The 66,012-nt window shown below is 42.5% G+C and overlaps 1 protein-coding gene across 2 annotated transcripts; it reads right to left on the reverse strand.

The window, feature by feature from the left end:
• Positions 1-15,203: 15,203 nt before the first annotated feature.
• Positions 15,204-59,754, reverse strand: RCAN3 (RCAN family member 3). Of its 2 annotated transcripts, none has more exons than XM_043994195.1 (5): positions 59,546-59,754; positions 52,654-52,905; positions 24,710-24,883; positions 23,353-23,524; positions 15,204-20,306 (listed from the first exon to the last, which is right to left on the reverse strand). In XM_043994195.1, the coding sequence occupies exons 2-5, from the start codon at positions 52,846-52,848 to the stop codon at positions 20,122-20,124; spliced, it is 726 nt and encodes a 241-aa protein (XP_043850130.1). In that variant the 5' UTR covers positions 52,849-52,905; positions 59,546-59,754; the 3' UTR covers positions 15,204-20,121. The 2 variants fall into 2 exon arrangements, with proteins under 2 accessions (XP_043850130.1, XP_043850131.1); XM_043994196.1 differs by lacking the exon at positions 59,546-59,754 and adding an exon at positions 59,399-59,517.
• Between the last annotated feature and the right edge of the window lie 6,258 nt (positions 59,755-66,012).

A 66,012-nucleotide genomic window follows, 5' to 3' on the forward strand; every position in this document is an offset into this window, starting at 1 on the left:
ATCCTGGCTCTAAGGTCACCACAGCTCAGACTATCAGGTGCTATGAGGATCAACTCTGGCACTGAGACAGGACAAACAACACAGAACAGAAATAAACATCCTCCCCTCCCCCCCAATTTCTCAGAGACCTGGTAAAAGACCAAGGAAGGGGAGAAGGTAAGTCCTTTCCCTCTCATCGGTTCAGTTCATAACTTCCACTCTGGGGCTGGGAGCAGCGGAGAAAAGTTTCTGAAAAGAGTATAACGGAAAGAGAAAGCGAAGGGCTCAATCTCAACAGTTGTAAAGATGCAGGTTGTCAATCAAAGGAGATTACCCCCAGGGGGCACAGTCAGGCTCCATATTAAGCAAACTGGGCATGCTCAAAAGGGCCCTCAAGAGCACCAATCACTCAAACCATCAATAAACATTTATTAAGTGCCTACTACGTGCCAGCCAGGCACTATGCTAAGCATTGGGGACACAAAGAAAGGTAAAAGAACAGTCCCTGCCCTCAAGATGCTCACAGTCTAATGGGGGAAACAACAGGTAAATGAATATATATTAAGCTTTACATGGGATAATTAAGAAATAATTGGGGGCAGCTAGGTAGTGCAGTGGATAAAGCACCGGCCCTGGATTCAGGAGTACCTGAATTCAAATCCGGGCTAAGACACTTGACACTTACTAGCTGTGTGACCCTGGGCAAGTCACTTAACCCCCATTGCCCCACAAAAAAGAAAAGAAAAGAAATAATTAACAGAAGGAAGGCAATGGAATTAAGAGGGTTTGGGGAAGGCTTCCAACTGAAGAGAACCTTCATGCTAAGAAGAAGTAGATGTGCCCTGAGAAGCCCATGTCACACATTTCCCCTTGTTTGAAGTTTGCTGTCCCTAGCAAATAGGCATGGGTGCATATTTTTTTTCATAGTCCTCATCCCAAATTCAGGACGGTTCTTTCTGGTCTCTGATGTCCTTTTACTTGCTTCCTTGGTGCCATATGGCAAAACCTCAGGTATCCTATGCAACCCCATATGTACAGATGAAATTCAATTATCTCCAAACACAAAGTTATTACAGATTTTCAGAAGAAGAAGCATTTCACAAATAAGGCTACAAAATAAGAAGCATTTGACAAAGTTTCCAGAATATCTTGACTTTAGCTTTATGGGTCCTTTCACAACCCACAAGCAAAAAAGAAAGCCACGAAGTAAAAGATAACTGGGTTCCATCTCAGACAGAAACATGGTCCCCATGCAGCTCTTCCTTTGGTGCCTGGGATCAACTTGGGGTTTCCCCTTTCTCTCTTTTTTCTTCTTTTTTTGCGGGGCAATGAGGGGCAAGTGACTTGCCTGGGGTCACACAGCTAGTTAAGTGTCAAGTGTTTGAGGCTGGATTTGAACTCAGGTCCTCCTGAATCCAGGGCTGGTGTTTTATCCCCTGAGCCACCTAGCTGCCCCCATGTTTCCCCTTTCTCAACCAAGAAGCCATCCTGAGTGGAACTCTTCCAATAATTCTCTGGTACATCAGGCTATCCAACTGAGGTCTACACAAAAACTGTCCCCTTCTGCACAGGCCCATTACTGAGACAAGCATCAAGTTTGCTGTGAGAAATGTAGAACCAGTAGGTTTTGCTGCTATCTTGTAGAAATGTTCCTATTGGGGTTGGCTTTTGTTTTATCTAGACATCTAAACAGACCTGGATCACCTGCCCTATTTGAAGGCAAAACTGCCTTATGACTTTTAGGGTGAAAATACCTGTACCTTAAACTCCATAAATAGCTGATATTCTTTGCTACTCCTCCAAATGAGCCAACTTTGCTTCTTGTTCTAATGGGTGAGTTTGCAATTCCACTTGCTTTATTGTGGCAGTAGCAATGAGTCATGGGTGGGGGTGGGGGGTGGGGGGGGTGAGTGTCCTTTGAGATAAGCGACCCACAGGAAACTTCCTGGACCTCTGTGGGGATTGCCTAGGCTAGAGGGACCACTGGAAGTGGCTCTTGGGAAGCATCTGGTCTATCATATAACATCGTGTTAGAGGGCATGCAAATAGCTACATCACTCAGGACAGTCCTTTTCCTTAAAGATCTCAACTGACTATGGCTAGAGGGAGAATTATTATCAAATTTATAATTTATTTACTTTTAACATTCTTTTTGTTTTATTTTTGTTTTTGTTTTTTGTGGGGCAATGAGAGTTAAAGTGACTTGCCCAGGGTCACACAGCTAGTAAGTGTCATGTGTCTGAGGCTGGTTTGGAACTCAGGCCTTCCTGAATCCAGGGCTGGTGCTTTATCCACTGAGCCACCTAGCTGCTCCAACTACTTTTAACATTCTTAAAAAAAAATTTAAGTTCCAAATTCTCTCCCTCCTTCCCACCCTGTCCCCAGACACTGAGAAGGCAAGCAATATGATACTAATTAAATATGTGAAATCATGCAAAACATGTTTTCCCCTAAAAGCAAGAAAAACAAAGAAATTGAGAAAATTATACTCTGATTTGCACCCAGAGTTCATCAGTTTTCTCTTTGGAGGTGGAGAGCATTTTTTCATCGTGAGTCTTTTGGAGTTGTCTTGGATCATTGTATTGATTGGGGTAGCCAAGTCTTTCACAGTTGATCATTCTTTCAATATTGCTGTTACTGTGTACAATGTTCTGGTTCTTCTCACATCACTTTGCATCAGTTCATATAGGTCTTACCATGTTTTTTTTCTGAAACAACCTTCTTCATCGCTTCCCATATCACAATAATACTCTATCACAATTATATGCTACAACTTGTTCAGCCATTCCCCAATTGATGACCATCCCCATAATTTCTAATTTTATGCCACCACAAAAAAGAGTTTCTATAAATATTTTTGTACATATAAGTCCTCTTCCTTTTTCTTTGATCTCTTCGGGATACACATTGCCTGGCACCTATATGGTTGGTGGTTGTCCTTCATTCTCAAAGAAGACCAAAATGGCATCACTATGTTAGAGTCGAGTTACAGTGTGGCTGATCAGACCAATATGGACTTGGAGGGGGCGGCTAGGTGGCACAGTGGATAAAACACTGGCCCTGGATTCAAGAGGACCTGAGTTCAAATCCAGCCTCAGACACTTGACACTTACTAGCTGTGGGACCCTGGGCAAGTCACTTAACCTCCATTGCCCCACAAAACAAAACAAAACAAAACAAAACAAAACAAAACAAAACAAATATGGACTTGGAATGCTTTGCATAAATAATCCATGTCAACATTTGGGGTGGATTCTCTAAACTTACATATCCCTTTTGAGCTACTTCAATTCTACTTTGCTCATAGGAAACAGCACCTTCTTTGATGAGGTCATGCCATGCTGGGTGGTACTGTGCCAGTGTTTCCCATGTCATGAATTCAATTCCCAAGTTCTTCAAAGACACCTTGAGAGTGTCCTTGTATTGCTTCTTCTGACCTCCATGTCAGTGTGAGATCTCCATAAAATAGTTTTACAATATAATAGTATATAATATTATATCATATATTATATAATACTCATAGAAAAGGGAAAAGGACCCACATGTACAAAAATGTTTATAGCAGCTCTCTTTGTGGTGGCAAAGAAGTGAAAATCGAGGGAATGCCCATCAATTGGGGAATGACTGAACAAGTTGTGGTATATGAATGTAATGGAATACTATTGTGCTGTAAGAAACAATGAGCAGGAGGAGTTCAGAAAAACCTAGAAGGGCCTTATATATAATACTATTATATTATAAAATAGTGGTCAGATCTTCTTGTGTGAGATCTCCATAAAATAGTCTTTCAGGCAAGCATACATTTGGCATTTGAACAATGTGGCCAGCCCATTGGAGTTGTGCTCTCTGCAGTAGAATTTGAATGCTTGGAAGTTCAGCCTGAGAAAAAACTTCAGTGGCTGGTACCTTATTCTGCCAGGTGATCTTCAGAATCTTCCTAAGACAATTCAAATGGAAGCAATTCAATTTCCTGGCATGGCTCTGGTAGACTGTCCAGGTTTCACCAATGAGGTCAGCACAGTGGCTCTGTAGACCTTCAGTTTAGTAGGCAGCCTAATACCTCTTCTCTTCCACACTGTCCTTCAGAGTCTCCCAAACACTGAGCTAGCTCTGGCTATGCAGGCATCAACCTCATTATCAATGTGTACATCCCTGGAAAGTATATTGCCAGTAGTCTTCAAAATGTGTCCATTTGTTGTAACCTATGGTACTATGTACAGATGATGTGGTGCTGGCTTATGGAGAACCTCTGTTTTCTTGGTGTTAATCGTTACGCTAAAATTAGCACAAACAGCAGAAAATGGATCCATCCTTTGTTGCATTTCAGATTCAGGGACTGCATTGAGTGCACAATCATCTGTCAACTAAAAAATCATGCACCAACTCTCCCTCCACTTTAGCCTCCATTGTCCATCTTTATAAAGGTAAAGGAAATAGAGTATCCTGTGACAATCATGGCGGGGCGTGTGTGTGTGTGTGTGTGTGTGTGTGTGTGTGTGTGTGTGTGTGTGTGTGTGTGTATCTCTTAGTCATTGCTGGCAAGATTCTTGCCAGAGTCCTCATTAATAGGCTGATCCTTCACCTGGAAGATGGTCATCTACCTGAGAGCCAGTGTTGCTTCAGAAAGGGCCGAGGAACAGTCACTATGGTGTTTGCTGCCTGATGACTCCAGGAGAAATGCCAGGAGCATAACGGAGGTCTGTACACAATGTTGGTTGATTTGACCAAGGCCTTTGATACTGTCATTCATGAGGGCTTATGGAAAATTATGGCAAAATTTGGTTGCCTGGAGAAGTTCATCAGCATTGTACATCAGTTTCATGATGGCATGCTTGCCTGGGGTTCTGGATAATGGATGATGCTCTCATATTTTTCTAGTCACCAATGGAATGAAACAAGGCTGTCTGCTTGTTTCCATGCTTTTAAACATTATGTTTCCAGTCATACTGTTATACGCCTTCAATGAGGACAAATGTGGCATTTATTTATTCATTCATTTGTTTATTCATTTATATATCCATTCATTCATTATTTATTTATTCATTCATTTATAAATATATGCTTATTTATTTATTGCTTGATTGATTATTTAATTTGAAAAGACTACAAGCCTAGTACTCACATTGCTGGGTCAAAGGCACAGTTTTTATAGCCTCATTCCAAATTTTTCTGCAGAATGGTTGGATTCAGTTCACTATTCCACCTACAATTCATTAGTGGATAGTGATAGGTGGGAGGTGGTACCTCAGAGTGCTTTTGATTTGCCTTTCTCTAATCAATAGAGATTTAGAGGTTTTTTTTATATGACTATTAGATAGCTTTGATTAGGGAGAGAATTTTTAACCAAACAAGAAATAGAAGAGGTCATAGAAGATAGGCCCGTTACTTTTTTGTGTGTGTGTTTATTTATTTATTTTTTGGTGAGCCAGTTGGGATTAAGTGTCTTGCCCAGGGTCACACAGCTAGTAAGTGTCAAGTGTCTGAGACCAGATTTGAACTCAGGTCCTCCTGACTCCAGGGCCTGTGCTTTATCACTGTGCCACCTAGCTGCCCAGAGGTCATAGAAGATAAAAGACAATTTGTGCTACATAAGATTAAAAAGCTTTTCCATTAATAAAATTGATGAAAACAAAATTAGAAGAGAAATAAGAGAGAAGGAAAAAATGTTTGCACCAAATGTCACCAATGAAAGTCTAATATTAAATATATACAGGGACCTGGCACAAATATGTACCACCAATAGGCATTCCCAATAGACAATTGATCCAAGGTTATGAACCATTTTTATAAGAAATCCAAACTAAACATGACCCCACACGAACATGCTACAAATGACAATAGCAAGGAAATGCAAATTAAAGCAACTCTAAGGTTTCACTTTTACCCAGTGCAAATTGGCAAAGACAACAAAAGATTGGACGTCAGGATTGGAGGGGTAGTAGAAAGAGTGGGTAAGGGGGCAGCTAGGTGGTGCAGTAGATGAAGCACCAGCCCTGGATTCAGGAGGACCTGAGTTCAAATCTGGCCTCAGACACTTGACACTTATTAGCTGTGTGACCTTGGGCAAGTCACTTAACCCTCATTGCCCCTGCCCTCCCCCCAAAAAAGCTAATGGGCATCTTCCTTTCATCTATATATAGGACCAAGTGAGGAATCTAGGCTCCCTTCCTGAGAATATTTACCTAGCACCAGAACATGTTGCACCTGATGTATTTCTGTTGAACAACTTGCTATCAAATCATATGCAAAAGCATTGACAATGACAGCTGATGCACTGGAGCTTTTTTGTGGGTCTCTGTGGTCTAAGAGCTAACTTTTTACCCTTGAGCTTCTTCAAAGTCTATCAGGATGACTGCAGATGGTCCAGGATGTTTTAAGGCAATTGGGGTTAAGTGACTTGCCCAGAGTCACACAGCTAGTAAGTATCTGAGGTGAGGCTTGAACTCAGGTCCTCTCAACTTCAGGGCCAGTGCTCTATCCACTGCATCACCTAGCTGCCCTCACACTACTGGCCTTTCTGGGAGCCCAAGGTCACTTCTTTTTATGAGGAAAGCTTTTGCAAAAGAAAAAGCTGATGCCACTTTTTAAAAAAAGAGCATATCATATCTTTTCCTAATTGTAGCAATAAATAGCTGGGGGGGCAGGAAATATGCAATTTTAAAACTACCTTTAATGTAGAATTGAGGGAGATTCAGAAGACTAAGAGCTTTACATTGCATTATTGGATTTATTAAATCACCAGTGCTCCCTCTGGTGGTCTAAATTTGTACTTTTCCTTTTGCCTTTCAAAGAAGTTAAGGGAATTTAAATCCACAACCTTGTACTTCTTGAGAACATCTAGGTTCCATCATAAAAATTTAATATTTTCATTCAGATCTGGCCTCAGACACTTAACACTTATTAGCTGTGTGACCCTGGGCAAGTCACTTAACCTTCATTGCCCCACCAAAAAAAAAAAGAATTTAGTATTTTCTTTAACTGTTATTTTCAGACAGGGTATATGGGTAAGTCGCTTACAATTAAACAGGAGACTGAGATGAAGGGCACTTTTAAATATTACTTCTTTATAAAGACATATTTAATGCAAAAAAAATTTCTATTCTCCATGCCATATGAACTCCTGGACATCCCTGATGGTGTAATTTTGTTCTCTCCTCATATTCTCAGCATTTAGCACACCATATCTTCCACATGGTAAGTAATTAATAAATGTCTGCTGAGTTGATTTGTCTTTCTCCTTTATCAGGCACCTTGGGAAAAGACACCTTTGTTTCCATCATGTTCCCATTGATTAAAACGTTGTCCAAACTTTGAACGCACTGCCAAGCAGAAAATCCCTGTCCTGGGAAGGTGTAATTGATTTGAGGATTAATCAAAATGATTTGAAGCCCTGTCTAGTGATAAAGGAGAGCAATCCCAAGTGGGTAATATCATTTCTGGGAAAATGAACAACCAGATTGTGACTATCAGGTAATAAGACACTGTGTAACTTAAAAGAGTCTATTTTAAAAGTAGAGACCTAAGAACAATTTGGGAGATGAACACATTAATATACGGACTCCTAAGGTGATGAGTTTGTTGCAGACAAATCACTTGAATATATTCGTTTCGACATGTTTATCAATAATAAATTAAGGGCAGCTAGGCAGTACAGTGGATAGTGCTCCAGACTTAGAGCCAGGAAAACCTAGTTCAAATTCAGCCTCTGATATTTCTTAGTTCTGTGATGCTGGGCAAATCACTTAACTTCTGCCTGCCTTAGTTTCCCCAACTGTAAAGTGGGGATAATCATAGCACCTATATCCCAGAGTTGAAGTGAATATCAAAGGGGATAATGTGTTTGTAAAGTACTTAGCTCAATATTTGGCACAAGGTAGGTGTTCAAAAAATGCTTGTTCCTTTCCTTTCCTCTTATTTATGTAGCCCACTCACTGGTTCACAGCAGAGCAGTTATCAATCCTTCTATAATAATACATAATAATGCCACACATGCCTACAGTGTTTTGAAATTTCTATGACACCTCCTGCAGAACAATAGCTCTGTGTGGAAAGGAGTGTATGTGGGAGAGTACTTTAAATGATCATTTATTTATTTATTTTTAATTTTTTTTCTACAGATGAGGAAGCTATAACTCAGAGCTGAAATGTTATATGCAGGGGGTGTAACTATTGGCAGTCAAGATGAAGCCTAAGTTTTGTGATGTTTAAAATCTTAATTATGGTCGCCAAAAATTAAAAGGCTTCAGTACCAGTCTTTGGGCATTAAACATTTATTAGAGCATACAGATATTTACAAAGTGTTCAGAAGGTTATGAAAAAGAAGTCCTACCTAGCCTAGAGTTCCAGCTTGGTTGGGTTCTTCCTGAAGTCCTCCTCCACAAGCCTGCTTTAATCAGGAACTCTCCCATGAGCCTGTTTTAATCAGGAACTCCTTCGCAAGCTGTTTGTGGAAGCTTTTTTATAGATCTGGAACAGAGGCGGTCCTTACACACTGCTTCAAGGTGATTGGTTGTTGTCATCCAAATCCATTGGCTTTGAAGGTGTTCTCAAGTTGAGTTCACAGTCTAGTTTCTGAGAACAATACCTTCTTAAGGGCTAGCCAGGTGTGATTACAATCCAATTAACTTGAAGTGGGCTTAATCAGCAGTCAATTACTCTCACAATCAGTCTTGATTAATCTCCAGGTGGGTCTTTGAATATCTGCTAAATCCCATTATTTCATCACATTCCCCTACTCTTCCTTGAGCTTCTGTAAGTAAAATTGGTAATAAATGAACAGTATCCTCCGGCAATTGTAGGGAGACAGTCCCATCTGGATGATAAGTTTCCATAATTCATAAATCTCAGAGACTAACTACTCTTACAATGAGTTTGATATAGGCCCTGTAGAGAATATATGTACAACAGGAGAAGAGACAGGTACATGTAAGTCTATGGTTTGCTTATGATGGCAACTATGTAGACCACAGTTTCCTGTGTGCACGACTCAATGCTGCCCTACATAAGGAAGAAGGGCACAAGCCCAGATGCTGAAGCAAAAAAAGGGATCTTAGGGGAAGCTAGGTGGCGCAGTGGATAGAGCACCTACCCTGGAGTCAGGAGTACCTGAGTTCAAATCCAGCCTCAGACACTTAACACTTACTAGCCGTGTGACCCTGAGCAAGTCACTTAACCCCAATTGCCTCACTAAAAAAAAAAAAGAAACAACAAAAAAAGGGATCTTATATATTGGGCAGGTGCTAATGGTGGTAGTTAAATTCTTCCACTTTCAGTTTAGAACAACTATCACTCAGACACTGACTAGCTGTGTGACCTTGGGCAAGTCCCTTAACCCCTATTTGCCTCAGTTCCTCATCTGTAAAATAGGCCCAGTGAAGAAGGAAATGAAGAAGCATTCCAATATCTCTGCCAAGGAAACCCCATGGATAATGGTCAGACATGACCCAACAACCACAACAATAATCAAAAGATTAATATGAATGGGGCCTCTGCTTTAAAGGGTTCTGTTGTTAGTCATCCCCCAATTGATAAATGATCAAAGGATATGAACAGGCAGTTTTTAAAAATTTTAAAGTATTTTATTATTTTCCAGTTACATATAAGGATAGTTTTCAACATTTGTTTTCATAGGATTTTTAGTTCCAATTTTTCTCCCACCCTCCCTTCCCTTCCCACTCCCCAAGACGGAAAGCAGTCTGATATAGGTTATAAATGTGCAATAACATTGAGCATATTTCTGCACTAGTCATCTTGTGAAAGAAGAATCAGAACACAAGGGAAAAACCTCAAAAAAGGGAAAAAACCAGCCCCACAGTAGAAACAGTATGGTTCAATCTGCATTCATAATCCATAGTTCTTTTTTCTGGATGTTGAGAACATTCTCTATCATGAGTTCTTTGAAATTGTCTTGGATTGTTGGCTCTTCTCAGAGCCAAGTCTATCATCATTGTTCATCACACAATGTTGCTGTTACTGTTCTCCTGGTTCTGCTCCTCTCACTCAGCATCAGTTCACGTAAGTCCTTCTAGGTTTTTCTGAACTCCTCCTGCTCATTGTTTCTTACAGCACAATAGTATTCCATTACATTCATATACCACAACTTGTTCAGTCATTCCCCAATTGATGGGCATTCCCTCGATTTTCATTTCTTTGCCACCACAAAGAGAGCTGCTATAAACATTTTTGTACATGTGGGTCCTTTTCCCTTTTCTATGATCTCTCTGGGATACAGACCTAGCAGCTGGGTCAAAGGTTATGCACAGCTGTATAGATTTTTGGGCATAGTTCCAAATTGCTCTCCAGAATGGTTGGATCAGTTCATAGCTCCACCAACAATGCATTAGTGTTCCAATTTTTCCACTTCTCCAACATTTATCATTTTCCTTTTTTGTCATATTAGTCAATCTGATAGGTGTGAGGTGGTACCTCAGAGTTGTTTTAATTTGCATTTCTCTAATCAATAGTGATTTAGAACATTTTTTCATATGGCAATAGATAGCTTTGATTTATTCATCAGAAAACGAACAGGCAGTTTTTCGATGAAGAAATGAAAACTACATGTTTTCATATAAAAATGCTCTAAATCATTATTGATTAAAGAAATACAATTAGTACAGTTTGACTGTGGCCTTCTCTAGAGCAGGGTGGGGAGGTTTGGAACTCAAAAAATAAAGAGAAAACAATTGAACAAAACAAAACAAAAAAGGGGGCTCTGTGGTTTGTTATGTGGTTCTATCCCCTAAGCCATCATCCTACATTTTCTCTTATCAATCAACCAATCAAAAAGCATGTATTAAGCACCTACTATGGCCCAGGCACTGTGTTAAGTGATAGGGATGCAGAGAAAGGCAAAAGCCAGTCCCTGCCCTGCAGGGGCTCACTTTGTAAGGAAGGAGAATATAACTAGGCACGTATGAGATGTATTCAGAATGGAGAAAGGGTAAACTCAGGGGGAAAGCACTAATGTTTAGGGTGACCTCTTACAGAAGGTAGGATTTCAGCTAAGAGGCAGGGCATTGCAGACATGGGGAACATTCAGTACAAAGCACCAGCTATCTATACTAACTGGTGCTGCCCCTACCCTAATTGCTGCTTCTCCCTTGCAGTCTGGCTTCTAGCTTCACTACTTAACTATGATTGCCTTCCCAACAACCACCTGGGTAAAGCTGGTCTTGGTCAGGATAGGACATGTATATAGCTATAAGCCATGTTCAGCCTATCAGAAATCCAGAAACAGTGATATGCTGCACCTCGACCAGTTTAGCTTGTGTCTGTTTCCAACTCCAACTAATGAGTAATATAGAAATACTGATCTCTTGGACATCTCCCACACCACATTAAACAAGTGAAGTTCTTTTCTCTTACCTCCTAGATGAAGCCAAGGAGGTTAAAACAGCCCTGGCTAAAGCTATGACTTTGCTGCTGCCAATCAATCAATTCCGGAGCCTTTAAAGAATATTGGGGGGGCAGCTAGGTGGCACATTGGATAGAGCACCAGCCCTGGAGTCAGGAGGACCTGAGTTCAAATCCGGCCTCAGACACTTAACACTTACTAGCTGTGTGACCCTGGGCAAGTCACTTAACCCCAATTGCCTCACTTAAAAAAAAAAAAAGAATGTTGGGGAAACCTCCTAGAATCTGCTTCCTTTGCTGGATTTTCATCCATGTCTGCCATGTTGCTGTGTTCTACCCTCTGCCTCCCCACTGGGTGTTTTCTGCCTTGAAACCTGGGCTGGCTTCTAATTGGTGCAAATTCCACATATCTCACCCATCCCAGCCTGCTCTCCAGCCTTCTTTCCGGAAGCTTTTCTTTCTGGAAAACCTCTTTCTACCTTTAGTTCTCAAACAGTAAGTTGCTATTCCTGGTGAGGACAGTCAGCTGTTTGGTGAGTCCATCTCTGTAACTTCCCAGACTCAATACCCCTTCTGGCTACTCATGTCCTATCTAGGTTGTCTTCCCCATTAGGATGTAAGATCTTTGAGGGCAGAGACTATCTTACTTTTTTGAATTTGTGTTTCCAGAACTTAGCACAATGTCTGGAACATAGTGATAAATGTTTTTTCATCCATTAATTAATTCATTCAAGGTTTCCCACTGCATCTGGGGCCATCACTAGTCATCCTGATCTATATTTTGCCACTGGACCCAGGTGACTCCAGGGGAGAGAGTGAGGTGACTTTGCACAGCCCTGCCTCATTTATATCCAATTTGCTTGCAGGTCAAGCCATCACCTTCCTGATGTCACTGGTCCTCTTCCAGGATGAAGGACAAACAACAACAATTCACTCATGCATCCATCCACTCTTTGAAAATTTTTAAAAAATTTTAATTATATGTAAATCACATGAAAAACAATTATACATAAATCAACACATGTAATTATATGTTAGTTGTATGCAAAACAATACATGTAAAACATGTTAAACATTCGTTTTTAAATTTTTTGAATTCTAAATTCCCTCCTATTATATGTAATGCACTGTGCTAAGTGATGGGGATCCAAAGAAAGCAAAAATACCAGTCCAATTCTTCATGACCCCATTTGGGTGGTTTTTTTGGCAAAGATTCTAGAATGGTTTGCCATTTCCTTCTCCAGCTCACTTGACAGATGAGAAAACGGAGGCAAACAGGGTGAAGTGACTTGCCTAGAAAGTGTCTGAGGCTGGATTTGAACTCAGGAAGAGGAGTCTTCTTGATTCCAGGCCCAGTGCTCTCTGCACTGTGCCACCTAGCTGTCCATAACATATGCAAAGAGTTTTGCAAATGTAAAGGCATCACATCCCCATTATCACTTATAATTTTATAATTCTATGATCTCAGGTCTAAGGCTCCTGCTAAGATTTGTATCTGTTATAGGAGAAATAGGTGGGGGTTTGGGTAGGGGTTCTTAGGAATTCCTCTTTAAAGAATGACACCCTCTTGCACACAAATTCAATTAGAATAAAATAATAGTTTATTTAGGGTGCTAGGGAAAGGAAACCAAGAGAGAAATCCTTGTGATATAGGAGGCAAAAAAGGAAATAGTGTCCTGTGACAATCGTGTGTGTGTGTGTGTGTGTGTATCTCTATATCAACTAACACTTGGACTTCTTCTCATGGGGAGAAAGCATGGCACAGAGGTGTGGCTTTGAGATACCTATCTCCTCAAGCAGGAGACAGGCAGATACTTTCATAGAGGACTGATGAGGGTGATCATCTGACGGTGGAAAGTTCCTTTATTGGGGGAGGACCATCCCCCCCTGGTGGTGGCTGGGGGAAGTTGGGTATGGGGCAGCTTTGGATCTCTGAATCCATCTCTGTCCTCATGCCACAAAGGCAGCAGCCACACCTAATCTTATCTCCCCGAGGGGTGATGGTCCTGGAACTAGCTCAGTCTGGATCATGTGCCACTTATCTCTTTAGGTGTGTCAATCCTTTGGTTTAGTTTTTCAAGGAAAAGTTTCTTTGATTTGCCCCATAACATATCTTTGGCTATTTTTCTCTTTAAGATATAAAAATATCGTCTTGTTAAGAGTCAACAGTGGGGCAGCTAGGTGGTGCAGTGGATAGAGGACTGGCCCTGAAGTGAGGAAGACCTGAGTTCAAATCCAGCCTCAGACACTTAACACTAGCTGTGTGACCCTAGGCAAGTCACTTAACCCCAACTGCCTCACCAAAAAAAAAAAAAAAAAAAGTCAACAGTTCTGGAATTAAAGCAACAGACACTGTTGCCATTATCATCAGACTCAAATTTATAATGCTTCATGTACATGACCTCATTTCATCCTCAGAACAACACTAAATGGTGCAAAGACTTGGAAACTGAAGGGCTGCCCATTGTAAAGTCTAAAATTCTAGCTGTGATGTTTAAAATCTAATGTGTGGTCACCTTCAATTAGAAAAGCATTAGCACCAGTCTTTGGGCATTAAGCATTTATTAAAGTATATTAGGAGTTAGCAAAGAGAGAGAGAGAGAGATGTCTTCATCTAGCTATCTAAGAGAGTGAGAGTGCGATCCCGCTTCCTGCACAAAAAGACCAGTTCCTTAGCTGCTTCTCCCAGAAGCCCCCTGTGAAACAGGAAGCAGGGCCATCCTCACACACAGCTCCAAGCTAATTGGCTGGTAACTTTGATAGACAAGACCCACAGGCGTTAGACACAACTTCCAGACGCCAATCTGAACTTCCGAAACCCCAGAAAGGTCACTTGCAGATGTTGAAGTGCTATGTTTTCTTTTCAGGCCAGAGCTTCCTTGCAATGTCTTTCTCAGCAGGTTGGTGGTGCTCCAAATCTCACACCATCAATTAGAGAATGGCTAAATTGTTGTATGATTGTGATGGAATGCTATTGTGCTAAATAAGAAATGATGAGCAGGATGCTCTCAGAAAAACCTGGGAACACTTACATAAAATGATGCTGAGTGAAATGTAATGCATACAAAGCAACAGCAATACTGTATGATGATCCACTGTGAATAACAGCTATTCTCAGCAATACAGCAATCCAAGACAATTCTGAAGGACTTAGGACGAAAGGTGCTGTCCATCTCCAGAGAAAGAACTAAGGGAGCCTGAACACAGATGGAAGATACTTTTTCTTTACTTTATTTTGTATTGTTTTCTTTTGTCTCTTTTCTAGCATGATTTACATGTCAATGTGTTTTGCATGACCACACATGTATAACCTATGTCAAATTGCTTGCCTTCTTGAGGTGGGGAGAGAGGGAGAGAATTTGGAACTCAAAATTTGAAAATAAGAACGTTAAAATTGTTTTTACACGTAATTGGGGAAACATAAAATATCAAATTAAAAAAAGAACACTAAGATGCAAATAGTGTAAATATTGTTATCCCAATTTTACAGATGAGGAAATGTGAGCTCAGGAAAGTTTACCTATATGCCCAAGGCTGTAGTTGATAAATGTCAGAATCTCAGAGGAGAAGGCAAAGACCTGAACCCTGCCTTAAACAGGAATTTGCTTAGTAACATCTCTGATAAGTGGTCATGGAATTGAAGACATCTGGTGAAAGGTGATTCAACTTTATGGGATAGTTCACTGCTTCTGAATAAAGCTTCCCACCCACACCCACCCCTGATTTTTTTTTTTAACTTATTCTATTACAAATGCAGCAGGAAGTGACCCTCCTTGAACTTTGGCAGGACCCTGATGTCACACATTCTGCTTTTCTGTCTTAATTCAATATCATTGATTCCATGCTGAAATCACCACACGAAGAACAACTCATTGTGTTATTTTAAAAAATTAACTTTATTTCTTACAGTTTTGAAAAACACAAATTTCTTAGCAGGAATCAGTAAGCTTCCAAAAGAATTACATTCTGCTTTTGCTACCTTTACAGCACAAGGTACATAACTGTCCTTGCTGCACAGTATGCTCAATAGAGGCTGAGAACACACAAGACTGACTACATTTACGATCATCGCCTCTAGGACACGAATAGGTGGACGACGTGTACAGACATCACTGACTGGTCTTTTAAAAACCCAATGGCATACGACAGACCTCCCCCGACCCCAAAGGGAGGGAGGGAGGGCCTCAAGACAGAACACAAGCTCAAAGCCACAATCAGGGAAAACAATGACTCAATTGGAGCAGTCATGTGGAAGGGGGGAATTGGGAGTTGGGCAAAACAGTCTAAAGAGACCTCTCTTGTTACAGGGACCATCTCAGGACAGCATGAGCAGGGGAGATGGACATCAGTGCATCCCATAAATGCTCTTTCTGGTTTGGGAGAACTGCAAGAAGAGTAATAGAGAAATCATATGGCACAATAAGGACGAGGTGACTGCCTTTATCTACCCCTTGTCTCTTCCCAAATCATGGCCAGCAGGGACTTTAAATGAGCAACACAACAGAGAAGACCCTGCTCCCCGCCATGTGAACAGGTAGGCGCCTTTCATCATAATGAGGATGTACAGGTGGGAAATGACCCTGCAAGGAGCACATCACTGGGCATGTGATTCTGCTTGAAGAAAGGGGGTAAAGGAGGAAATAAGCATTTATATAGTGCTTACTGTGTGCCAGGCACGTGCTAAGTGCTTTACTAATATTATCTCATTTGATTTCAGAAGGAAAGGTGTGGGCCCAGAAAAGTTGAAATTCCAGGGGCCTAAGACAGCAGGGAGTCAGGAAAGGGCGTGTTTTTCACCATCTGAGGACCAAGAAATGACTCAGCAGGAAAGGGCTTCCCAAGCAGGGGGCAGTTTCCTTGGTACCATTAACCTTTTTGGTCAACGAATCTAGTGATTACTGTCTTTCAGGTGGCTTTAATGCATGCCAGTTATCACAAAGTCTCCTGAGCATCTGAAACATGTTTTCAATATGCAAAATAATCCTTACAGAAAGTGCCTAAATCATTTTGCGAACATGGCAGAAAGGGAATTATGCTGTTGAGTTAATATATGCAAACACTGAGTCAAATCTGGAAGTCTTATTTTTATTCATTCAATGAATACTAAGTGAGGGAGGATTTCTCTAGATAAGCAGCAAATAGCTACCCAAATCTCCACTCCCTTCCCTTGTCGTGGCCAGTATAAATTTGGATTTTCAGTACCAGAAAATTAAATGCAAAATGTGCTCCCAGAGGATATACAAAGCAGGAAAGAAATGGTTCACAGAAGTTTAATTCACGTCACCCAATATAAGGTGCAGAACTCTAGAGAAAAGAGAAAAGCTCAAGTCACCAGCAGCACCAGGAGATCACAGGGATGTGTGAGATTTCCTATGCTGGTGACTCACTTTCTGACCAAAGCTACACTCTATAACAAGGCAAATAAAAGGCCAAGGGATGCGGAGCAACCTCAGTCACATACTCAATCCCAAACTGGTTCTTGCTTTGTCAAACATCATGGTTCCCCTCCAAAGCACGAAGCTGAAATTCCAGTCTGCTGCAGGATATGGCCAGGAGAGGCTTCCAAAAGGGTTTGGGGTCTTGGTCCGTCCCATTAGACACACGTTTTAAGCATAATATTTACCTGAAAGTCTCACTGCAATTCTATTCTGAAAAGACCAGTGCATTCTGCTGGTGCGGCTGACCCCTGAGATGATGAAATTCAAAGAGACTCCCCTTAAGTTCTGCTGTACTGAATTATAACATTAGTTATAATTATTAGTTATTAGTTACCAAACATCAAAGCTCATTCAGGAGTTACAAACACAACAGCCAATGTCAGCTAAGACTGCACCCACACGCTGCCTTCTCTCTGGGATGGCAGAAGGAGTCCTTGCATCCTGGGACAGGAGAGTGTCCTTGCTGCTTTCATCATTGATCAGGGGTCAAAAGAACATTAGGTTTCATTTTTTCCTCTGGTGGAGCTCTTTGTGGGGGGGAGGGATTTCAAGGACTCCTTTGGAAGTAAATGAGGTAAATGAGGGAATTTCATGCCCTGCTTTCTGGAGATGCATCCAAGGTGCTAAGCAGCTGTTTGGAGGCTCTGTGGGCATTCTGCCTCCACGGCCCAGCTGGCATGACCCTGCCTTCAGGGAAGTAAAGGCAAGTCCCTGGAGGACAAGGGGACATGAAGCCTCTGGGTCCTACAACACCTCAGCAGTGATTTATGAAAATTCTCCTTCAACACCCCAAATTCCTTCCCCTTTTCTTAGAAGCCCTTTGGCAGCTTTTGCCCTCAGGCACAAGAGTCTTTACAAAAGGGGCAGAAAAGGTAGCTTCCTTCTTGACCACTCAGGCTTTTGTATTCAAATCAATCACTTTCCCCGCCCCCCATTCTATAAGTTGCTTGCTCAAAACAGAGGTTAGGAACGCCAGAGAAAACATGGTCACGGTCATTCTAGTTATTGAGACTTGGGTACAAATGTTAATTCGGTTTACAACAATACAATTTCAATAGCAAAAACACTGTAGGAACTTGGTAAAAGAAGAAAGTGATGCATAGGAGAGTTCTTCATTTTTTCTAGATAGTTAAGTGACCAGGATGCATAAATGCCCCAAAGGCAGAAGCTACTAGACCCATCTGGTTCCACAGTGATTCCAACTGTTTAAAATGGAAAGGTGTGGATAATTTTCCCTTAAACATTCACCTAGTGAAAATTTTGCACTGGAATCATCAGTGTGCTACTCTCCCCCAAAAGACAAAAAAGACAGACCGACTGCTGGCATTGGAAGGGGCCTTGGAGAGCTTTAGTCGGGCACTCTTCATTTTACAGATGAGGAAACAAGGGACCTCTGTGGCAGGGCCAGGACTCAGCCTTTGGCTTCTTGGCCCTCTGCCCTTTCCAAGTGTAAGCCAAGCTGACTCCCTTTTCTCAGAGTTTTACTGGTAATTTGTTTAAAAAGCATTCACTTTTAAAAAAAAAGGTTTTCAACTCATATAACGTTCTCCAAAGGGGATGGGGTGATGGGTACATGGTACTTCACTGATACTTCAAAGTGCTTTCTATCTCACTGATGGGACATGTTATAACTGGTGGGTAAGGGTGGAGATGGAGTGAAAAATAAAGCCAACAGAGGTGATTACATAGATTGTGGTCACCGGGAAAATTATGACAGACCACGGCTATCTGTGAGGAGTCTGAATATGCTCTCATGCTATTTCCTTACTCAGAAGACTCATTTTGCAGCTCTAACTTGGTGCTTGCTGGGTAAGAGCAATCATTGGCACACCCCTGAATTCAGATTGATGAAGTGAATTCACGAAGTGGTTGCCAAATAACCTACCAAAGGCTGATCAGAATTCATGAAGTTGCTGACTAGTCACATACTTCTACCAAATTCACATGGGAAATTGGCAGTGACAGATTCCTGAAGCAGATATGTGAATGAATATGTGTATGTATATGTGTGTGTGTGTGTGTGTGTGTGTGTATCCACATACCTAGGAAGATTTCAGAATGTGGAAGGACCAGGGACAGATGGAAGATTAAAACCAAACTATCTGCAGTGAAACATAAGCCCATAGAAATCTGTCCAGTTGTCATCAGAACAGGTCCTGCTCAGCAATGGGTACCAGAAATATCTGGAGACCCCTGGCAGGCACTTCAAAGGTGCTTCCCCTCCTAGAAGGAGAAGACACACTGTGCTTTAGTGAACACGAGCAGATGTGATAAGCCAGCTGGTTTCTTTTCTCCCCATAACTCTTAGAAACCAGAAACTGAGAGCATATAGTCTTGTTTTCAAATTACAAACCGCCTTCAGAAATCTGTTGTCTCTTTTTCTCTGGATTATGGGACAGACGTAACCAAACACACGGAAGCAAACGAACAAGCTCAAGGCCCAGTGGTTAATACAACAGCAGAGAAGTTAATAGACTAACATCGAATGGCTGAAAACATGTTCTTACTCCAGACAGGAACACAGTTGCAAATGGCAATCCAAGATTAACCATCTGACATGACAGTCAATCATGCCTACTGGCAAGGTGTCCCGCTTTGAAAGGGGCCCCCAGGGAGCTGGCCTTGAAGAGGGTGTGTGCATCAGGAAGGGGGTTCTGGGTATCTCTTCCCTCCAGACTTTCTGTTCAGGGTAGAGAACTACAATATGCACATAGAAAGATGCCAAAGTTTTCATCAATCAAGGTGAACTTGGCATTTCTTTCTAAAGAGTTGGGAAAAAAAAGTACTTTGAAATGGGCCGATTCATTTTCTATTAATTCTCCTAGACATTAGATTTCTAGCCGTGCAAAAACATTAGTATATATTGAATAGCATTAACATTTGCTCAATATATTAGTTAGAAGCTAGTATACCAGTACAAAAATACCCACGCTGAACTGTTAAACTAGAGACTATATTTTTAAATCCATAAAATGGTACTGTACTGGGTGGATATAGTTCCAGTTTTTGGTACCCCATGCTACATGATATTAGGAAAGTTAATATCGCTGGAAAAAATAAAACCAATTTCCTAATATTCCACTATTAAAATATGTCCAAGACGCTACAGTGGGGGCGGTGCTATTCTTTAACTTAAAGTGCTGTTTAGAATGCCATCTAAAACTGTGAACATGAAAGACAATCACTAGTAAGATCTGCATTACGCTGCACTATGTATAATGTCCAGGACTTTCAGAACAGTCCAGGGTGGCTAAAAAGCCAGCATCTCCATCACCTTCACACTCCTCCTGACCCACACCAGCGGCAGGTGCAGAAATCTACTCTTGGTTACCCAAACCATGAGCGGCTGCCTTCACAGTGGACAGCCCAAAGCGGGGGGTTCACTTTGGATCGTTGAAGGGGCTTCGGGACGCCTGGTCGGGGCAATTTTCTGTTTGGGATTTTTCGTTTCTTCTTCCTCTTCCGTCTCACTTTCACAGACATGCACAACCACACTCGGGGTAGACTCAGTCCCTGCGTGAAGTTCATATTTCTCTCCTATAGGAGGAATGAAAGTCAAGAATGGGGCAACAGGTTTTTTTGAAGACAAAACATTTAATTGTTTCACAAAATATGCTGAACGGAGGCGTGGTCAACAAAAGTCATGGAATTAATGTAATCCATGAACTTTCTTCCTTGACTCTGAGGGTGCTTGTGAATCTTTCTGACCTCCAAAGCAGACATCAAATTTGAGAGGATCAGAAGGCATCATTTCCAATGCCTTCATTCCACATGTGAGGCCCTTTCAAACGGAGCAGTCTGGTGCTCCATGGGCAGACAAAGGAACTTGTGTGTAAAGAAAAGAATTAACCCAACTGGTAAAGAATGCCTCCTTCAAAGGTGAACCATTTGTTGCCCGGGAAGGAGGAGGGAAAGAACTTTAGTTTAATAAAAACGACTACAATCTGTGTGTAAACCAGTCTTCAGATAAACTGCGTGGGGTCAGTCTGACCACAAGAGAGGCAGAAATGAAGGGTGGAATCATTTCGTAGAGGACACAGGGCAAGGCCTCCCTTGTCCAACAACAGTCTGGTTAATGGAAGGGTTTTTTTAAATAAAAAAACCGATAAAATGTGAATATAAAGAAACACAGTCATTGAGGACCCAGACCATTGAACTGGATTAATAAAGGGCTCCTCAGAGCACACCAAGACATGGGTAGCTGCACTTGTGGGGCGAGAGAAGAAGAAAACAAAGCAGGTTCCTACTGACAAGGGCTGGATAAACTGTGGTACTAGAATGCAAGAAAGAGATGATGGCAGAGAAGCAGGTACAGCCACACACGAGCTGACGCCAAGTGAGAACGATAGACACAATGACTCCAATGATGTAAATAGAAAGAACCACCACATATCCACAGAAAAGGGCAAGCTCGGTCCCAAAGAAGAACTGTGAAATGACTTTCATCCATTCCTTTGTACTGATTGGGCTTTGCTGAATCCTCCCTCTTAGCTATAAGGGATAGCTCTCTAGGAGGGAAGGCGTTGGAGGAAATTTAGGGTAAAAACAAAACATGAGGGGGGAGCTAGGTGGCGCAGTAGATAGAGCACCGGTCCTGGAGTCAGGAGTACCTGAGTTCAAATCCGGCCTCAGACACTTAACACTTACTAACTGTGTGACCCTGGGCAAGTCACTTAACCCCAATTGCCTCACAAAAAAAAAAACCAAAAAAAAAAAAAACGTGTATAAAAATTAATTTTGGGGGTGTATGTGAGGCAATTGGGGTTAAGTGACTTGCCTAGGGTCACACAGCCAGTAAGTGTCAAGTGTCTGAGGCCGGATTTGAACTCAGGTCCTCCTGAATCTAGGGCCAGTGCTCTATCCACTGCGCCACCTAGCTGCCCCTAAAAATTAAATTATTTTTTATTTTTATTTTTTGCGGGGCAAAGGGGGTTAAGTGACTTGCCCAGGGTCACACAGCTAGTAAGTGTCAAGTGTCTGAGGCCGGATTTGAACTCAGGTACTCCTGAATCCAGGGCTGGTGCTTTATCCACTACGCCACCTAGCTGCCCCCCAAAATTAATTTTTTAAAGAAAAAATTGGACCACTGAAGACTACAGAGTGGTTAATGCTTCAGGGCATTACAATCTCTCAGTTCATTTACATGTAACTGTTCTGAGGCCCTGTGGTAGTAAGGCAGGGAAAAGCCAGTGTGAGCTCAGCACTCCAGGCACCTGACTAACATATAGCTGGGCTCTGCAAGGTTGAGTGACTTGCTAATGGATAGTTGCACAATTACAGCCACTTTACCCTGTCTGGTGCTATAAATCTGGTGTCTAAAATATGTACAAGGCAACACAATTTAACAAGAAAATCATAAAATGTTAGGCTGTATGGGGCCTTTAATGGTCCTTAAAGGACTTCTAGTTCAAACTAGTCTTCTGGACCATACCATCCATGGGGTTTTCTTGGCAGAGATACTGGAGAGGTTGGCCATTTCCTTCTCCAGCTCATTTGATAGATGAGGAAACTGAGGCAAACAGAGCGAAGTGACTTGCCCAGGGTCACCCAGCTAGTGAGTGTGTGAGAGCAGATTTGAACTCTGGTCTTCCTGACTCAAAGCCCAGCTCTCTATGCAGTATGGCGCCATCTAGGTTGTGGAGTGGGAGAGAGACTAGAGATAGATAAACGTGAGCCAGCTTAATGAAATCTCTGTGGTCTCAGGAAGCTAAGAAGCTCTGGCAAAGGCTTCTTGATGGTCAGCTCAAGTCTCTGCAGACCTGTGAGTCAGGTCAATAAGCAGGAAGCTCCCCCAAACTCTAGGGCTGAGGATTCAGAGGAGCCAATGAGGACTGGGCCATCCCTATGTGTGACTGCCCTAACCTGCTCCACCCTGGCTCTCCCTGGACAAATGATGCCCTGGGGGCTCCCCTTTCACAGGGTTGGGAAGCTTCCTCACCCAGAGAGGGTCTGGAAGAAAGAGGGCTGCCCCCTGTCCTGGGAATGGAGAAGCTGGGCTTTCCTCCGCTCAGATGTCTACTGAGAGGGGTGGACTAGGGAGCCCGTGCAATCCCCTCATCTGAGTCTGGCGCGCCCCTCCTCTGCTGAAGCAGGCGCCTTCATCTTGTCTGTGTCCTGGACCCTTCCTTGGGCAGTCAGTCTGGTGAAGCCCACTCGATCGCTCTCAAATAAGAATTTTAAATGCACAAAATAAAATGCAAAGCAGACCGAATGAGACCGATGCTACTGAAACTCAGTCCTCAAAATCTCTTCCGAAAACCAGTTCGCTAAGCCCAGGCTAAGAGCCCTTGCACTAATAAAGAGAGAGCACAGCACCCCCGCCCCTCTGAATCTAACTCTATGGCAGGCTAGGTGCACTGTCCTTCAAAATATCCACAGCGACCACCACCAGCCACGGCTCAGATCTGATTTGGTGTGAAGGGAGGGCAGAGGAGAGAGGGGGAAAGACAAGAAAGATTTACAGAAAGCAGACAAAACGACATAACAAACAGCGGCCTCCGTGGCTGCCCACATGCCCTGCAGGGCCCTCAACTCAACAGCTGCAGAAAATCCCCCCAAAGCTGTGCAAGACCCAGGTCCTTACCGGGACCCAGCTTGGAAACGGCACAAAGTAAGTCGTAGTTGATGACGGGCATGGCGTCTTCACCCTGCTTCCAACCCACAGGAGGAGAGGCTGGCGGGGAGATCAGGAACTGTTTGACGGGCTGCGGGGGGAGCAGATAGGCTTTGTCTCCTGGTTCATTCGACATCTGCACCTGAATGAGAAGAGGTGATTAAGACAGAGAACCAAGAGTGACCTGGTCAGCTAGGATTCCCAGGCTTTCTATCAATAATGCCCAATCCGGACTTTAAGTCCACACATCACTAATGGGGGAAAATGGAAAACTCTACTCAGGCACTAAAAGAAGGCCTAAGGTTATCCATGAGGTTCTGGCACCTCGGCCGTTTTGTTTTCACCTGCATCTTAGAGGTGTTTGGACAAAAAAAGAATGTCCACGGGTCTATTGTGTGAGGATGGGAATCCATCAGAGAGACTTTTAGTGTGACACAAAACATTCTAATCAAAGAGAAAAATATCTAAAGGAAAGACATTTAAATCTACTCCATTCATGGAAGAGAAAAGGGATCCAGTGTTCATTTTCAACTAATTCCATGTGAGTGAGCACAGCTAAAAGGAAAGTGACACCAATGGAGAGGTGAGGGTGACATATCCAGCCAGTTCTGAATCAACTACAGGTGGACCGGCCTCAGCAAAATTTAAATTCTGAATCATCTTCTACTTTTGATGGACTGCCCCAGAAGCCATAGGGAACATCTCCACAGACCCTGTGACATCACAGAGGAGGAAAATGACTTGTCCAAGGTCATAGTGATTGGCAGAGCCAAGGTTCAAGCTCCCGTCTTCTGGCTCCTAGATACACACACTGGTGGAGGTGGCAGAGACCTCTAATGGGTTGTCCATCTGTTTCACTGTTCATATAGATGATGAAGCCCAGAGGAATGCCTTGTTTGAGGGTAAAACAGCTAGTTAGCATCAGAGCTGGGAGCCACTGCCCAGGCCTCCGTATGCCTAGTCTTGTGCTCTCTTATCAGGTCATGGATATGCCATCAAGTCTGCCCCCCTCATTTTACAGGTGAGGAAACTCAGAAAGAATAAGGGACTCTGCCCAAAGTCACAAAGGCGACAGCTTTTCGGACAGCTACTGGAGCTGTGCATAGAGCGCCGAGCCAGAAAGGCCTAAATTCAAACCTGGCTTCAGGCACTTACCGACAAATGACTCAAGTGCTCTCTGCCTCAGTCTCCTCATCCGTGAAATGGGGAATGGAGCATCACCGATGGAGATGGTAACTGCCAAGCACCTACAGAGGCTCGTTCCCACCCTAAGGACCCAGAGAAGAGGAGACGTTTACAGGAGGACGCACTCCACCTCCTGAAGTACCTGTGCGAAGTAGAGTTTCAGCTTCTTCCCATCGAAGTCTGTCTCATGAAGTTCAATACGGGCTCTTGCTGCAGCTTCGGGTTTGCTGAAATTGATTCTCACTCTTCGAAAGCTCTTAAATAACTGAAATGTAACTTGGTCGTCGTAGATTGTAAAAAGTGCTTCGAATCGCTCCTAAAATAAGAGAAAAACCAAAGTGAGTGGAGGAAATTGTAATTCACCGGAAATGCAGAGTAGGAGCACACAGTCTGACATGAACACTTTTCTACTAAAAGATAACACAACTATTTACAATGGTACCATTCTCACTTTCACAACTCACACCCTTTCCTCCAGACCCATGGGATTACCTTGGGTGCTAATTTGTTGAGTTTCTCCAAAAGGCCCTCATTTTACACATGGGCCTTGGAGAGCCACCTTCTTTGCCATTAAATTGGTACTGAATATACTAGTTTTAAAGTTGCACCTGAGCAGGGATTGTGCCTTTCTTTGTTTCTGGAGGCGATCAGGGTTAAATGACTTGCCCAGTGTCTGAGGCCCATTTGAACTCGGGTCCTCCTGAGTCCAGGGCTGGTGCTCTATTCCCTGTGCCACCTAGCTACTCTAGGATTGCATCTTATTTAATCTCTCTACCACCCCTCAGTACATAGTAAGGTGTTTAATACCCAAGGTAGACCCGAATAACTTGCCGAGTCAGGTATCCACTGAGCCCCTAGCAACTTCTTAGTTCATTCCTCAGAGCCACCCACCACTCCTCTGCCAAAGACATGTCCCCTACAGAAGATGGGCATAACTTAAGCCCCTTGGGATTATGGTACAAGTATTTCATACAAATCATACCAGGTCACTTAGTAAAACCTGATTTTCTATAAAAAGTGAGAATTAGACATTTTCTATTGGGTAAAAATACAATATCTACAATATCTGGATGAAGCCTGCCAGTGAAATTTGCTTGAATTCCTCATTAATGAATTAGGATATAGAAAAATTCCATTTCAATAACAAAGATTACATTTCTTTACCAGTTACTGTTTTCTGCCAGAAATCAGTTTCTATTCAAGTATATAAAAATTATGGAAATTTATTTTGATTTGGGGACCCTACCTTTGGGCTGAGATTAGAAAGCCTTAGGCCCTCAGGGTCTCTTCTGTGTGGGAGGAGCTGGTGCCCCTCCCCCTCTGCTTCAGCTGAGCCCAAAAACCCTGTGGGCTGTACAAGACACCAGGTCAGACAGTTGGGGAAAAAAGGCCCCCAGCTCCCTCCTACCTGAGCAGAGGTATCTGAGAGATCCTGGGCTTGTCCAGGCTGGGCTCTGGTGTAGCATGTGAGGCTCGAGCACCCCCGCCCCCACCAGCCGCAGTCTTGGCTGGCAGATTAACTTGGTCTGTGGGGGCACAGGAAGCCCCGAGATTTGAGTGGAGAGAAGGAAGTATATATAGACCTGGGAATTAGACAGCGAAGGGGGATCTGTCAAGGGGACAAAACGGGGCTGAGAAGAGGACTGGAGGCTACTGATGAGATTAGAAAGGTTGGAGATAGAGAGACTGGAGGAAGGCAGAATAGAGACGGGGCTACAAGGACGCAGGAGAAGGATAAAGGACTAGGAGCAGAGAAAAGAGAGGCCGAAGGGCAGACAGACAGAAAGTTGGTGAGAGAGAAACACAGGGCTTCAGCAGTGGCAGTAAGGAGAGGCAAGTTAGAAGCAGGGGGATTTACAAAGTGAAAAGGGGTCGGAGTTAGAATAAAGGACCTGAGTGCCCTAAGGCAAGAGGCAGCTAAGGCCCTTATTGTATTAAAGAAGTTCCAGGCGCAGCAGGTAGGAAAGAGACGCAGTGGAAAGAGACTCACCGCAATGCAGTCAGGTTGTACATTTTATTTCCCTGTATTCTTAATTTAAAATAGTATCTCATAAATAACTCTGCTTTGATTATTTAGTTAAGAGGCTTCTTAATATTTTGCTTATCAATTTGGGAGTGGAGCAGTGTGGTGGAACTTTATAAATGGCCCACATTAAATTAACAGCAGTCAGACAGCCAGTTAGTCAACAGTCCCCAGATTAGTACCCCAGTCAGATTAGCCCCCAAATTAGGCCCAGTCAATTCAAAATATTTTTACATTTGAATGGTGACCGCGGCAGGACTTATGGCCCAATTATAATTTCTCTAAACCTATAATTTTTTATATAATTATGATTTTCATAAGTCCAATTATAAATTTTTTCAGATTAGATTGGTTATTAATAATTAATTTTTTTTACAAAATGGAATTTTATTGTGTGTATTTAGGACATTTTCAAAGTTGAGGAGTAACACTTTTTGGCTTTTCCCATTTGTGACATTTTCCCCAGTCTCCAGAAAGTCTGAGTTAAAATATCTATTCCTTGGTCACTTAAACAAGTACATCAGAAAAAAAAAATTTTCAAAAAGGAAATGCATTCCCCTCAAAACTAACTCAGACTCACATCACAACAAACAGTCCAGGAGGTAACCAGCTTCATGCTGCTCAGTTCTATGACTCACAGATAAAAGAATGAGAACATTTTCATGGTTTGGAAATTGGTATATGAAAAAGGAATACAGTGACCAAAAATGCTAATATGTTAAAAGCTAATCATCATCGTTTGCATGCCTTTCCTTTCCTCATCATCATTAGTATCATTATCTTTCTTGTTTAGAAAACCCTAAAGCTGTAATTGTTAATCAGCAAGTCAATACTTAATTGATGTCTTATTTTAGAAGCATTTAAGAGCTCTAAGTAAGAATCCAAATGCCTTTGGGAGCTAGAAAATATCCACATTGGACAGACTGGAAAAGAAGCCAAGGAAGACTCTCACAGGACGTTTAAATAATCACAGATTTTGTTCTGTTTAACAACAACAAACAACAATTTGCGGTTCCATAGCGCTTTAAAGTTTGCAAAACCTCACAACACACAATGTGTGTTCCTCACAACAATCCTGGGAGGTAGAGGCTCTTACTATATCCATTTTATATCTAAGGAAACTGAGGCAAACAGAAGCTAAGAGACTTACCTAGGGTCACCCGGGTAGGAAGTATTTGCGGCTGGACTGAACTGGGGAATTCCTGCCTCCAGGTCCTGGGCTCTATCCACCATACCACCTCTACGTTTAGAAGTGTAAAACTCAGTGCAAAACCAATCTTTTAATTCCTATTTTCCTACAACAGAGAGGTGTCATGATTTGGTGGGTGGAGAGTCAGCCTCTAAGCCAGGAAGGCTTGGGTTCAAATCCAGCTTCTGAAGCGCTGGGCTGCTCCTGGGCAGGTCACAGTTGGGGAGCTGGGCAGTTGACCTCTCTATGCCAAGGAAACCGCAAGTCCAGCTCCCTCTTTCTCCCCAGAAGAGTGACTTTTCTAGAGTGACTAAATGGAGTAATACAGCAACTGAGTCATGTTTCTTATTAGTTACCTTCTCCCTGAGCATCTCCCATTTAAATAACTTTTTGTTTCCTCATACCAGACACGCCATGACATGGGGTCAACAGGCAGGTGCGGCTGAGTCACGCGTCTGCTGTAATCTCATGGGAGCCACTGTGTAGAATTTGCACCCCACACTGGCTGATCCACAGGGAGCTCAGCAGCCGGTCCTCTTGCTCTTTCTCCTTCTATGAACAGGAAGCTATGAGCAAACCAGTTAAAACTGCTTGGATCTCAGAGGAGGTCTCATGTGCCTTTACCCTCACTGTCTCCCTTTCCCCTCTGTGATAAGTGATCCTTAAAGAGCCCCTCTGTACAACTGTATATAGTGTTTTGTTGAGTTGTTTTTCAGTTGGGTCTGTCTCTTTCTGATCCCATTTGGGGTTTTCTTGGCAAAGATACTAGAGTGTTTGTCATTTCCTTCTCCAGCTCATTTGACAGATGAGGAAACTGAGGCAAACCGGGTGAAGTGACTTGCCCAGGGTCACACAGCAAGTCAGTATACAAGGCTGGATTTGAACTCAGATCTTTCTGACTCTAGGCCCAATATTGTATCCACTGTGCCACCTAGCTGCCCTGGATATAGTACATCTAATTCATAAAGATATTTATACAAATCTAAGTTTTATTCTGTCATCTAATAATTTCTTATCAGAGAATTCATGTCAGGAATTGCTTAATTTAATATACACATCTTAAGATACTGCTAAGATACATGCTGACATGTTAGGCAACTTAAAACTATACTAAATAAAACAAATATACTAATAAAAAATAAACTATATTAATAAAATAAATAAAAATACTAAAGAAAACAAATTACTTTAAGTATAAAATTGTGGGACCCCCAAATCACCTGCTTTGTAAAAATTCATACTGTTTTAGAACTATTCTGAAGTCTACTGATGTTTATGTCACCACTACTTAAATCATTTTTGTTACAGTACATATAGCTAAAAGGCATTATTATTCAGCTACGGCAACATCCTAATTATTTGGGGAAGCTTAACCTCCACTGATCTGAACTAGAGCTAAATGGGGGTGGGGAGCTTGGAGGTACTTGGAAGAGTTGTCAAGGTTATGTGTGCCACCCCACAGGAAGAGCCCACCCTGGCCCGGCCTGTTCTTATTTGACCAACAGCTTGGTGGTTTTCCAGAGTTAATGGGTCAGAAGGAAGATGAGGCATTGAGAGCACAATGATGTAGTCTCACAGTAATAAAGGAAATAGAAAAGAACCGGCAGAGACAGAGGCGTCCTGTGTCTGGCCGGGTCACCCTGCAGTAAGAAATGTCTGCAAGGATGATGATGTTAAGTCATCAGGGAAAGGCTAAACTGTGCTCAGTGAAGTCTGCTTGAGAAAGAAGATGAGAATTAACAACACTCCGGAGAAATCTTTCCATCCCCAAGGGTTCAAATAAACACATTTTGGCATCTGAAAGGATAAGCCTCAGTTCTCAGAAAGTCTCACTGGCCAAAGGTCCTAGACAAATCAGGCATCATGAGCTGCCTTGCAGCTTCACCACCTGTTGTCTTTCTTCTCATGGGAGCTCGTGCCCTTTGCAGGACAGATGACTCAATAAATATCACAGAAGTGGTAACATGGCAATACTCATATGAATGATAGCACCATGCTAATACTTAAGATCACAGATAAATGAAAGACATGGAAATTAAAGACATCAAACCATTAAAAATCTGAGTCACTTCAATTGAGTAGCTATTTCCTCAGTTTTTGCTAATCCCTATATTAAAATGTTACATTCCATAGTCATAGAAACGGTCCAATTTCATAATGTATTTGCTACGCAAAGCAAAACAAAACATGGTATTCTATTGCAAAGAAACATGTAACCAGCATAAAAAACTACCATTTAAAAAAACAGAGAGTTACAGATAGGCAACAGATACACCAAGCCACTGTAGAATATCACATCATATTCAGACTTGGCCTCTGCTGCTCTCTGCCAATTGTCTCTGACATGGGAAATGTAAATGTAGGATTAGCTATGGACAGCACAGTATGTTTCATAGCAACAGTGATCTTAAGGTATGTATATTAAATTAAGCAATTCCTGGCATAAAGTGGAAGGCAGTAAGAAAAAGCACAGACTTTTCAAAGTTTTCCTTCTCTCATCTCTCCTGCTCAGCAGTTTGTTGCTGCATGTCCAGGTAAGAAGGTGATAAGGTCATAGATCTAAGGCTGAAAGGGACATCTGCATCTTAGAAACCCCCCCAAAGTAACAACAACAACAACAATAATAGTAACTGATATTTTTCAATGATTCTAAGTTTACCTGATGTTTTGCAAACATTCTCTCATTTTACACTCATACTCTGTGGAGGAAGGAACTACAAACAGTACAATGGAGGCACATCACATAAGCATTTTACTTAGAGGAATTTACCTACACAGAGGAAGGAATGAAAGAAGGGAAGGAAGGAAAGAGGGAAAAGAGGGGAAAGAAAGAAAAAAGGAAGGAAAGAAGAAAAGAAAGGAGGAAAGGGAAGGAGGGAGGGAGATAAACAAAGAAAAACAACAAATTACTTAGGGGAAGTGAATATATCCCTAAGAGATGAAAGACAACAAAGTCCCACATAAACCAGAATCTTGACTATAACATTTTTTTTTGTGGTGGCAAGGAACCAGAAACAAGGTGAATCACCTTGGGGAACGGCTAAACAGTTGGCAGGACATGAATGTAACAAGATTACTTGCTCTAAGAGAAACAACGCATGGAAAATTCAGAGTTGTCAATAGGAAGGTGCAGTGGTAAACAGCATTGGCTTTGGAATCAAGGGAACTGATTCAAATAACAGCTCAGTTATTTACTCAAGTGTGTCACTGCAGTTCTTCTCTCCTGACCTATTTCCTCATGTAAAACAAGGGCCGGATGGCCACTCATTCCCTTCAAGATCTAAATTTCAGATCACAAGATTTATATGAAGTGATGTAGAATGAAGTAAACACAGCCAAGAAAACAATATGCGTCATGGCTACAACAATATAAACGAAAAGAACAACAACAAAAAAAATGAAACCAAATGCTCTACAATTAAAACGATCAAACTTGGCCTCAGGAAAGAGTTAAGCAATGCGCTTCCCTCCCTGCTTTTTGCCCGGGTGGGGAGGTGAATGTGATGGCTGGTAGTGCTAGCTGGTTTTTCCTTTCTTTTTTATCCTTTGTCAGAAAGGAGAGCTTGCGGGGGAGAGGGTGGGAGGAATATATTCCAAAATGAGGATGTGAAAACAAAAGAAAGATTAGGAAAATAATGCGGCTAAGTCTTCAAGGCCTTCTACTCAGTGAGTACATGTGTGTCTTGGAGTGAGCCAGAGACAGAAAAGCCGAATCTGCTGTTTCCCAAGCTGCCCTTTCCAGTGTGAGCATCTCAGGGACTGTGATGCTAAACTCTCCTCTTCATCCTACCTGGGCTCTGCATTCTATTGAGTCTGGTGGAGCCTCTCCTAATGAGGAGAGCCTTCGTATTCCTGAGCAGCTAGAAGGTAGACACCTTCTGGGCTTCTCCCTTGTGTCAGTCAGCTCCTGTCTTGCTGTGAGGCAGTTAGAGCAAGTTACTGATGTGATTTCCCTTTAATGTAATCACACTAAGAGAATCACCCCTTTGATAATATCCTACATACCCTTAATGGTTTTTCTGCCAGCTAAGTCTTTACCTTTTTAATATATATAGATATAGATCTATAGCTCTATCGATCGATCTATCTTATTTTTAACAGAAGCCTTGATTTCTGTCTTTTGATCGATAACTGAGTACATAAGTTAATATATATCCAATTGTTTCCATGGCAATGTCCTCAGATCCATCTACTACCTGATATAGGCTGTCTTCTTTTAGAAACCATAACTTCTTTCTGGCTCTGTATGTTTAGAGATGCCAAACTGTACAACAGAGCGCATTTGAAGCATTTTCAAGGGTCATTTTTACAACATACAATTTTGGCCCGGATCATAGATTTAGACATAGAAGGGATCTTAGGGGTCGTGTGGTTCAACCCCCTTACTTTACAGGATGAGGATGCTTAGGCCCAGTTGGATCAAGTGACACAAGCTAAGAGGCTGAGCTGTCTTTCTTCATTAACAATCCCTAACAGAGGTAGTACAGCCATTATTCCCATTTTACAGATGAAGCAACTGAGGCCCAGTCATTCAGTCTCTCTGACCTTTGGTTTCCTACTTCTAAATGGGGGGTAGGGGTGGTGGTGGGAGGGATTAAGGTCCCTTCCCAGCTGTGAGTCTAAGATTCTCTGAGACTATGATTCTAAAATCCCTTCTGAATCAAAGTGAACAGTAATTGCATGCTGGGGCCTGAAGACCCCTCCCCCCAGCAATCCTGAGCTGAAGCGTAGCTGTTGTGGTACAACCGTGGCCCCAGTCCCATGGAAGCCTTATCAGGCTTGTTAATAGCTGATCTCTGCTCTTTTGGATGCCTCAAAAGATGACCACCCAAAAGGGGCATTTCCAAAAGCAGCAGCCGCCTTTGGCCCTTCTTCCTGATCAAGGTGGAGAATGACTACAGCGCCAGCAGCATGTCAAACCTGCGTCCTGGCAGCTGCTTGGTGGCAGCGCAGGCTCAGTTCTTAGCAAGATCTGGCAGACTTATCAACCACCACCATGGCCCCTCAATGGGTGACAATGCCTGGGTAGCTTGGACGGGGGCTGGTGGAGGTGGGCCACCTGTGAGGGAGCAGGAAGTCGACAGGCCAGGGCCAGTACTCGTTCCTCTTCTTCCTCCTCCACTATCACCCCTGTTGGCCCGGCCATAGACCCTGCCCTGGGGATGGCGAGGGGAGGGGAGGGCTGTATAGGCAAGGAGTGCTCATCCTGAAGGAGAGCTTTGACTTTTTGTTCAACATGGGGTGGGACAACAGACACCTCCAGGTAAGCAGAAGGAGGGATAAGCTTCCAACCTGGCCAACGGCCTGCCAATGCAGGGCCTGCTGCCTGGTCACTGAGCCCTACTGTGGACATTGCTTCCTCTTAATAGAGTGTAAGCTCATTTGAGAGCAGGGGCTGTCTCAATCTTCTATATGTATTCTCAGGGCTTAAAACAATTCTTGGCACATAATAGGTGCTTTTAAAAAATTCATTCATATCTTGCTTTATTCTAATTTTGTTACAATTAACAAAGCTCATACAGTACAAATATTGTAATTTTCTATTAGAGATTAATTAATCTGAATACTTCATTCTTCCACCACACCAGATGAGTTCTTTGCATACACAAAGTCAGTTAACAATGACTTATTAAGTACCTACTATGTGCCAGGCACTGTGCTAAGCCCTGGGTCACAAAGAAAGGCAAAACCTCAGCTGATGCCCTGAAGGAACTCTCAATTTAAAAGGGGAGACAACCTGCAAAATCTATTTACAAATAAGATACATACAGGAAAGGTGGTAAGCCTAACTCCTGAGGTAGCATTTTAGCTGAGACCTGAAGGAAGCCTGGGCAGGAAGCCAGGCAGTGGAGGTGAGGAGCAAGAGTATTCCAGGCATGTACTGACTGATGACAAAACAGATTCGTGCCTTCATTGTCCAGAATTCTCTCTAAATGGAATGTTTAACACAAGCCTGCATGCCTGCCTTCCACCTGGCTGCTGCTGAGAAACTTGTCTCGGGCATGGGGGTGGGGGTGGGGGGCTGAACACTCCTGACAAATACTGGACTAAACAGAAGACATTCTCCTCAGGAGCCGGAGTAAGAGCTGAGCATCCGTACAGAAGCACAGTCTGGGCAGCCAAAAGCTGCCGCGCTGTTTTAAAAGCTGAGGCCGATTCTCCTAAGCCTGGGGAATTCTGCCATCTGCCTTGGATGTAAAGTTGGCCGTGCAAACCTAACCGCGCCATCAAAATGTCAGATATTAGAGTTGCCCACAAGCCGGGCGTCCGACGGAGAGGCAGTGCTGGAAGGCTCCCCCTCTGTACACACTCTGGGCACTCTCTTCAATTCTTCCTCATGCCTGTGCCCCAGGGCTCCTGGCGCCAGCACAAAAACAAAGCTTGGTCCAAATGGTCATGGGCAGGAAATGGGCTTTTAAATGTCTACAAAGTCAGACAAGTAGCAAGCATTCCTCTTAGAGAGCTATCTTTTCTTCCAGTGGCTTTAGATGGGGTTCCTAAATTATCTAATAGCAAAAAAATAACTGACATTAACTTACTGGATCACTTTATGAGGGGGTGTTGGCTGTGGTTATAGTTACTATAGATAAACTACAGGTGTCCTGACATTCTGTGGGGGGATGTTGGGGGACAGGATCACTTTGAATGTGAAAAACCGGGAATAACTCTAGGCCCCACCCCAAACCTTTTTTTTAATTTTTTTTTTAATTTTTTTTTTTTTTTTTTTAGTGAGGCAATTGGGGTCAAGTGACTTGCCTAAGGTCACACAGCTAGTAAGTGTTAAGTGTCTGAGGCCGGATCTGAACTCAGGTCCTCCTGACTCCAGGGCCGGTGCTCTATCCACTGCGCCATCTAGCCGCCCCCCAAACCTTTTTTTTAAAAAAATAATTCTGATGATATTTATTTTACACATAATACAAGTAAAACAACATACCGCATCCATGAAAACGTTTTGGCTTCTACAGGAGAGAGATTAGTCTCTCCCAGTCTACACAGGGTCTTTGCAGCCCCAGGTGTAGCAGCAGCAACTGCTTCCTAGATTTCCTTCTCCTAGCAAGATGCTTGGATCACTGCTGGGATGGGTGGGAAGCACAGGACTGAGTCTGGATGGTAGAGAGATGAGGAGGGGGCATTGCCAAAGATAGTGAGGAGCCCATAGTTCTTTAGCAGACTGAAACTTTAGCAAAATTTAACTGTTTATAATAAATTTACAAATGCATACTTAAAATAATAAATGATGAACTAAATTAATAATATACAGTATTTATGCATTTATGACTTACTCATTTTTTTCTTTACATATGCATGTTGTCTGTGGTTTTTCTTCACATGCAGCAAAGCTCCCCAAATTACTATTTAATTATTGATGGCCAACCCACAGATTACCCAACCAAGAACGCCAAGGGATGACTGTAATTTTAACGGCTATACTCTTTCAGTGATGCTTGTGGGAAAACACCTTTTGCCAATGGAACGTCTACAGGAAATCACATACTTTATTATGCAACTTGAGAATCAGTCTTGTTATTATCTAAAGAAAAGTTCTCCAGGTCATCCAGAACAGAGGTTAAAAATAACTTCAATTGTCTACACCATCAAGTCAACTCCTAAAAAGACAAGCAATGTCTCCTCTTGTCGGAGAACACCAACAACGTCCCCCATCAGAGGGAATGCAAGCCAGTACAAAATACCAAACTCAGGGAAGCCAGAAATCCCAGATTGGATGGGCACCAGTAGTCACCCAATGGTGCTATTTTTTCACCATGTTGAAGTGACCCTGCTCCTTCCTCCTCCTCTCTTATCCCCACTTCCACAAGGAGAGGCAAGGAAGTCTATCAAGCTAGTGAAGCACAACATAAGGGAACAGATTGCTCTCCATTCCTTTGCTTTGCCAGTAAAAAAGATGCACCTGCCGTGTCGGGGTACTCTAAGGAATAGGAGGTTCACAAATTTCACAGCTTCCCCCAGTATCCTAAGGCAGTAGACCTGACCATTTCAGGGGTCCCCGGTGTTGAGAGGGGTGCTGTGCTTGATATGCACAGAACCACTTGTTCCAGGATCTATTGGAAAAAAAAAGTTACAGTCCCCGGTTTCCTCTTGACCACTGGGTTCTCCTTTATCTGTTTCCTACTCCCAGCAGGGAGTAGTGTATCAGTTAGCATTTTCCTTCCATTGATGGAAAGCATGTGGAAGGTAGAAGTTTGTAGATTTCAGTTTCTCCCCCCTCCCCCAGCATCTCAAGATTTCTAAACCTTATGCATCCACATTGCAGGATTAAGCTGTCCGAATGGCGCTATTCTCTGTTTGGGGCATTTTAGACTCTGGCACCCACCTTTCTGACCTACAGTACTATCTCCTGTTTCCTTGCCAACAAACAAATGGAACATTTTGCCTCAGACCTGGAGAGCCCTATGTTAGGTGCTGGAGCTAGAAAGACCAAAATGCCAAGGTCCAGGCCCTCAAGGAGCCAACCTGGACAGAAGAAGTGCATACAAAATCTACCCCAACTATGCTGAGGGTGATTTGGGGGCTGGGTGTGAAATGGGCAGGAAGGGTTTCATGCTGAAGGTGGTGTTTGAACACAGCTGTGAAAGAAGCTAGGGAGGCTGAGACGAGGGTGGAAGGGTGCACCTCAGGCCTGAGGCCCAAAGCCACAGAGACAGGGGCTATAAGGTCACGCATGGAGAACAGCAAGAATGCCAGGCTAATCATTCTCAAAGGGCACTTAGGGAACCTCAAGGGGTCCCTGAGATCCTTTCAGGGGATCCAAGAAATCATTTTAATTTTGAATATGGGAAACATAGATAGCTAAAACCCACATAAACAAGAGCCTTTGGGAGGAGGGGGTAGGGGGGGGGTTCCTTTTTTTTTTTTTTGCAGGGCAATGAGGGTTAAGTGACTTGCCCAGGGTCACACAGCTAGTAAGTATCAAGTATCTGAGGCCGCATTTGAACTCAGGTACTCAGGTCCTCCTGAATCCAGGGCGGGTGCTTTATCTACTGTGCCACCTAGCTGCCTCCAAGGAGGGGTGTCCCTTAATAATTTTTAAGAATATAAAATGATCTGAGACTAGAAAGTTTGAGAACTACTAGACTAGACCACCAAATATATGCAGGGTTGTTCTGGGCTAGGCCTGACTCAGGCTAGTACCTCAGTAGTTTAAGTTTGATATCTTAGCCATGGCTTAAGAAGACTATCCCACAAGAGGAGGCATTTCTAACCCCTTGAGCTGATTTAGCGGGGCCACCAGCCAGGCCTCAGGGAGTCCCTTCCTCTCCTCATGGCTGTTTTCTACTCAGGAGATGAGTAAGAGCCCTCTGAGCCAACTAAATCTTGAGGAATGTCTTAAAACTTTTCAAGAAAAACTGACCTAACCTGCATTGGTGGAAGGATTAGGGTACTGCTCCCACTGCAAGGAGAATAAGGTGCAACAAGATGGGAAAGGTTGCTGGGGGCCAGGTTGTGAGGAGCTTGAACTTGATTCTAGGGGAAGTAGGGCACCATTGGGATTTACTGATCAGAACCTAGGCTTTAGGAAAAGCACCTTGGTAGCTGTGGGGAGGATGGAATGGAGAAGGGAAAGAATGGAGATCAATTGGGAAAAGGGAAAGAACTGGGAGAGCAATTAGAAATCGAAGAGCAAGAAAATGAGTTCTGTCTTTGGCACACTGAATTTGAGGTTCCTCTAAGATGCCTTGTTGTGGGGCAGCTAGGTGGCACAGTGGATAGAGCATTGGCCCTGGAGTCAGGATTACCTGAGTTCAAATCCGGCCTCAGACACTTAATACTTTGTGACCCTGGGCAAGTCACTTCACACCAATTGCCTCACTAAAAAAAAAAAAAAAAAAAAAGATGCCTTGTTGTAAATAGCCAAGAGGCAGCTGGGCTGGGTAGTATATGGATTTACAAGTCATTTGTATTGAAATGATGATCGGAGCCAACAAGATTAGACAAAGAATAAGGCCCAGGATGCAGCCTCAGGGGACACAGTTAGGGGGTAGGATGGGGATGACAAATTAGCAAAGGAGACCAAGGACTACTCGGAAAGGTTGAAGAACTAAGAGGAAGCAGAGTCATGAAAATTCAGGAAAAAGAGAAAATAAATGAAGAAGGGTTTGATAATTAAGCAGTCCTTGTTAATTTTGGAAAGAGCAGTGTGGGCAGAGAGATGAGGTCAGAGGTCAGAATGCAAAGGCCTGAGGAATGAGATGGAGACCAGGAGGGCAGAGAGCTTTCTCCAGGAGTGTGGCTGTGAAAGGGAGGCAAGCTTGAGGGAATGGTAGTGTCAACTGAGGATTTTTAAGAATGGGGATGACCCCAGCAGGTCTGAAAAGAGCAAGGAAGGAAATCATAGAAAGGGGAGATCTACCAGAGGAGACAGAAGGGAATGGGCTCAAGGATGCATGCAACAGGGCTGACCTTGTTGAGGCAAAGAGCTGCCCCTCCATCAGAGACTGGAGTAAACTAGGTAAGAATGGGGCGGGGTGGGGGGAGGGGGTGGTGGTGGTGACATCTTGGGATTTTGAGATGTAGGACAGGGGAGAGAGGGGAGCTTATTGCAAATAGCCTCTACAAATTGTAAAAAAATGCAAATTTAGGCTCGATGGAAGGAGAATCTTTCTAACAATTAGAATAATCTCAAAGTAGAAGAGGCACTTTCAGGAAGTAGTACAATCTTCCCCCCCCTTCCCCCCACCCGCCCCAACCCCCCACCAACACACACATTTGAAGTCTTTAGGCCAGTTGTCAGGGATGATGTAAGACAGATCTTCTTCCAGGTACAGAGTTTTACTAGATTGTTGGGTTTTTTTTAGGGCAATGAGGGTTAAGTGACTTGCCCAGGGTCACACAGTGAACTCTGGTCCTTCTGAATGCAGAGCCAGTGCCTTATTCACTGCGCCACCTAGCTGCCCCCCAGAGTTTTTTTTTTTAATTTTTTTTTTTTTAATTTTTTAGTGAGGCAATTGGGGTTAAGTGACTTGCCCAGGGTCACACAGCTAGTAAGTGTTAAGTGTCTGAGGCCGGATTTGAACTCAGGTATTCCTGACTCCAGGGCCGGTGCTCTATCCACTGTGCCACCTAGATGCCCCCCCAGAGTTTTACTAGATTTTTACTGAGGTCCTTTTTAACTATGAGATTCTCTCTGGGCCTTTAACTTCCTCATCTGTAAACTGAGGGAGTGTAGGGATATTACCCAGGAGGATGTCCACGGTTCTTTTCCAGTTCTATAAATCTCTGATTCTATGAGATTATGTTCAATCCTGCAGCTAACTAACTCCTATTAATTTTTTTTTCAAAATACTGTAGGACAGGGGCGGAGCCAAGATGGTGGAGAGGAAGCAGCAAGCTGCCTGAGCTCTCCTTCTGTTCCCTCAAAAAGAACATTAAATCAAGCCTCTGGACGGATTCTGAAACTACAGAACCTGCAAAGAGACAGAGAGACACAGTCTTCCAACCAGAGATAATTTAGAAGACTTCAGGAAAAGGTCAGTCTGACAGGCAAAAGGGAGGCCCAGCGCAGGGCAGCAGCCCAGCTCTGAGGGGGTGGGGGAAAATATGCAGGAGCTGCAGGCCACAGCTGAACAACTGAGGCCCCTGGAACCTGGCTCAAAAATCTGGTGGCCAAGAAGGACAGTGGAAAAACCTACTGCACCGGCAGGGAGGGCCACGAACGGGTCAGGTGGGATCGGGCGCCTGGCCGAGCGCTCAGACAGGAAGTGGAGGGGGGCAAACTGCACACACTATAAAGACCTCAGAGTAAAAAGCCGGTCACACAGCACCTATACCCCTGCACAAGAAGCCCAAAACAGGGACCCTGGTGCCCCCAGAGCAGACCTCAACTTAAAAAATAAATAAATAAGCTGCAATAATGAGTAAGAAGCAAAAAAGAGCCCTCTCCATTGAGAGCTTCTGTATCAATAGGGAAGAAGCCAGCGCAAACTCAGATGAGGACAATACCCTCAAATTGCCTACATCTGAAGCCTCATGAGGGAAGGTGAATTGGTCTTAAGAACAAAAAGCCTTCCTGGAAGAGCTCAAAAAGGATCTTAAAAATCAATTGAGAAAGGCAGAAGAAAAAATGGGGAGAGAAATGAAAGCAAAACAAGAAAACTATGAAAAAAGAATCAGCAGCTTGGAAAAGGAAGCACAAAAATTGACTGGCCAAATGAAGAAAAAAAAAGCATAATTTCACTGAAGAAAACAATGCCTTAAAAAATTCATTGGGCCAAATGGAAAAAAAGGTGCATAATCTCATTGAAGAAAACAATGCCTTAAAAAATTCACTTGGCCAAATGGAAAAAAAAGGTGCATAATCTCACTGAAGAAAACAATGCCTTAAAAATTAAAATTGGTTAGTTGGAAGATAAGGAATCCATGAGACACCAAGAATCAGTCAAGCAGAATCAAAAGAATGAAAAAACAGAAGAAAATGTGAAATACCTCATTGGAAAGACAACTGATCTGGAAAACAGATCCAGGAGAGACAATTTGAGAATCATTGGTCTGCCTGAAAGCCACGACCAGAAAAAGAATCTAGACACCATATTCCAGGAAATTATTAAGGAGAACTGCCCTGATATTATAGAATCAGAGGATAAAATCATCATTGAAAGAATGTACCGATCACCTCCTGAAAGAGACCCCAAAAAGAAAACCCCAAGGAATATTGTAACCCAATTCCAGAATTATCAGGTGAAGGAGAAAATACTCCAAGCAGCCAGAAAGAGGCAATTTAAATATCATCGAGCCACAGTCAGGATTGCTCAGGACCTGGCAGCTTCAACATTAAAGGACCGCAAGGCTTGGAATATGATATTCCGGAAGGCAAAGGAGCTTGGATTGCGGCCAAGAATCTATTACCCAGCAAAAATGTGCATTCTCTTTCAGGGGAAAAGATGGACATTTAATGACATTGGAGACTTTCAATCTTTCCTGACGAAAAGACCAGAACTGAATAGAAAATTCGATCTCAACATACAAGACTCAAGAGAAGTTTAAAAAGGTAAACAGAGGGGGGAAAAAAAAGGTTACTCAATTAGGTTAAACTGCTTATATCCCTACATGGGAAGATAATACTTATAACTCTTAAGAATTGTAAATGTATTTGGGCAGAGAGAAGGAGTTTACACAGAGGTTATAAATATAAATTGTCTTTGATATGATGATATAAAAAAAATTAAGGGGTTAAAAAGGGAGTCTATGGGGAGGAGAGGAAAGGGGAGGTGGAATGGGATGAATTATATCATATGAAGAGGTGAAAAAAAATCCTATTACAATAGAGGGAAAGAAAGGAGGGGTGAACATTGTTTCAACCCTAATCTCATTAGATTTGACTCAAAGAGGGAATAACATATACGTTCATTAGGATAAAGAAACTTAGCGCATTCTTTAGGGAAGCAAAAGGGGAAGGGGAAGTTGGGGACTGATAGAAGGGAGGACAAAAGCAAGGGATAAAAGGGGAAAGAAAAGAGAGGGGGGTGATAAAAAGGGAGGACAGATTGGGGGAGGCAGGGGTAAGAAGTAAAACATTGATGAGGAGGAATAGGGTGAAAGAAGAGGGGAAAAGTACAAAGGGGGTAAATAAAATGGAGTGGAATAGACAGTCAGTAATAATAACTGTGAATGTGAATGGGATGAACTCTGCTATAAAACGGAAGCGAATTGCAGAGTGGATTAAAAACCAGAATCCTACAATATGCTGTTTACAAGAAACACATTTGAAGCAGAGAGATACACACAGAGTAAAGGTAAAAAGGCTAGAGCAGAATATATTATGCTTCAGCTAAAGTAAAAAAAGCAGGGGTAGCAATCCTTATCTCAGACAAAGCGCAGGCAAAAATAGATCTCATTAAAAGAGATAAGGAAGGAAATTACATCTTGCTAAAAGGTACTATAGATAATGAAGTAATATCAATATCAAATATGTATGCGCCAAGTGGTATAGCATCCAAGTTCTTAGAGGAGAAGTTAAATGAGTTACAAGAGGAATTAGACAGTAATACTATACTAGTGGGGGATCTGAATCTCCCCCTCTCAGAATTAGATAAATCTAGCCAAAAAATAAATAAGAAAGAAGTGAAAGAGGTGAATAGATTACTAGAAAAGTTAGACATGATAGATGTCTGGAGAAAATTGAATGGGGATAGAAAGGAATGTACCTTTTTCTCAGCAGTACATGGCACATTTTCAAAAATTGACCATGTATTAGGGCACAAAAACATCATAGTCAAATGTAGAAAGGCAGAAATAGTAAATGCATCCTTCTCAGATCATGATGCAATAAAAATTACATGTAAGAAAGAGCCCGGGAAAAGTAGAATGAAAATCAATTGGAAACTAAATAATATCATTCTAAAGAATGAATGGGCCAAACAACAAATCACAGAAACAATCAATAACTATATCCAAGAGAATGACAATAATGAGACAACATAAATTTATAGCTCCAAATGCTTACATGAATAAAAAAGAGAGAGGAGATTAATGAATTGGGCATACAACTTAAAAAGCTAGAAAAAGAACACATTAGAAATCCCCAATTAGATACTAAACTAGAGATCCTGAAAATTAAAGGTGAAATTAATAAGATTGAAAGCAAAAAAACTATAGAATTAATCAATAAAACCAAGAGCTGGTTTTATGAAAAAACCAATAAAATAGATAAAATATTGGTTAATTTGATTTAAAAAAAGAAAGAAGAAAACCAAATCACCAGTATCAAAAATGAGAAGGATGATGTTAACACCAATGAAGTGGAAATTAAATCAATAATTAGGAATTATTTTGCCCAACTGTATGCCAATAAATTTGACAATCTAAATGAAACGGATGAATATCTACAAAAATGCAAACTGCCCAGGTTAACTGAAGAGGAAATAAAATCCTTAAATAAACCCATATTAGAAAAAGAAATTGAACAAGCCATTAATGAACTCCCTAAGAAAAAATCCCCAGGGCCAGATGGGTTTATGGGTGAATTTTACCAAACATTTAAAGAACAATTAATTCCAATATTATACAAATTATTTGGAAAAATAGGTGAAGAAGGAGTTCTACCAAATTCGTTTTATGACACAAATATGGTGGTGATACCAAAACCAGGCAAAGCCAAAACAGAGAAAGAAAATTATAGACCAATTTCCCTAATGAATATTGATGCTAAAATCTTAAATAAGATATTAGCAAGGAGGTTACAGCAAGTGATCACCAGAATAATATACTATGACCAGGTGGGATTTATACCAGGAATGCAGGGCTGGTTCAACATTAGGAAAACTATTAACATAATCAACCACATCAATAAGAAAACCAACCAAAATCATATGATTATCTCAATAGATGCAGAGAAAGCTTTTGACAAAATACAGCACCCATTCCTAATAAAAACACTAGAGAGTTTAGGAATAGGTGGAGCTTTCCTTAGAATAATAAACAGTATCTACCTAAAGCCATCAGCAAGTATTATATGCAATGGAGATAAATTAGAGGCCTTCCCAATAAGATCAGGGGTGAAACAGGGATGTCCATTATCACCCCTATTATTTAATATTGTCCTAGAAATGTTAGCTTTAGCAATCAGAGAAGAGAAAGGAATTAAAGGAATTAGAACAGGCAAGGAGAAAACAAAACTATCACTCTTTGCAGATGATATGATGGTATACTTAAAGAATCCCAGAGAATCAACTCAAAAATTACTTGAAACAATTAACAACTTTAGCAAAGTAGCAGGATATAAAATAAATCCACATAAATCATCAGCATCTCTATACATGACCAACAAAGTCCAGCAGCAAGAGATAAAAAGAGAAATTCCATTTAAATTAATAGTAGATAATATAAAATACTTGGGAGTCTACTTGCCAAGACAAACCCAGGAACTCTATGAACACAACTACCAAACACTCTTCACACAAATCAAATCAGATCTAAATAATTGGAAAGATATCAATTGCTCATGGATAGGCAGAGCTAATATAGTAAAAATGACAATACTGCCTAAATTAATTTACTTATTCAGTGCCATACCAATCAGACTACCTAAAAATTATTTTATAGAGCTAGAAAAAATAATAACAAAATTCATCTGGAAAAACAAAAAATCAAGAATATCCAAGGAAATAATGAAAAAAAATTCAAAGGAAGGTGGGTTAGTGGTACCAAACCTGGAGCTTTACTATAAAGCAGCAGTCAGGGGGCAGCTAGGTGGCGCAGTGGATAGAGCACCGGCCCTGGAGTCAGGAGGACCTGAGTTCGGGTCCGGCCTCAGACACTTAACACTTACTAGCTGTGTGACCCTGGGGAAGTCACTTAACCCCAATTGCCTCACTAAAAAAAAAAAAAAAAACCCAAACTATAAAGTGGCAGTCATCAAAACTATCTGGTACTGGCTAAGAAATAGAGTGGTAGGGGCAGCTAGGTGGCGCAGTGGATAGAGCACTGGCCCTGGATTCAGGAGGACCTGAGTTCAAATCCGGCCTCAGACACTTAACACTTACTAGCTGTGTGACCCTAGGCAAGTCACTTAACCCCAATTGCCTCACTAAAAAAAAAAAAAAAGAAAGAAAGAAATAGAGTGGTAGATCAATGGAATAGGCTAGGCACAGGAAACCCAATAGTAAATGACACTAGTAATGTAGTGTTTGATAAACCCAAAGACTCCAGCTTCTGGGATAGGAACTCAGTATTTGACAAAAACTGCTGGGAAAACTGGAAGATAGTATGGCAGAAATTAGGCATAGACCAACATCTGACACCTTATACTAAAATAAGGTCAAAATGGATACACAATTTAGACATAAGAGGTGATACCATAGGTAAATTAGGAGAGAAAGGAATAGTCTACCTATCAGATCTTTGGAAAGGAAAACAGTTTATGACCAAACAAGAGATAGAGTATATTATAAAATGCAAAATGGATGATTTTTATTACATTAAATTAAAAATTTTTTGTACAAACAGAAGCAATGCATCCAAAATTAGAAGGGAGGCAGAAAGCTGGGAAACAATTTTTGTGGCCAGTACTTCTGATAAAGGTCTCATCCCTAAAATATATAGGGAACTAAATCAAATTTATAAGAATCCAAGTCATTCCCCAATTGAGAAATGGTCAAAGGATATGAACAGGCAGTTTTCTGATGAAGAAACCAAAGCTATCTATTCCCATATGAAAAAATTCTCTAAATCACTATTGATTAGAGAGATGCAAATTAAAACAACTCTGAGGTACCACCTGACACCTATCAGATTGGCTAAAATGACAAAAAAGGAAAATAATAAATGTTGGAGAAGCTGTGGGAAAATTGGAACACTAATGCATTGTTGGTGGAGCTATGAACTGATCCAACCATTCTGGAGAGCAATTTGGAATTATGCCCAAAGGGCGATAAAGCTGTGCATACCCTTTGACCCAGCAATACCACTTTGGGGTCTTTTTCCCAAAGAGATCATGGAAAGGGGAAAGGGACCCACATGTACAAAAATATTTATAGTTGCTCTTTATGTGGTGGCAAGGAATTGAAAGTTGAGGGGATGCCCATCAATTGGGGAATGGCTGGACAAGTTGTGGTATAAGAATACAATGGAATACTATTGTGCTGTAAGAAACAATGAGCAGGAGGAGTTCAGAGAAACCTGGAGGGTCTTGCGTGGGCTGATGATGAGTGAGATGAGCAGAACCAGAAGAACATTGTGCACAGTATCATCAACATTGAGTGTTGATCTACTGTGATGGACTATATTCTTCTCACCAATGCAATGGCACAGAAGAGTTCCAGGGAACTCATGATAGAAGAGGATCTCCAAATACAGGGGGAAAAAAAAAAAAAGAACTGTGGAGTACAGATGCTGAATGAACCATACTATTTCTTTTGTTTTTGGTGCTGATGTTTTTCTATTTTGAGGTTTTTCATCATTGCTCTGATTTTTCTCTTATAACATGACTAATGCAGAAATAGGATTAATGTTATTATGTGTATATATATAATCTATATCAGATTACCTGCTGTCTAGGGGAGGGGGGAAGGGGTGGAGGGAGGGAGAAAAATCTGAAATTGGAAAGTTTGTATAAATAAAAGTTGAGAACTATCTTTACATGTAACGGGAAAAATAAATAAATAAAAAAAATGCAAAAAAAAATTACTGTAGGACATAACTATCCTTTCCTTTATACCTCCTCAGTCACCAAAGTAAAAAATAAGTGACTTTCATCTAAGGATCTTAATTCCAATAGAATGGCGTCCTACCCTAACGCCTTGTTGTAGCACAGTGGAAGTGACTATGGGTCCCTTAGGAATGGATCAGTGGTCCCTGCTTCTATTTGAGTTTGACACCACTGATGTAAAAGATGTCATTGGCAACATGTATAGCTGGAAAAAATGATGGTATGGTCATGGAGGGCACAAGAGCCAGCTGATAGTCTGTGTGTTCCAATGTATCCACACAATGAGAAAGGAAGTCAAAAAGGTCCCCAGCATGTTGGGAGGGCCCCATGGAGAGAACTTAAAGACATGGACAAAGGTTCCACCGAACCGGCAGACATGGATGGGGAGGAATCTGCACCACTGTAATGCTCACATCAAGGAAATCACAGAGGTATCAGATATTGAGGAGAGATTGAAGACAGCATTAAAATCATTTAAGAACTCTGTTCTTATGCTAGTAAAAGCTCACATTTCAATAATACTCATACGACCATCCCACAAAGCAGATGGCGTAAGCATCTCCATTTCCAATACAAGGAGAGGTTTTAGTGACTTGTCCCAGGTGGTACTGCTACTAAGTGGCCCAGTGGAAACCTGAACCTTCTGGTTCAAGCCCAGGATCTGTTTGCTATGAGACAATTCAGCTAAAGCCGGAAATGCCAGCTCATTTAGTGTGCATATTCTCTCGATTTTCATTTAGAATATTTATTCTCCATACTTATTCAGGTGCACAAGTGATAAATATAGAGTCAAATGTTTAAGTTCATGCTTAGAAAAGGCTTAAGCTGAAGATGGTGGAGGGGAGTGACACACTAAAGGATTTGGGTCAATTAAGAGCATGGCACTAACAAGGTCAATCTTGCATGTTCAATCCCTATATGATCTGCTTAGCGTCACAGAGAGGAAATGTCTCTTCTGTAACCACAGGATGTATCACTAATCCTTGCCAGCCATGTCACGAATAAGTGTCACTGGTCAGAGGAATGAGGGACAATCAGACAACAGAAGTGTGAATTATGAGATAGTTCAATGAAAACCCGCTGCAATGACTGGAAGAAACAATTCAAAGCATGGCTAAGCCTCTGAGGAAAGCTCTTTTTCTCAGTAGACACTCACAACAACAACAAAAATGCCTCTGTGAAGGGACAATAATATGAATTACAATACATTTCTTCACAAAGCCAACTCTGCAAAGAAAGGTTGTGCCAAACGATACATGCTGAATGCCCACAGGTGTCATTTTATATCATGTTACTCTACAGTCATCTCAATATCTTCAAAACTGCACATTTATGGAAAAATCCAGGTGATTTAAATTTTATCCTCACTTCAAAGAAAGGCTGAGATAGAGTTAAAGTTAACTATATCATGTGACGACTTCAAATCTAATTAAGAAAATAAGATGTTAAAATATAGTACCATTAACAAAGCTACCAAGATGGTAGCATGTACCATCATTCATATAATCCAGTATGTGTGTACATGTAAACATGCACACATATATTCATTATGTATACACACACATACATACATACCCACACAAACCATAAAGGACATTTTCAATGCTGTTTTTCATTCACTTCCCCTATATGTAACAGAATAGAGATAACATTATCGCTGTGGTACATAGCTGTCCATTGGAGGCAAACGGCACTTGTGCAATCTGGACCAACACGTTCAGAAGGATGTAAAAACCTGTTTCGATTGTCCCAACAGTTGGAAGGCTAGAAAGACAAAAACCGTTTTGACTCAGGAATAAACTAAAATCCTTTTGAAAACAAAATGCTTCACAGCACTCCAGATCCCCCGCCTCTACTGTTCAGAATGTGATCTCTTCTGCACTTATGCGGATGAGAGGGGTTACTGTAGCACTAGATAAGTCAAGTTGGAGAGAGATGAACAATAAGAAGAAAACATGATATTAAAAGGAGAAAATGAATGAAGAGGGGGACCCCTCTCTACTTCATCTATCCACCTCCTCTGTGCTCACCTGAGAACTGACCCCTGTCTGCTTGGACAGTGTCCCCAAAGTCTCAGTGCACTTTAAGCACCAGTAGCTAGCTCTTCAAACCCCCCAGAAGCGTGCATGGTGATGTGTGGAGAGCCCGGGCTTCCTCCTGGACTGCCCTGTGTCTTGGCTTCCATTTCTTTGTCTCAAATGGGGATAATGACACTCGCACTGCCTTCCTTCCAAGGTTGTTGGGAGGAAATGGCTCTTCAAACTGCAAAATGCTAAACTGGAGATGAAAACACATTCCATCCAATAAATCTCCACCAAACTGCTGAAAAGAAAGTCTGCTCCATGGACAAATATTGTGAGATCAGATTGAGGGGCAAGTCCTCTTGGTCAGAGTTCTCATGAATATAATTTTTACATGAATGAGAAACTGCACATGGCTTCCTCCTACAATAAATCTGCCAAAACTCTCTTTTCTATTTAAAGTATGGAAACAAAGTACTAAACTTGGTTTAAAACACACACACACTCACACACACACACACACACACACACACACACAGATGCACGCACGCACAAATTTATCACGCCTGAATTTAGCAAAGTAGAGAAAAAACAGTGAGGGTGCAGAGACAGAAAAAGATAACCAAGCTCTATTTCAAGACTAAGTGAGGGGAAGGAAGAAATGTTCACAGGGAGGATACTTTTGGGGAAAATGCAAGCACTGATAAAGACTAGAAGGGAAATCTTACAGTATAAGAAATTAGTAACCAGGTCAGATGGTTATTAATCCATTCCCAATACCACCATCCCCTCTAAAATGTTGCTCCTAAAACTCAGGTGTGACTATGTTAAACCAATGACTGACAAATTAGAGAAGGACAACCAGGATGGGGAAGGGTCGACTCAGTGTCACATGGGACTGGTTGGAGGGACTGGAGATATTTAATCTACAAAAGAAAAAATTCATGGGGACTATGATAGCAGTGTACAAGTATCTGAAGGACTGCCAGAGTGGAAAGGGGGTTAGACTTAATTCTGTTTGGCCCCAGAGAAAATGGGAGCAATGATGGGTGGCAGGGGGCTCCCATTCTTTGGAGATCTTCGAGAAAAGGCTACCCACTTCAGGGAATGGACTGTACTAGATAGCAACTGAGGCCCCATCCAACTCTGATTCTGCTATTCTGTTACCCTCTCCCTACTCAAAAAAAATCTTCAATGGTTCCCTATTATCACTAGAATAAAAGCCCCTTGGTCTGGCATTTGAGGCCCTCTCAAGAGTCCAGCTCTATCTTTCCAAGCTTTTCCATTTCTATTTTTCCATCTCATGCACTCTCCACTCTGCCAGCATAAATTCTACCTCCCTCTTCTGCACCTTTGTACTACGTGTGGATGCCCTCCCTCCTCACTTCTACCTCACATAATCCTTAGGTGATTCCTTTCCAAGCCTGCCTCCTTCACAGCCTTTTCTAACTCTCCCACCTATCTGTGTTCTCTTTCCCTTTCTTGATATTCCTCTGGATGTGTCTCGTATTGACTTTTCTCCATCCATGGGCTAGCCCTCAGGAGGATGTAAGTCCTTGAGGAAAGACGCTTTTTACCTTTGAATCTTAACTACCTTGAGGAGAGCAAGGTTGTGTTTATAGGGCTGAACTGAATTTCAGTTTTTCATGACTGAGACCCAAGGAAATGATGCTGAGACTACTTTTATTTCCAGGAGGATAATAAACTAGAGGAGTTTAGGCATTTGGAAAATGAGTTCTCATTTTGTTCCAGCCAGCTTCTAAGAGAAGAGTACTTAGCCAGACCATCTAAAGGAAAATCACATTCAGAATAGGTGATCTTACCACACTCCATATAGTTTTTATTGTGTAACAAGCTCAAAATATCTTCTTTTGTATGAGAATTTGCCTCCAACTTATGGTAATCTAGGCTAAGTCAGTAGCTTTTAAGCCATGACCAGCTCAGAAAATTAAGGATTCCTTCAGCAATTAATTCTTGGATAAGAAAGAGCATGGAGGTTTATGGATCCATCAGTGCACAGATGCTTCTCTGTGCCTCAGTTTCTTCAAACATAAGGACTAGATTTGAAATGTCTCCACCACCTTTAAATCATAATCCTTTCAGAATGCAACTGCAATTTACTTACCAGCTTCTTAGTAGCCACCCCTCCCATCCGCTTCCACTGTGTACTACACTCAGCAGTCTAAAACAGCATTTCAGCTTTTATAGGCCACGATGCTGATGTTTCCTTAAGTCAGATGGACCTCCCTGCCCACACCAATGAACCAGTGAGGTTCTGCTACACTATACATTTTAGACCTGCCGAAGTAGATTTCTTAGGAGCAGAAGATTCATCCCCACAGTGTTTGAGGAGAGAGAGTCTAGGCCAGGATGCCTGACCTTTTTTGTATCATGGACCCCTTGAGCAGTGTGCTGAGGCCTATTGCAGGAAGCCCCTTCTCAGAGTAAGGTTTTGTTTTGTTTTTTCAGAGTAAGGTTTTTGAAGGCATAAAAAAACCGTGCACAATTACAAAGGAAAACAATTATATTGAAATAAAGGTATCAAAGTATAAAAAAAAGTTCATGGACCCCGGGTTAAGAACTCTCTGTTCTGTGCACACTACATCACAGCAGCACACATTCCTTTGGATTATTTATTGAGCCATCTGTTCAGGGTCAGCTGGCTAGTACAACTACTACAGCAGGGTCTGTGCAGGCCAGAGCTTTTGTGTGTGTGTGTGTGTGTGTGTGTGTGTGTGTGTATGTATATGCACATATATTTCTATATACACATATCATAGATATATATGTGTATATATGTGCGTGTGTGTGTACATTCATTCATTCATTATTTATTTGGCACCCACTGTGTGCCAGGCACTGTGCTAAGCAATTTACAGATATTACCTCATTTGGTCTTTACAACGACCCTGGGAAGTAGATGCTATTTTTAGCCTCATTTTATATTTGAGGAAACTGAAGCCACCAGAGGTTAAGTGACTTGCCCAGGGTTCCACAGCTACTCTGTAAATGGGCCACATTGTTTGGTTTATGCAAAAATTATTCAGAATGGCTCCTGCTGGTGTTCTGCTGCCAGAAGTAGTCTAAGGTTAGTACTGGTCATAGAATCTCAGTGTTAGAAGAAACCTTGGTTGGCATGTGGTCCAAGCCATTTTTGTTGGGTTGAGAATATTCTCTCCAGCACCCCCAACAAGTGGTTATCCAAGGCCCACTTAGAACAAACTACCTCCCCACCCCACCCCTGTGAAGAGAACTTGTGTGGAAATCACTAACAGTTAAGAAATGCTTTCTTACATTGAGCTGGGTTCATTCAATAGATAATGGCTGCGATTGGTTATTAGGCATGACCTCCCCAGTGAGGACAGAAGCCCCTTTGGGTCTGTGGTAGCCCCACCAGTGACATGATATTTTATATTCTCTCCTCTCCATATGCTTCTAACCAGGATGAGTTCCTCCATCCGCCCCCTGCCCACAACCCAGACCACACCTTGGAAGAAATTCTGTCCAGGAGCCCCATTCTTCTGACGGCTGAATGCCACTCCCAGAACCCTTTCAGGAAAGAAAGCACTAGGCGTGCTGGACTTCACCTATTCTACAGTATCCTTTCCAGTTCTGGAACCATGAACCAGAATCAAGTTAATTCTATCCTTGTTCCTATGTACATTAGCAGGCACTTCAATGTTTACTGGAAGAAGAACCCACGACTCGCATTTATATAACATTTTAAGGTTTACAAAGTTGTACATCAAGTATTATTCCCATTTTATAGTTGAAGAAACCGAGGCTCAAAGACCACTGCTTACACAACCAAAATGAAAAACCCAAGCCCCCAGCTCCTCAGTCCAGCGCTCCTTCTACCAGCCTACAGAAGGTTTCAGTGACATCTCAGACACTAAGATTCCAGCAGATAACCAGCCACAAGGAGTTTTAGAAAACAAAACCAGCAGGTCATGGAAAAGTGCATTTCTTCCCTAAGTCAATGACCCAGGGTCACTCTTCTCTAACATGGAAAGGAAATTTGTGCCCAGAAACAAAACGAAGCTGTAGAAACAAAAACAAACTTGGCCCACAGAGCAGCCTTTGAAAAGCAGCCATCCAAGTGCCATGTATGACTCTGCTTCAATGGACACTTGCTGCAGGTGAGCTTGGAGGAATGGGGAGCTTCTTAATGTCTAACACCCTGATCATACCCCAGCTCAGCTTCTATGTGGCCATGTATTTTATGAATGCAGAAGTCATCTACTGTAAGACAGTCAGCCTCTCTAGATTTCACTGTATAGTTAGTTCCCTGTATGTGGGAAGGAAAGGCAAAAGGGGTGAGCATTTATGTAGCACTTACTGTATGCCAGGCATTGTGCTGAGAACTTTATAAATCTTATCTTATTTGATTCTCACAACAACCCTAAGAGGGAGGAGCTGTTATTATTCCAATTTTACAAATCAGAAAACTAAGGCAAACAGAGAAAAAGTGGCTTGCCTAAGGTCATGCTAGACAGCTAGTAAGTGTCTGAGGCTAGACTCGAATTCAATGTGTTCCTGACGCCAGGCCTGGGGCTCTACTACATCACTTGACTGCTTTCATTTCTATATAAGCATAACCAATATTCCATCCAAGTAGAGAAAAAGATAACCAATCTAATTAGGATTCTATGACTAATGATCCCTCATCCTAATACACACATATCTTACCTACCTTCTGCTCTTGCACCTCAAACACAGTTTCATGTACACTGCATGCAAAAAGTGAGGTAGGCAGATCACTTAAATCCATCATCTCTTCCAAATCATCCTCGTTTTCACCAAAAATCATCTCTTCCTCTTCTTCTTGGTCACTGCTGTAGAGGTCTGACTGGCTATCACTCCAAGATTTCATAGCGTCCCTTAGCATTGTCCTCTAAGAGCAAATTTCTTCCTTTTTCTAAGTTCCAGGATGTCAACAAGGCACCTGTTGTAAAAAGAAAGCAGAGATAAGACCAAAGAGCACAATGAGGCACATTCCCCCATGATAGGCACTCGTAAGCTGAAGCACTTTTACTCAGAAAAGATGAATGGGCCCCATGCTTCCTCCTTAAATCAACTAATTTCCACCTTCTACAACTGAAGACTATCAATATTGTTTTTTCTTTTCTATATGGATGTCTTAGGCAATACATTTCATCAGCTATTGCTGATGAGGGGAAAAAGTCAAAACAATTTTCTAGCATGTGTGAAAAATCAAATACACAAAAAGACACTTTTAATGTGCAAAGTTGCCTCAAAGTGATGAGGAAAACATGAAGCATAATTGTGTCTGCATGTTTGTTTTTCATTTAACTTCTTGACAACACTGAAAATGGCAAATTGGTAGGTGCCCACACTCATTAATTTGCCATCTGCAGCTGGAAAGCTGCTCTCTAGTGGTACAACTGCCTTTTCTTAATTAGTTAGTTCCTTTCAAAGACGTTAACTAAGGCAAAGTTCTCTATGAACTCAGTCATTACCAATTCTAAAAATACCTCCCGTAAGTACTGAGATAAACCAGAGAACATAAAATCTTAAACAAGCATCATTACCGAATTCTAGTAGCTAGAGAAACGAAAGAGACTTGGATCAGCTCTTTTACCTACCAGAATTCCATAAAAGAAGTTCAGAGACATTAAACCTCTTGAAGTGGTATGCTTTTTCAAAACAAAAAGTAGGTTTAAAACATCAGAGGAAGCACTGTATTATTATTTTGGCAGGGCTTTTCAGATTCTAGCTGGAGTGAAGGAGTGCTAAACAGCTGGTCACCTAACGTCAAAGAGGCCAACTGTTTTTCAGTGATAAGATTTCTGTTTTTAGAGTTCCATCATGAACAAGTTATGGTGTATAGATGTGATGGAACACAATTGTGCTTCGTGACAAACTAGGATTCCAGGGGACTAATAATGAAACCTACCACCTACCTCCTGATAGAAGTGAAAGACTCAGAATGCAGAATGAGAGAGATTTTTTTTGGTGGGGGTGGGGAGGCATGGCCAATGTGGAAATTTGTTTTGATCAACCATACATGTGTGTAAGTCATTTTGTCTTTCTTGTGTTCTCAGTTGGAAAAGCAGAAAGGTGGGGTTAGAGGGAAGAGAAGGCAGATTTGGGGTGATTAAATCAAGTAAAGTTTTTAAAAAATTGGAAAATTAAAGTTCCACCCTCTTACTCCTCAAAAGAAAAAAAATCAGAACACAGGAAACAGTACTTCCTGTACCTGAATTTTTTTTTCCAATTTTCATGATGTGATACCTTCATTTCCTGTTTTCTCCCTTTCTGTCTTTAAGACTATGGTGGAAACACTTGTCCTCAGTGCTGCTCTATTCCTAATGGCTCAAAGTTCCACTGGAGCTTTTCTTGACTGGCTTCTAAAGTGACTGTACCAAGGCTCAAAGTGCTGCATGACTGCTATGCCACCCCAAACAGGTTTAAAATGATTGCTGCCCACTTAACACATACACAGAACATAGAGTATTTGCCTCCTCTGAACTCTCTGTTCCATGTTTGTTGTGCTACGCACAGCTGTTCTACGGCTGAACTCCAATTATAACAAAGACATTATTAGTGTCTTGACAGTGAAACTGATGTCACTGCAAGGGTAATTAACATATACCTCTAAATGATACAAGTAGCAAAAGGACAGGACCAAAATGAAACCTAAATCTCCTGTCTTCATTAAAAAAAAAAACTAGACTACAAAACAAATAAAATTCAAAGTAAAATTTAAATAGGATATTTGGAGCTAAAGCTAACTACCCTACTCAATGTCTCAATATGGCAAAAAGGTGACCTGCAGTTCTTGAAGGTTATGCAAGCTCTCATTGGAGTGTCCTAACTAGGGTAGGGCAACAAGTACTTTGTCCCAAGGCACCAAATTTAAAGGGTGTCTACTTACATTCCTTTAGTAGGGTAGAAACAATAAAGCCTAGCATCCAGCTAGTAAGAAGACCTTGGGGGTGGTGTGAGTTCTTACTCTATTCCAAAGTCCACCATAAAGCAAACATTCTCAACTGGGAACTAAGATCTTCCTGCCCCCTTCCCTTAATTATCAGAGTGAGTGCTTCATCTTTTTTGCTTCCAGAGTGGTTTGGGGTACTTGCTCTAGCATAAAAACCCCTGGTTATGGCCAGTCTGGCTGAGAAGTCTCAACAACTAGCCTAGGCTTTAGGGATGGACCATGTGCCTATCTACCAAGGACAGCTAAATTTGTAGAGGGTCATTACCTGAAGGTTAGCCAGTAGGGGATTATTATTTTTTTTTTTTTACCCCAGCCATAGAAGCTCACAAAGACACTTGGCTATATTGTGAAGTGATTGCTATCTACATTGCAGAAGGAATCTACACTGATGAAAACACAAATCCCTGAAGGTATGAAAATAAAGTCAGTTCTTTATAAATCATGAATTTTATGTTACCCCACGATATAGTCAATTGTCTTTGTGAGCTTCTGTGGCTGGGGAAAAAACATTCCCCTGCTGGCTAACTTTCTGGTAATGAGCCTCTCCAAATGTAGCTAAGCCAGTTCTTGGGAGATAGTTAGGATTTTGCACTATTATGTAATGAACATCTTAGCTATAATGGAATTAAGAAACCGGCTCTCTCTTATTAAAGGCAATGCAAATATTCCTTGGCATAAGTTCTTTCACCGTATAGGTATGTGAGATATTTTTTTTGTTCAAATGTTGAGCTTTTGTGTGTGTGTGTGTGTGTGGGGGGGCAATGAGGGTTAAGTGACTCGCCCAGGATCATACAGCTAGTATGTCAAGTGTCTGAAGCTGGATTTGAACTGAGGTCCTCCTGAATCCAGGGTTGGTGCTTTATCCATTGAGCCACCTAGCTGCCTGAGTTATTTTTTGATAGCGCTCACTGTCAAATATTTTCCTAAGTTCCCACCAACATTCTAACTGTAGCCAAATCTGAACCAGGCTAAAAACATCAACTGGCTGAAATGACAGTCTTACTGGCATAAAAACAAGGTTGGCCAGCATACATTAACAATCCTGGCTAAGCCAGGACCACTGGAGCCATCAACTTTTTCTCTCACTGACCATGACCAAGAAGGCCAAGCTGCCATCAACATTTTGTGCCCTCAAAGCACCAGTTCAGGAAGGATGACTGGCATTAGCAGCAGAATGGCCAGCAGCTGTGCCTCTAGCTTTGACAAGCAAAGGTCTGCATGGATCAGGGGTTAACAGCGTCCTCGGTGCCAACTGGAGCTAGCAAACTGGAATCTATGGTTCTTTGTGAGCACATGAAATGAGTTACAGAACTCCAAGGGGAATGATCTGCCCTGTTACAATATTCCTTCCTCCAGAGAAGCCTGAGAGTCTTTCAAGGAACACTGTGGATCTGCTTCACAAAGCCCACCAAACAATCTCATCATACTGTCTAGGGGAAATTATTCTCATCAGGTAGGTTCCTCCTCGATTGAAGTATTTATAAGGGGCAGTATTTCTCACTGTTATGTAGATTTGGAACTGATTAAATGACCACATTCTTTTAATAGGAACAAGCTTCTGAATCTGGCTCAATTCATCAAAACACAAATGGAGTTAATGCCCTCACCAGGATCACATCATCCTTCTTAAGTATGTTCTAAGGGCTTCCAAATAAACCTGCAAACTGGGCTGCTATTTCCAGCTCCACAAAGCCCTTGCTAGGTAACCTTGGGAAAGTTGTCTGACTTTTCTGTGTCTCAATTTCTCCATCTGTAAAATGAGGGGAAAAAAATCCTCACAGATGCTTCTGCATTTGAACAGATTTGCCAGCATTCCGCGTTCCTCAAAAATACTAAGTATCATCAATTTGTGATTCTTCAGAGGTTGCTTATTATACAAGCCTTTTGCCTGCTCCTCCTACTCCCTCCTCATTTCATCATTTACTGGCAGAAGTTGACTATTTCTAAGAAGCTCTGGGAAAAGGTTTGTTGAGGACAGAAGCTCGCACTATGGGCAAAAATGAAAAGGTCTGCTTTTCTTTGGATTTCATTGGATTTCGTGCTGTCCCTATACCCCACGAACACAGATTGTCTGTATTGGTCATAACTGTGGAGGTTCCATGCTTCGGTGTCGATGAGGGTAGGGATTTATTTGGTTGGACGGGGGAACCACGTAGGAATATAAAAATTAATTGTCAAACCAGATGAGGGAAAATACCAAGCTTTTAAGATTCAAATTACATGACTCTAAAGATGTGATATTTACTTACATCTAGTTTATTTCCCCCAAATATTTCTTCCATTTCCAATGACTGAAGAATCCATCTCAACTTTCTGCCTTTTGCAAATTACATAAATGTCCTCAAAACCTGGGATTTCCACCCTTTGGTGGATGGGGGGGCGGGGCTTAAGGAACTCTTGTCTACTACAACTTATCTTACTATTATTATTCTTGACAATTGTGCCTAGGGGTTTTTTATATCACACTATTCTTCTAGCCAATCTACAAATTTAATGTCCACTTACAAAGCTCACAAAGAGCCAGACTCAGGTTCAGAAAGACCTGGGTTCAAGTGTGCTTTTGACATATATACATACTGGCTGTCTGACTCTGGGCAAGTCACAGCCTCTTAGCATTAAGGGCAAGTCTCTTAACAGTTAAGTGGCAGAGAAGGTGTAGACTTTGAGGGATAGACAAAGTAACTCTCATGTGGAAGTTCCCCATACCAATGAAATCACAGGTTCAGTCCCTACCCCCTAGAAAGCTCACACCTTCCAATGTTAAATCATAAATGCAATTTTAAACTTGATAGGGGGAAACATGATTTTCCTAAAAAGCACTGAGAATCTCTTTCAAAAGAACATGACAAGGTTTTTGTCAGCAGATGGTGATAGAACAAAATATAAAGCTGACTACATGGCTAAGGAATGAATGGGCCCTGGGGTTTATGGGTCTCACACCAAAGGACATCTTAAAACCATCTCTAGACCACTTCAAAGATTTCATCAAAATGAAACCAAACCAAAAAGATGTGATACACAAACATGTAAAAGTGGCTGCTTTTTAATCTTATGTTGCCTAACAATGTAATGAATCAAACTGCAACATAGTTGATCGTAGATATCCCTAAGAGCTGTGCTGCTAAAAACAAAACAAGAATGGAATATTCTTTGAAATTAGTTTAGTCTCAGATGAATGCACCATACTAGTTTGTTTTAGGTAATTTGCAATAAATACAGGCTAAATCAGGACTTTTTTTTTTTTGATCCCCTGCTGAAAACACAACTTCTCTGGGCTTCTGTTTTGGGCAGTTGATCTTGAAACCTCCTTCTGACTCTAACATCCTATATCCTAAAGGCCCTTGACTCCCCCTCTTTCCAAACCCCAGTCGATTCTGATAGTCTGTTCCAAGGCCTCTCTAACCCTTTACATTCTGAGGTCTCTTTCAGAGTTTTGTCAGTCTACCCCTTTAAATAATTAGTTTGGGTCCGACATTAGAGGGAACCATTAGCTGTGTTTATAGGGAAAGAATTCACATTTAATTTAACTAAGGAACAAGTATAGATGTTTCAAAATCACATTTATATGGTGCTTTAAGGTTTACCAAGCACCTTTCTGACAATATAAGACAGGCAGAGTGCAGGTACTGTGATGTATTGGGAAGAGAACAGGAGTTAAAACCAGCCAGCCCTTTCTTTGAACCTGGGTTCAAATTCTGGCTCCAACACTTACTACAACTTGTATGACTTTTATCAGTTTCCTCATCTGTGACCAGCTGGGTTCTCTTTCCAAAGCTTTATGGATACAGACATACAGAGATATACATGTACCTCCAAACAGATACAATATGGGTAACATGTATGAGCCTAAGTGTTCTCATTCCCCATTTTACAGATGGGTCCAGGGGGGCAGGGTTCCCAGGTGCCGGGTTTTCTAGCCTTCTCCAGGCTGTCTCCTGAAATGGCCTCTCACTCCCATCCCCACTGGAGGAGAAGAGAATCCTGCCCATGGGCCACCATGGCCCTGTCTGCCCAGCAGGAAGTCCAGAGTCAGGTAGTACAAGTTTAGAGAAGTTACAGACTCAGCCAGGCAATTGTCACCTGGGCATCTTGGGAAAAGGGGGACTCGGTTGGGGGGTGGTGCTCTTGTTTTAGAGTTGGCTTCAAAGCCCAACAAAACCTAACAATGGCACCGAGCCAGCTGCTGGGCAGGGACTACCTGGCCGGATGGGGGGAGGTCATCTTTTCTGCCAGGGACCACGGGGAGGGGTGGCTCGGGAAGGCGGTTAGAGCATCTCCGGGGCTGCAGATGCGGCCGACCCCTCCCCTGGACTCGGGGCTGGAGGTGCCCCCCCTTTTCCTGCCCTCCCTCGCCCCCCCCCCCGCAGGGTGCGACTTTAGGTTCACAGCATGGGGGGCGGGTTTGGAGGGGGATGGGGGGCCACTCCCATTATCTGACGGAGAGGGGAAACTGAGGCTGGCGGGGGAAGTCACTTGCCGAGCACGAGAAGGGCGCGCCTGTCGCGGTGTCGTGCGTGTCGCCACTCCACGAGCAGCGGGGGCTCGGGGTGGGGGTGCAGCAGGCCGGGCCCGGGGCTCTGCGAAGGGGAGGGCGGGGCCCGGAGGCCGCAGCTGTCAGACTCACCGCAAACTCCCGAAGACGCGGGCGAGCCGGCAGGAGGAGGGGGCGCGGGGCCGGAGCCGGGCCGGAACCGGGGCGGGAGCCGGAGCCCGAGCGGGAGCAAAAGAGGCGGCGGCGGCGGCGGCGACGGCGCCAGTGCACGGAGCCCCAGAGGCAGCCACGGGCCGCCCGCGCGCCCCCGCGGCCCGTGCGCGCTCCCGCTCCCCTTTCACTCCTCCCTCTTGTTCCCCCTCCCCCCCAGCATCTTCTCCCCTCCCCCCTTCGGGAGAGCCGGGGAGGCCCGAAGAGGGAAGGAGGCGGGAGCGCGACCCAGACGGGAGCAGGAAGCGACCCCTCCTCCCCGGAGCTCTGGGTGCGCCTGCGCAGGCCTCGTTCGTCCGCTCGTGACCCCTCCTCTCCCGCCTCTCTTCCCCCCTCCCCCCTCTTTTCTTCTCTCCTCCCCGTTCCCCCTTCTTTCATTATCCCCCCTCCTCATCTCCCCCTTCTTTCTTTCCCCTTCTCAATCCCTCTTCGTCCATTATTGTCCCTCCCCTCTCTTTTCCCCTCCCCTTCTCCTATTTCCCCATCTCACTTCTCTTCTCCTCCTCCCCTTTTTTCGTCATCCCCTACACCTGTTACCCCCTCTCCTTTTCTCCTTTCCCCCCTCTTTTCTCTGCTTTCTCCTTCCCCTTCTCTCTTTTTTCCTCATTCCCTCCTCCTCTCTTTATCCTTCCCTTCTCATCCCTCTTCCATCATTCTCCCTCTCCTTCGTCCTCCCGTTTTCCCCTTTTCATTCCCCTTCCTCTTTCCCCCACCCTTTTCCATTCCCCTCTCCTCTTTTTCCTCCTTCCTCTCTCCCCCTCTCCTTCTCATTTTCCCTCCCCTCTTTCCCCCACCCTTTCTCATCCTCCTCTCCTCCCTTCCTTTCTCATCCTCCCTCTCTCTCTTCCTCCCTTTCTCATTCCCTCTCTCCTCTCCTCCCGCCCCTAATTCCGCCTTCTTCCATCATCTTCCACCCCACTTCCCTCCCGTCATTCTTCACTCTTCTTTCTCCTTCCCTCCGTTATCTCCCCTCATTTCCCTCTCCCCCCCCTCCTCTCCCACTTTGAATTCATCCCTCCCCTGCCCCGTTGGAATTAGAGGAGGAAAAGGGGGAGCTGGAAGCGGACCCTCCCTGGCAGTGTTGGTGTCGCGTGCGCATTTCTACCTTTCTCTCCCTCCCCTCCCCTCTCCGAAAGAGGTGGGGGGAATGACAGATTCGGCCCCCCCCAACCCCCCCCCCCCCCCCCCCGCGCAGAGGGCGCATGCGCTCTCCTCTCCTGGCAGTCTGTCCCCAGCCTTGGCCTTGTCTTCTCTGACACATCCTCCATCCCTGCCCAGTCCCATCCTGGCCCGGGGCACGAGGGGAAGGGGTTCATTTTGCCCCGTCCATTTTGTGTAATAGAGACGTCCCTCAGAGGAGGGAGACAGTCACAAGAAGGGAAACTGAGGCACATCAGCAGAAGGATGGATTCTCCTCTAGTGGTTCCCAGCCCAGTCCTTGAACAGAACCAGAGTGCTGAAGGCGAAGTGGAAGAGAGGACTGAGGCTTGCCACTATAGTCACTGTGGCCTCTCCGGACCTCTGTTTGCTCCCCTCTTAAGCAAAGGGGTTAAACTAGATAACCTCCAAGGCAGGGTTCTTCTGGGGTCCACCCCCCCCCCATTTCAGTAAGAAATTTTCACCTTTCACCTTGTATAGAGGTGGGAAAAGTATATCCCTCAGTTTTGCTAACCTCCACCTGAAATGTAGCATTTCCTTCAAGGAAACCTTCTGAGAAGTCAGGCTTCACCAGGATACCAAATGAATGGGTCCATGACCCAAGAAGGTTAAGAACCTCTATCTGCCTCAAAAATACCCTTCTAAGCAGTGGCACCTAGAAAAGCCCTCAAGACTATTCTGTCCCTCAGCCTGAGATGCAGAAAGCCAGGCATCAGAGCAAGGACCTTTGGGCTTCCTTTAAAAATAAAGATTCAAAACTATTTTGGCCCTCAAACTGAAATGCAAAAAAGCAAGGCAATCAGAAGGGCCTTTGGGTTCTCAAGCATTTCTTGGTCAGAACTTGGCTTGTGCCAGGAGCTATAAAGAGCCAAGCTGAGCCCCATAGAAAACTGATGACCTCATTTCTGTTCCAGTGAAGCTCTCTTTTGAGAGGGATCATTGCCCTAATTTCCTCCCTGCCATCCATCCATCCATCCATCCATCCATCCATCCATCCATCCATCCATCCATCCATCCATCCATCCATCCATCCATCCATCATTTATCCCTCTCTACCATTTATTTTTCTCAATCACTTATCCCTCTCTACCATCATCTATCATTTATCTATCTATCTATCATTTTTCTCTCTATCAAATTAGCAGAGGGATAGGTTAGGGGGAGTTGGGAATAATAATGAGTTCTGTTTTGGACATGTTAGATTTGTGATGCCCCTGGGACATCCCGTTCTATACGTCCAGTAAGTAGTTGATATGGGACCGGCATTCAGGATAGATTTAGGAGTCATCTTCCTAGAGATGCTAACCCATAAAAACTTGAAGAGACCCCTCCCCATCCAAGTTAGAGAATATACAGGGCCCAGGACTGAGCCCTGGGGTTCATATACAATTAGCAGTTACAAGTGGATGGTGAATGAGCAAAGGATCATGGGAAGGAGCAGTCAGACAACTAGGAGGAGAACCAAGAATGTAAACGTCAGGGAAACCCAGAGTGAAGAGGTTGATCCACAGTGTCAGATGCTGTAGAGATAAAGAACATTTTGTTATCTCTTACATTAGAGATATGATACTTTTGGAATGAGCAGTTTCAGTTGTTTTAAGGTCAGAAACTGAATTTCATGAAGTTCAGGAGTGAGACAAGTGGAGGCATTCAGTGAAAACAGCTTTTTCTAGGAGAACACATAGATGGTACAGTTTCTTGCATCATGTTAGGAGTTTGTTGAATTGACTGTTTGCAGTATTTTTTTCTTTGACCTGGAAGTTCTGGATTTTAGTGATAATGTTCCTGGGAATTTTTACTTTGAAGTTTCAGGAAATAACCGATGGATTCTTCCTCTTTTTTCTTTGCCCATCCATTCACAGAGATGTAGGCAGCTTTCTTTGATTGTTTCTCATCAACTAGCTTTGTGTGTTGTGGTTGTCAGCTCCAAAGAGCCTGTGCCTCTCCCCTACCTGGGCCACTGCTACTCAAGCCTACCTCCTGGTTCCCAGCAGTGGTGAAAAACCCAAGTTCTTCCTCAGCACCAGCATAGGCCCCCATAGTCTCCCCCCCTGCCAAGGGCTCAGCCCTCTCACCAGACTGTGAGCTTAGTTCCAGACGACACTGGCACTTCAGCTGATTCAGAGGCTCTGGGGGTGTTAAGGGCTAAAATTCTAGCTAGTCTGTCTAAAAGATCTAATAAGTGGTCGCCAATAAATTATAAGCTTTAGCAAGAGTTAGACTTTTAAGCATTTATTAAGGAGAATAAGAATTTGGTAAAGAGAGAGGGAAAGGCCTAGATTCCTATCTATTAAAGGGAGAGCACATTTCTAGCTCCGCTCTCCACCAGAGTCCAAAGGAAAGAGTCAGAGCACTAGTCTCTTCCCTCTTCCTTCCACTAGCCAACGTCACTTCCTGACGCCAAAGAAAAGACTCTTGGTCTTGACCTCAAAGATGAAGCGAAGGCTTCATGGGCGGAACTCTTCCACAGCAAGTCTCCAGCAGGTGGCGTCATTCCAATCATTACAGTTGTCTCCTTCTCTGGTGAGGCCTTCCTGGGACTGGATCTGTGTCAGGGTGACTGTGGGGTTGGGCTCCACTCCTGTATCGGCACAGCAGCTCCCTCCTTCTGACCTTCCAAGCCGTTCTTGGTTAGAAGATGATTTCAGCACATTCTTCTGTGGGTTTTGCTGCTCCAGGCATTGTCCTATGGTATTATTTGGATGTTTTTTGGAGTTATCGATCATGTCATGAGTTCGAGAGCTTACTGCCTTTCCTCCACCATCTTGGCTCTGCCCCAGAAGTCTTTCTTTGATTGTTTCTTGAAATATTATGTCTAGGCTCTTTTCAGCTAGCCCAATGATTCTTCAATTCTCTCTCCTTGATCTGTTTCCCATGTCAGTTGTTTTTGATATGACACTTTATATTTTTCTTTTGTTTTTCCCAATATTTTGGTCTTAATATTTCCTGTTGTATCATGGAATCAATAACTTCCATTTGTTTTGTTCTGATTTCTGAGTAATCTCTTGCTTGGGTAAAGTTAGAACCTCTTGTGCCAAGCCATTCCTTCTTTCAGATTCCTTCTTCCATAGTTCTCATTTCTTTTCCATCCTCCTCTCCCCATGCTTTCATTTCTTTTCCAATTATTTTCTCTAATGCTTTCATCTCACTATTTTACCATTAAATTAATTTAATTTAAATTTTAAATTCAATTTAATTTTTATCAATTACATGTAAACCAAAAATTTTTAACATTCATTTTTTAAACAATTTTGAGTTCCAAATTCTCTCCCTCACGTCCTCCCCTCCTCCTTTCTTGAGAAGGCAAGCAATTTGATATAGATGGTAAATGTGCAATCTTGTAAAACATTTCCATATTAGCCATGTTGTAAAAGAAAATGCTGACCAAAAAACCATGAATAATAAAGTATGTTTTAATCTGCATTCATATGCTATTGGGTCTTTTTCTGGAGATAAATAGCATTTTTTTTTTTACCATAAGTCCTTTGGAATTGTTTTCAATCATTGTATTGCTGAGAATACAAGTTATTCCTATTTGATTATCATGCAATATTGCTGTTACTGTGTACAATGTTCTTTTGGTTCTGCTCACTTCACTTTGCATCAGTTCATGTAAGTCTTCCCAGGTTTTTCTAAAGGCATCCTGCTGTTATTTCTTATAGCACAATAGTATTCCATCACATATACTGCAATTTGTTCATCCATTCCCTAATTGATGGGTGTCTCCTCAGTTTACCACCACAAAAAGAGCTGCTATAAATATTTTTGTACATATAGGTCCTTTTTCTTTGATCTCTTTGGGTTACAGACAGAGTAGTGGTATTTTGGGGTCAAAGGGTATGCACAATTTTATAGCCTTTTGGGTATAGTTCCAAATTGCTTTTCAAAATGGTTAGATTGGTTCATAATTTCACCAACAGAGCATTAGTGTTCCAGTTTTCCCACATCCTCTCCAACATTTGTAATTTTCCTTTTCTGTCATATTAGCCAATCTAATAAGTATGGGGTGATACCTCAGATTGTTTTAATTTTAATTTTTCTAATCAGTACTGATTTAGAGCATGTTTTCATATGACTATAGATAGCTTTGAGAACTGCCTGTTCATATCCTTTTACCATTTCTCAATTGGGGAATGACTTGTATTTTTATAAATTTGATTTAGCTCTCTACTTGCTGTTAAATTTCATTTCATTTATAAGGCCATATTTTTTTTTTAGCTCTTTAAAAACAACTCCTGCTTTATCTTTTCTAAAAATTCTAGTTGGACCTAAGCTATATTGTTCTTTGAAGCTTTGCTTGTAAATGTTTTAGAAGCATCCTTTTCTGAGTTTGTGTCTTGAGCATCTCTGTTCCCATAAAATCTCTTTATGGTGGGGGGTTTTTGTTTGCTTTTCTCCCAGCCTTACTTCTCGACTTCAGACTCTGTGTTAGGGCCAGGTTCTTCATGCTTCTTGAGGGAATGACTGGGTTTGATTAGTCCTTATGCCTCTTGGTTTTTGCTGCTGCTTTCTCAGGGCATTTCTTCTTGTATTAATCCAGGATCTCCAGGACAACTCAGGCTGGGGACCTAATTACTTTCAGAGCCCCTGAAGCAGTATAATCTAGGGCAATGTCTGAGTGTTGCCTTCCTAGTCTGAGACCTGTATGTTCCTGACCTGTGTTTGGGTCTGTAAAACATAATTATGGGCATATCCCTGGTTGGAGCTCCACTTGATTGCTCTTGCTGGACCCCACCTACCATCAGCCAGCTAGAAAGCTCTCCAGGTTCAGAGAGACAGAACTGTAGGCTTCCCTTTAGTCCAGGTTTCCTGCCCTGGTTATTGCCCTGCAGGCTTAGACTAGGCTGGAGGCTGGATCTGCAAGTCTACTCTATGTCCTTCAGTTGGAGCCACAGAGCTACTGCTTACTTATCTACTTGCTCCTTGCTTGGTACACGGCCTAGGACCTGTGATCACTCCATGGACTGGATTGCCACCCTGGTCCAGGTACCTTCCTTAGTTCACATTGGATATACAACTCAGCCATTCATAGTGACAGAGCTGCCAGTTGGCACCTGTTCCTGCTCCCTGCATAAGGTCAAGCCCATTTGGACTGGATCTTGGACCTATTCTTGCTTCTATGCACAGTTCTTGGAAGACTCTCATCCACTCTTTGTAGTGGAAGGCTCCTTGCAGCCTGGTCCTGACTAGATCCTGTCTCTAGTGTCCACAGACCTCTCTGTCTATTGCCC

The sequence above is a fragment of the Dromiciops gliroides genome, chromosome 3 (genome assembly GCF_019393635.1).
Source record: "Dromiciops gliroides isolate mDroGli1 chromosome 3, mDroGli1.pri, whole genome shotgun sequence".
Lineage (NCBI taxonomy): Eukaryota > Metazoa > Chordata > Mammalia > Microbiotheria > Microbiotheriidae > Dromiciops > Dromiciops gliroides.

Coding starts and splice junctions, on each gene's coding strand:
- RCAN3 (XM_043994195.1), bottom strand. CDS start 52,848: ATGCTAAGGGACGCTATGAAATCTTGGAGTGATAGCCAGTCAGACCTC. Junction 23,525..24,709: donor TGAAACTCTACTTCGCACAG/GTACTTCAGGAG, acceptor CTTCTCATTCAG/GTGCAGATGTCGAATGAACC. Junction 20,307..23,352: donor CGTTTCCAAGCTGGGTCCCG/GTAAGGACCTGG, acceptor TTCCTCCTATAG/GAGAGAAATATGAACTTCAC.